General features: G+C 33.6%; 5 protein-coding genes across 28 annotated transcripts in view; 2 read left to right on the top strand and 3 right to left on the bottom strand.

Moving 5' to 3' along the window:
• LOC120081206 (calcineurin-binding protein 1-like) overlaps positions 1–6,354 on the bottom strand; it is an 11,332-nt gene extending 4,978 nt beyond the window's left edge. The window contains exons 1-9 of one of the 2 annotated variants that reach the window (XM_039035907.1): positions 6,091–6,354; positions 5,900–5,974; positions 5,391–5,510; positions 5,274–5,314; positions 4,504–4,715; positions 2,555–4,425; positions 1,089–1,289; positions 293–949; positions 1–55 (exon numbers count right to left, since the gene is read on the bottom strand). The exon at positions 1–55 is cut by the window's left edge and continues 181 nt beyond it. In XM_039035907.1, coding sequence (XP_038891835.1) covers positions 1–55; positions 293–949; positions 1,089–1,289; positions 2,555–4,425; positions 4,504–4,715; positions 5,274–5,314; positions 5,391–5,510; positions 5,900–5,974; positions 6,091–6,093 — 3,235 coding nt within the window. In that variant the 5' untranslated portion in view covers positions 6,094–6,354. Of the gene's footprint in view, positions 56–292; positions 950–1,088; positions 1,290–2,554; positions 4,426–4,503; positions 4,716–5,273; positions 5,315–5,390; positions 5,511–5,899; positions 5,975–6,090 lie in introns of those variants that run through there. The other variant, XM_039035908.1, reaches the window with a different exon arrangement.
• Positions 6,355–42,915: 36,561 nt separating this feature from the next.
• Positions 42,916–46,097, top strand: LOC120081684. 12 transcript variants are annotated; one of them, XM_039036765.1, is made up of 6 exons: positions 42,927–43,663; positions 43,931–44,053; positions 44,320–44,427; positions 44,521–44,660; positions 44,747–44,837; positions 45,701–46,097. In XM_039036765.1, exons 3-6 carry the CDS (start codon positions 44,340–44,342, stop codon positions 45,868–45,870), a joined length of 489 nt encoding a protein of 162 aa, XP_038892693.1. In that variant the 5' UTR covers positions 42,927–43,663; positions 43,931–44,053; positions 44,320–44,339; the 3' UTR covers positions 45,871–46,097. The 12 variants fall into 12 exon arrangements, 11 of the variants coding, with proteins under 11 accessions (XP_038892693.1, XP_038892692.1, XP_038892688.1 ...); XM_039036764.1 differs by having other exon boundaries at positions 42,939–43,663; positions 43,934–44,053; XM_039036760.1 differs by having other exon boundaries at positions 42,941–43,663; positions 43,931–44,057; positions 44,320–44,458; positions 44,532–44,660.
• Positions 46,098–47,657: 1,560 nt separating this feature from the next.
• LOC120081576 (transcription factor SRM1-like) lies at positions 47,658–54,176 on the bottom strand. 11 transcript variants are annotated; one of them, XM_039036583.1, is made up of 5 exons: positions 53,888–54,176; positions 52,612–52,705; positions 52,077–52,523; positions 49,032–49,514; positions 47,658–48,094 (listed from the first exon to the last, which is right to left on the bottom strand). In XM_039036583.1, exons 3-4 carry the CDS (start codon positions 52,460–52,462, stop codon positions 49,055–49,057), a joined length of 846 nt encoding a protein of 281 aa, XP_038892511.1. In that variant the 5' UTR covers positions 52,463–52,523; positions 52,612–52,705; positions 53,888–54,176; the 3' UTR covers positions 47,658–48,094; positions 49,032–49,054. The 11 variants fall into 11 exon arrangements, with proteins under 11 accessions (XP_038892511.1, XP_038892518.1, XP_038892515.1 ...); XM_039036590.1 differs by having other exon boundaries at positions 52,077–52,467; XM_039036587.1 differs by having other exon boundaries at positions 53,930–54,176.
• Positions 54,177–55,670: 1,494 nt separating this feature from the next.
• Positions 55,671–59,845, top strand: LOC120081575 (calumenin-B-like). 2 transcript variants are annotated; one of them, XM_039036582.1, is made up of 7 exons: positions 55,671–56,311; positions 57,213–57,315; positions 57,460–57,525; positions 57,846–58,016; positions 58,103–58,199; positions 58,691–58,850; positions 58,922–59,845. In XM_039036582.1, the coding sequence occupies exons 1-6, from the start codon at positions 55,792–55,794 to the stop codon at positions 58,814–58,816; spliced, it is 1,083 nt and encodes a 360-aa protein (XP_038892510.1). In that variant the 5' UTR covers positions 55,671–55,791; the 3' UTR covers positions 58,817–58,850; positions 58,922–59,845. The 2 variants fall into 2 exon arrangements, with proteins under 2 accessions (XP_038892510.1, XP_038892509.1); XM_039036581.1 differs by having other exon boundaries at positions 55,672–56,311; positions 58,691–58,825.
• Positions 59,846–65,134: 5,289 nt separating this feature from the next.
• LOC120081954 (protein ASPARTIC PROTEASE IN GUARD CELL 2-like) lies at positions 65,135–68,443 on the bottom strand. The gene is made up of 3 exons (XM_039037143.1): positions 68,000–68,443; positions 67,560–67,879; positions 65,135–65,977 (listed from the first exon to the last, which is right to left on the bottom strand). Exons 1-3 carry the CDS (start codon positions 68,391–68,393, stop codon positions 65,252–65,254), a joined length of 1,440 nt encoding a protein of 479 aa, XP_038893071.1. The 5' UTR covers positions 68,394–68,443; the 3' UTR covers positions 65,135–65,251.
• Positions 68,444–72,089: the final 3,646 nt, after the last annotated feature.

Below are 72,089 nucleotides of genomic sequence, written 5' to 3'. Positions count from 1 at the left end.
AAAAGTGTTTGCGGATGGCTCTCAGAACTCTTCGCAGCTTGACTAATCCAGTTCTCTAAAAATTTAAAAAAAAAAAAAAAAAAAAAAAAAAAAAGCAAATAAAACCAGGTAAAAGGGTCAGTCAAGGGAAACTCGATTTAATGCCAACTCTGGGAAATCGTGAATGCAGAACTCTTGACAGTCCCACCAAAATACGAGAGTGCTAGTTTCTGCTCTCCAAGTAAACATAAATTATATCAAAGGGGAGGGGGTCACTGATAGACCAGTAGACATATTTGCATAAAATACTCACAGATGAAGCCTTTGCATAAGGGAGTATATACTGGAAAACATCAGCACACTGTTCTTTGGTCTGATAATCCCCACGGCTAGTATTTTTATGTACAGATAGATCATCATCATAAGATGAGTCACATCTGAGGTTTAATCCGTACAAGCAGAAAAAGCACTGATCCAATGTATTTTCAATTTTTAATTCTAGCTCCACCTTCTCATCTTCATTTTCCTCATTCTCACATTCTACTAGTTGGTCACTATTATTTTCACAAGCATTGAACTTGCCAGCAGACTCCTCACTTCCTTGCTTAATAAATTCTCCTTCTGTAGCATCTTTCAATATTGATTTATGAGTTGACATCCCTTCCCGTGTTATATCCTCCCCAGCATCCTTCTCGATGAATCTGGTTTCATCATTTTGACTAAACCCCAAATCTTGAGCATTCAATTTTGATCGGTCTGGAGATGCCTTTACTTGACAATTCTCCCATTCCATGTCATCACATTCAATTCTTTTCTCATTTACCGAACTGTTCAATTTAAGTTTCATATCCAAAGCTAAGAGATGCTTTATGGAAAATTTAAGAAATTTTCCTTCCTCTCCTTCACCCTCGCCCCAACAGCAGAGACCATATTCTGCAAGTAGGTCATGTGTTGCAACAATTAACTCAACCTAAGACGAGAAGACGGAAATTGATCAGAAGATGGAAGTAATAACTGCCAAGGAAATCTTTACAGAAAAGAATTGGCTAAGAAGCCCAATAGCAGGTTCTATAATTAACTAATTATCCTCAAAAAATCTTCCTACTGACGTGAGATTTCACAGGCACAGAAAGATCAAGATGTTGGAGTTTGCAGAATGCAATGGCTGCATCTACGAGGCAGCATCTTTCAACTTGATCATCAACTGCTGCCCCAGAAGACTTCTTGGAGAGGAATGTGTTTATAACGTTACACATGACCGATAAAAGCAAGAACTGCATATCACAAATCCTCCTCATCTGAATGTCATTCTGCAAGCATAATAAAGTTAGTTGTGGTAATGAAAATGCAATATATTTTAAAGGAGAAGAGAGCAGAAAACAAAGCCATTAAGAAAACAATATGTATCTTATTGTTAACTTCACCTTTCATAAGCAACTTGAACCAACATGTTAGCAGAAAATAAACCAAAAATTATAAAATCCAAAAGCAATGTGCATAAGCATAACTTCGCTTATGCACTAAAAGAAATAAATGTACAATCTAATCCTATTGCCACAATAAAGAATGATTTAACTGCTGATTTCAGGGGCAAGTGGAGTTTAAAAAACCCCTTTCAAGTGAGATCAAATTTTCATCAAAGTTCATGCAGAGATCTTAGCCTGCACACAGAAATTCCTATATCCAAACAAACACACAATCATGATTGAATAATTATGCATGTATAGGGTAAAACAGAGCCATGGACGAAATCATCCAATGTTGTCCACACTGTATCCATCTATTTGAGCTATGAACATCTACAACACGAGGGGATATCTATCTTTTTCTTCCAAAAACCCACCAATATTGGACAAGTGACATTATCCATGATATTTTATCTGACAGTATAATATCTATGAAAATTGGTTGTCACATGTACAAAAAGAAGATCAATCTTAATTCTGAGATAAGCATAGTTAGTCATTTTTACATTATATGCATCTTCACATTCTTTACTAAACCAAATTTCTTGTTTGTATTAACATAATTTCATATTATTTCTTAATTATTGATCATTATAATTAAAAACTTTAATTCTAAGTGAAGAATGCACTGTAGGAAGTCAAACAAAACCAGTACTAAATGATTTTTATGTAAAGTTCAAGGTCTAAGATATAATAGTTGAAAGTTAAGAGACTAAAAGCTTCAAACCTCAATATAATTACACGATACAATAAAATTACACAATGAGATACCTTATGTTCCAATCTACTAGCGGGGGCAAAAGTTTACAAAGTATGCTTTAAATTATTCTTATTTACCAATTTTACTTATGTTTGAACACTCTATTGAAGGAAGAGGAAGAGGAACAGTAAGTTTTCCTGAGACATCTACAACAGATACTTGTGCTTGATTCCGTAATAATATCTTCCTTACTGTATGATTAATTGAATAAACTTGAGAAAATTGTTTTGCTTTAGTTATACACTAAATCACCAAGAGGGTTGATCAATTTTTCAATTTTAGATGAATTCACTAGGTACATGAAAAGATAACAAGGAAGTACAATCATAGAGAATAAGTATTGGCTTACAGAGTCTTCAGAATGTTCGATGAAGTTCTTTACTTGTGATATACATTGAGATATTGCTTTTACTTCTTCCGCGACTAAATGGTTCAAGTGACTGCTTGGACTATCCTTCGTTTCTATGTCAGAGAGTGCTTTTGCCTCCGACTTCTCACGAAATGATTTATTTGATGTAAAGTATTCATGCATCCCAGCAGCTGCCATGAGTATTTGCAGCTTCCGTTGGTGAGAATTCAAAAGTATCTCGATATCCAAATGATTTACCTTCTCACACGATTTAATTAAAACGTCAATCGCTGCAAGTTCCACTGAAGTAATCCCTGCATCTTTTCTTCCTAAAAATTGCAAGGACAAGGCATCAATGTCAACTTCCTGTACACTAAATAGAAGTGGAGAAAGTAAAGTGATGCACTCCTCATACATTTCTTTCTCAAACATTTCAGGTACAGCATTCTTCATCAAGAGGTCAACCTTTAAAACGTTAATTTCATAAAGTATTCTATCCAAGGTTAAACTTTTCAAAACCCGACAGTGAGGGAGCCAGACCAGTAACAGAGAATCATTCACATCATTCATCTTTTCCAGAAGCGATAAAGAAATACAGAACTCTTCACAGGCTTTTGCCTTGCTTCCATCCCACAAAGACAATTGCCCACTAAGCCAAAAGAATCGTACCCAGAATGATTTGTTATTTGTTAATAGTGAATTTTCAACAAATAAGTGCTGATTACTAGAACTTTCAAATGATATTTTACTGGAATCTTGAAGACTGCTAGAGCAGCTATCGCTCTTTTCGAGGGCTACTAATTCAATGATTTTACAGAGATGATATGAAGCCTCTGACATGAATTCAGATTGCTTGGTAGTATCAGAAGAAGATGATCCAAAGTCAAAATAGAGCTCAGCAAGAAAAAGATTGCATTCAGGAGATCTGTCCTTTCCCCAATGCCTCGTCAACTTTTCCAACTCCAGAAATTTGAAAAATGCATCCTGATGTGGAGGATATGTGCTTGAAAGCTTTTCTAAAAGCATGTGACTCACATGGTAAGCACCATAATTACAGGAATTTTCCACCAAAAAACTATGAGCATCATTGCAATCTGAACCCCGTGAATTCTCTCCATCAGGGTAGGAAACAGAATTCTTGATCTCATGATCAGTATCTTTGGTTCCCAGTCCACTGGAAATAAAGGGTTCTAGATACTGAGTTACAACCCTTGCCAGATCTTTACTTGTCGAATAATCTAATTCTTCTTTTCCAGGCTTACGACTTCTTAGCCTTTCAAGACGAGTACTACGCCGCTCTTGTGGATGTTCATCTAAACCACTTGCCTCTTTTTCCTTAAAAGAAGATGAACTTTCTGTGTTAGAATCTGCAAGAGACGTATTATCACAAATGGACGAAGAAGCAAGCTCTTTCCTCTCCGTAAATGCACTGCTACGATCTAAACTGGGAGTTAGGCATATTCTTAATCTAACATCACCAGATCTAAGTGGTTTTTCAATCTCCACCTCAGACCCACATTCGTTCAATGGAAGTAAGATATCTAGGAGTGCATCAACAAGACCAACCCAGGAAACTTCTGCTAGGTGGAGATCTATATTTTGGTTAGACCTTTTAACTTTGACGTCTTCATCAAGATCCTCTTCACCAGACTTCCTCTTATCAATAAATTTGAGTCGGACATGTTTTGGTTCTAGCTTATCAATACCTTTGGGTGCATATGGAATAGATTTTGACTCTTCAATAGTAAGTTTCACATGCAAAGCACGAGCATGTGATGGCCAGTGCCTCAAAATCAATTCTGCTACAGAAAGACAGGCAATCTCATCACGTATTGCAATTAGAACTTCCAAAAGCTTCTCCATGCAGTTCCCTAAACAACAATCATCCGTAAAACAATTAGTACCATGTCTATGAAAGAAATATGTTAACAGACTAAATAAATACTCACAGTTATTAGGGCTGCACACAAGTCCTTGCTCAAATGCCCAACGTGAAATATTAAGTAAGCCCATTGAGCAAGATAAAGTACCCAGCTGGTTCCAAACAACAGAATCTTTAGAATCAATTTCCACGGCTTGAAGATAACAATGCAGAGCACCCTCATAATGAGCAGATCCCTGTTGAAGACATACAGTGGCAAGATTCTTAAGTGCTAAGAATCTGCAATGGATCATCCACGAAAAAATACAAAGTGAATTGGTGTAAATATCCATCCAATAACTGAAAGATTACAACATCCACTGCACTGTAGGAAACAATCAAACAAAATATCCTTTTATCTTGCATGTCTAAGTAATGTTCTAACATGTATTGAAACTCTTAAGAGCTTCAAGTAGCATTTACAGGCATGGCAGCAACTCAAAAGCATTACCACAAATCCACAGCTTCAAGAACCCAAAAAAAAAAAAAAAAAAAAGAATTGGAGGCCAAAGGATTGTAGTATGAATTAAAGAATAAAACTTCGATCCACCTTAATAGTAACTAACTCGAAGAATTAAAGTTGGACAAAGGAAAGGAAAAAAAATGATGAATAGTCATTTGTAGCACGATATACTGATTAAAAGAGCTGATATGCTCATCACCATCAGTTGCCACTGATCATGAAATGAAGATAGCACTAGTCACAGTAGAGAAGGCTACCATGTAAAGTTTCATAACCGTTTCAATGGAAACTAAAACTTCCGAAAACAAGTAGAAAAGACAGCATGAATCAGTAACCTGAGCTGCAGTAGATGATTATCACCAGCTTCACCATCAACCTGCATAACCAAGAGAAATCAGGAATGCCATGCACAATTCTCCATCTACCACTGTGATCCTTCAAGAAAGCTATACCTGTGCAGATGCTATCAAATGATCTTTGAGAACAGATTCTAACAATTCACGAGCCTTTTCATATTCTTTTGCTTGTAATTTAAGAAGTCCATCGTGATAAGTTTTTGTCAAATGGAATTCCTGCGAAGAGCAAATAAAATAAGATAATGATTGAATCTTAAATTCCACTATTATTGCAGTATCCGACCACATTTCTTTCTAAACAAATAGGAAACAGAAACCATCGACATTCTTCAAAAAAAAATGCTCACAACTTAAAAACAAAAAATATGAGATAAACAAGAGCACATCCATAAAATAAAATTATAGAACTTAAAAGCTCTATGTTGAATCAAAGACCCCATCAACTTGCATAGTTGCATCGACAATGTTAATAATCAAAAAAATAAGAAATACAATCATATATAGAAACGCCATTCTTCTTTCTCCACTTGTAAACTACAAATGTAAATGACAATAAAACTAAATGATAAACAATAATTTCTAAAGGGAGAAAAGAGAAGGCATGCCTGAGCTTCTTTAGTGGGAGCTAAGGGTTCCCACTGATTTCTGGAGTCGGTATCATTAATTGCAGAGATTGAAAACTGAAACGCAGAAAGTTGAAATTATGAACGTACAGATTGAAATAAATCTCATTCGACGTTGTATTGTTCGATCAATAAACTATTTTGTGAAATTCAGAATCGTGGAATAACTTTACCATTTTTGAAAATGCTGGAAGCGGAATTGAGGCGGGGTGATTAGGGCGCGAAGGTTGGGGTTTTGGGGTTTGAATGTGTTCTTGAAGTGGAGTTCGCCATTCAGTTCTGCGCTTCGGTTTTTCGTTCTTCTTTCACTCTATAAATCCTGGCCGTTAATTATTTGATGTGTACCGGAAAAATAAAACAAAAATCAACGACAGTAGCCCAAAACAATGGAATTGGGACCGGGAGGAATTTTAGGATTTTTCAGTTTCATAATGTCTTTTTTTTTTTTTTTTTTAAGGAAAAGGAAAAGTAAAACAAATTACGCAATAATATGCAAAGAAACAAAGCCGCAAAAATCACTCCAGATAAGGAGATTGAAGAAAAAAAATATTGTCAGCTCCTCTAGCCTTTCGCTGCACCACGTGGCATGCAAGTGCATTTTGACCCCGCCTCACGTGAGAGAAGGAGAACTCTCAACTCACGACTCGGTGTGAATTCAACTACTGAACCATTATATTTACTCGAATGAGCAATTACAAGAAGTAAGATAAAAAAGATTCAAGATGCTTTCACATTATATCTTCAAAAGCTAGCAAATTCACGAGAAGCGACAAATGATTTTGAGCCCAAATTTTTATATAATGTTAGTTGGCTGAGTCAAGAAGAGAATGACATGAAGATAATATGGAAAAAATCTTATAGTTTGGAAGATGGCATGACGGTCAAAAAAAAATGTACAGATTTTATGAAGAAAATGTGGTCAAGTGTGCACTGTATAGGAAAACGTGATGTCAAATCTTATCAAACGTGAGGATTAAGCTTGTCGCATGAGATATTTAAGACAATTTGGAGACTTTCTACATTTTTAGTTTTGCATTTTGACCTATTAATTAGTATGCAATTAAGTTTTAAGTTCCTAGGTCTTATTTTCTATAATTTGTAGTTAATTGTGTTTGAATGACTTTTAAGTTTTTGATCATATTCATGATATTTTGCCTTTAAATTGGCTTGTGATGCTCTTGAAAATTCAGAGTGTCAATATTAAAAAGCTTGTGATTACTCAACCCCTTTAGTGTTGTCTTTTCTTTCAAATTTTGCTTTAGATTTGATGTTTAAATCAATTTGTTGGATTAGTCTTGATCAAGCTAATTCTGGAGTGAGTTGTCTTAGTATCTAAGAGTGACCATCATAGATTCTAAGTTTGATCTAAGTTAGCTTTCTTTGTTAGTGTTTGTAAGGATCCTTGCAGGACATCTAGAACATTGTGAGCGCTTATCATTAGGTATCAGAGCATTTGGTCATCATCTTTGACTGGCTCTAGAAGTGAAATATCTTTACTTTGTTTCAATTTATTTTTTTCCTCCTTATTTTTTTTCATGTAATATCGGTTTAAAACTAACATTAAAGATCTGCTTTTTTTTTTTTAGAAACCGACATTTTAGTTTTTACAACCAACATCAAAACCAAGATTTCTTGTAGTGAGAAATATCCATCGCCACATTATTCATCAACTGAACAACCTCAAGAAAATCAGATTCCACTAGAATATCATAAAGGTTTAAAGAAGAGATGCTCTCTAAACCATTACATATAGTTATCACCTCCAGATGTTTCACCTCGTTGCATCAAGGGACAAAAATCATACCAGCAAGTCAAACACTCCCAAATGATAACAAAGCACCCATCCAAGACCACCACTTTCGATACATAACTCTAAGCAGCATCAGTGTTCAATTTCTATAGGTACTCTATAGAGGGATGCCATCCAAATGATGAACAGTCTTGGGGAAAACACCCCAATAGAAGAATCCTTCCTAGCTTAAGGGATTTGGAATTCCTGCACAGCGGAAGCAAATGATCGCTTGTGTCTTTGAAACCCATTTTACATAACTTAAGAAATAGAGCAAATGGAAACTACTGGATAAACATTCACCCTTAGCATGCTTCTACAAATACAAAGAGGAAAAGGGAAGAAATTAGACTAACCCTTGAAGATATAATCTTCTCGCTTCCTCTCTCCAATGAGATCACGATCAATACTACTCCTTGTTGATCCCGAACACCACAAACACAAGCACACGAACACCTTGACCTCTTAAACACCACCACCACAAGGAGTCTCCCTTGTTATCCATAAGGAAAGAATCACATGAGAGAAGTGGGCTTCCTATGATTAATTATGTTGTTGGAAAAGTTTTGTTTTTTTTTTTAGAGAAATTGATAGAAGGTATGAAGAGGACATGGAAGGGTAGAACTCTTGTAACAACCTGACCTTTTGAGTACTCTGATAAGGATCATTACTCATAATTACACATTTACATTCAAAACATTTTGACCATTGAGAAAAATAAATTTTTATTAAAATAATAAAGACGGTTTTCCAAAATAAATAACAAATAAGAAAAACCTTTGTTCGGGGCCCCTAAAATAATGAAAAAAATAACTTAAACAAATAAAATTTTGACCAACATTGAGTTTCAAATCAAAACTTTTAAATAGCTTGAAAATGTAAACTGAGTGGAAGCGATTTACATGTCCCATATGGCACGATCATAGGTCCCTCTCGTCACCCGTCGGTTCGTTCCTATCATTACCTGAAAAACATAATTAAGAAAGGTTGAGTATAAAATACTCAGTAAGTGATCCCATTACCGAGATCAGGCTATGCATCTACGAGCAAAGAAAAATAGCCCGTGGCTCATACAGCTACATCGATTTTTTATGATGAAAAGAAAACCAAAAGACGTACTATCTTGCCTTGATACTCATGTCTAGTGGCCCGTAGGCACATTGTCAAACATGAAAATACATGAACGTGAACCACCTTTCGACTCACGCATGTCTAGCGGTCCGTAAGCACACCGTCAAACATGAAACAAGACCCGTAGGTCCTCTGAAATAAAACATGCGTCAAGGCGAGACAGTAAACCGCTCTATTGGTCTATTCAGCACCACATACATAATATCAATACTGATTAGAAATTCGAACATGCTCATAATACTTATAACTGTCATGCAACAAGTAAAACATAATGACAAAATCATGCTTCAAGAGTCCATTAGTTAACTTTATAATTGTAGACTAGGTCGTCTGGCACAAAGGCACCGATAATAGTACCACTTACCTCAACTTGGTAAAAAACTTGGTCTAAGACAAATTCCAAAACTAGATTCAATTAATCAATCTGATCTATAGGATCTAAAGGCAACACTAGAGGGGGGTGAATAGAGTTGACTACCAATTTTTTTAAAAAAAAAATAATTTTATCTTCAAACAATACTCAATAAAGTTAACCCATTAATTTGATTAAAGAAAATTTATGCAAGACAAAACTTAAATCATGCAAGTTATGATAACTTCAAATTTAAAGACAATTTAATCAAGGATAAATTTAAATAACACACTAAAATTAAATTATGCAACTTGGAAAGATTAAAAAATAACTAAGACAAGAAGAAAAAAATTTGAAAACAAGAAATAAAAGAGAGAGGAAGAGAAAACACCGAAAATTGTAGTGGTTCGGCAAATTGCCTACTTCACTCTCCAAGACTCCTTGAGTATTTCACTAAGTGATCCTCTTACAGGTGAGGACCAAACCGACACACAACTCTCTTTTTCCTAGGCTAAAGAGAAACCCAAGATCCTTTTTACTGGTTCAGGATCAAATCTTACCCACACCTTAATACAACTCCCAAAAATTAAAAGAAAACCTCACAATATTACCTCTTAAACGCTAAATACACAAGTTGAGCACTCAGAAAAAAAAAAAAAAAAAAACTCACAAAAATAACTCTGGGCCAATTTAGGAGCAAGGTGGACAAGAATTTGAGAGTAGAGAGAATTGAGAGCTTAAGACTTGATAGCTTTTAGTGTATTCATGAAGAGTAAAATCAAGTCGAATTTATAGGCGAGGGGGATAAATTTTGGCCATTGGATATAATTGCAAATGAATGGTGGAGATTGAATCAAAATAGAAAAGAAAATGATTTGAAAAGGAATTTTGAAAGATTGGAATTATTGAGATTTAGAGAACAAAAAGAATTTTAAGGATGAAAATTTAGGAAGGAAATCAAATTTGAAAATGTTGAAATTTGGTGAGAATTTGGAGAAAATTGGATCAGAAAATTAAAGAAAAATAAGAAAATAAAAATGAAAATAAAAAATAGCCGGATGATATGAGCACCACGCACATAGGGAAGAGATTAAGCGTCACGCGCCGCATTCTATGAAGAAACCGCAGGCACGTGCGACGCGCGCGCGCATCCGCGCATGAAGCTGGGTGACCGCCACTTGTCATTATCTCATTCGTCCACGGTCGCCACGTCACTGCCACATCATGTGCCATGTCATCGTCACGTCAGCAAAAAGTGATCAATTGGAGTGTCATGTCATTTGCCACGTCATCAATATTGACCGTTTGTGTGCCACGTCAACTGCCATGTCAGCAAGGTGCCACGTGTCACTGCCACGTTGGATCTCCTCTCCAATCTTCTTTTGCTTATAACTTTCTCGTTTGAACTCCGATTTGAGCGATTCAAATTGCGTTGGAATCGTCTTTCCGAGCTCTAAAAAATAATGACTCTATAACACTGGAAATGTTAGTACAAAAAATCTGAGTTTATTATCATCAAAATACTTGGTTTGATTGAAGCTCAAAAGCTAACATGATCAAGAATTAAATCCAAAATCAGTAACTTAATTTTTCACTATTACTCTCAATCCAAAAGAATAACCATCCAAAAACTTACAAAACTTACTGATCTTTACCAATTTTCTGTAAAAAAAATGGTCTCTAGCTTGATATCAAAACTTCCAAATCTTGAATCCAAAATTTTTCTCAAGATTCCGGCAAAGATCGGGCAGTGGCGGCTGATGATGCACCGGCTCGTGGCTACCATAGATAGGCAACAGGTGTTGCTGTCAGATGGCATAAATTGTTTAGGCTCGCGACTAGTAGTGAAGGTCTTGCATGAGGAGGGTTTGCGAGAGTGAGAGAGAAAGGGAATTTCTAGTTTTACAAATTTTATTCAGCAGCGATTACGAACAAACCAGAGTTTCAAACAACGATCCAACCGTTCAAAATGAAACTCTATATGTCTCGAATAGACTGACCAAATTTATACATGATCCAACGGTTCAAACTCTAAAAATTGACAATTTTGTAGAAGCTGTCCTGAAAAACCGAATTGCTTACTCCCAATTTTTGACCTCTTTTCACTCTCATTTTATTTCGAAAAAAAAAAATCTCAATTATTTTTTTTTTCAAATTTTGAAAAGATAAATAAAATATTTTATTAAAATATCTCCAATATCTCCAAAATCTCCAAAGATTCTATTAAATTTAGAAATTAATTAACTTTTCAAATTATCTTAATTTAGGCTTCAAAAACCAAAATTAGAAGGCATAAAATCCATTAATTTGATACAAATTAAATCCTTCCAAATATTTAAATCAATTAAACTACATGAAATTAATTATCTCTTAATTTTTTTTTTTTTTTAAGTTGGCCCTAAAATCCAAAATCAAAGGAAAACAAAATTCAATATTTTCAAGATAATCAATTAAATTCATTTCAATTATTTCAATTTAACCCCAATTTTCCAAATGAAAGGGAAATTTAAACTCAATAATTTTAGATAATTAACTTAATTTTTTCTGAAATTCGGGATGTTACAACTCTTCTCCCAAATTTCTTCGTTTTTTTTTTTTTAAATGAACCTCTATTTTCGTTTTATCCAAAACGTATTTTTAGAGAGGTGGAAGGATAACTCCCATGTAGTTACAAAATTAACTCCCTAAGAAGTTATTGATTTTGAATTCAAATTTCAAAAATCAACTTAATTTAATTATATTAACTTATAGTTTATTGTATCACATATAATATAACTTATAGTTTATTATATGAATCATATTCAAATAATCAATATTTGAATCATATTCAATAACAACCTCTCTTTCAAACTATATAATTTTAATGTGAATCATATACATATTTAACGTATAGTTTCTATATGAATCATATTCATATAATAATTATATTTGAATCATATTCAAATAATTATTTCTCTCATTAAAACTTTATATCATAATGCATCACATACATTATACTTTATAATATAATATATCAACATACATTATATTAATTGTATCTCAGACAATTATTCCTTTTAATTAATTTGAACAATTCAAATTAATCCAAAATTAATTTGATTCTCATTAATTCTTATTGAGTTAACAAGGGGACCTTATGGACTTATAAATTAAAGCTCCAATAATACAAGATTAATTGATTAAACTTTTTAATCAGATTAATCGACATTCATTAACTGTCAGTCACTCCAGTAAAGATTGATAAATGCATTCTTCGCACTATAGATATATTTCTATGTCCATTGGATATAACTAATCAACAGTGCGTTGACCCTTCACAAATTGCTCGTAAGTAAAATTACCGTTTTACCTCATAGGTAGGAGTTCACAACTCACTCAGGATTAAGATCAAGTCACCTATGGTCATCCTAGTGAAATGTAAGTCTCTTCAAGTAACGACATTATAAAGAGAGACTAATCATTTTGTGGTCTAGTCTTATACAAACTCTTTGTATAGGATACTCCCGCCGACGTGTCTTCATATGAATGACCAGGATTAGATCATTTGTAATACTTTACAACAATTGTAATAATTATAAAGCGGGTCGTACCTGTAGTGTCACCAGGATAAGGTACCCAGTCTTATCTATCTACTATAGACCTGTCTCTTATACACATCTAGATGTGTATAAGAGACAGGTCTAATCTATCTACTATAGACCATTCAAGTTATTACTTAAATATGATCCACCTGTATGTCTCCACATACATGTTTAAGTTAATAAAATAACCTAGGATCTTTAGTTTGTTGGATTGAGTTAATGCACATATAAAATAACAATTATTTTATTAATAACAATGTATTTACATAAATTTACAAACTACAAGATTATACAAGATTTAGAACACCAATCTCAACAAACCTCGGTGACATCTCCCACTTGCCTTAGATAATATACCACATATCCTATAGTCCCAAACTTTTTAGATGACCCTTGAATACTTTAACCTTGAGAGCTTTTGTAAATGGACCAACAATATTTTGCTCTGAACCAATATTCATGACTATCATGTCACCTTGTTGCACAATTTCCCAAATCAAGTGATATTTTCTCTCAATGTATTTGTCTCTTTTATGACTTCTAGGTTCATTTGAATTTGCCACAACACTACTATTATCACAATAAAGTGTGATGGGCGAAGACATATTTGGAACTACTTCCAAATCAGTAAAGATCTTCCTCAGCCAAATGTTGGGTTTTATGTCCTAAAACTCGTGGTTTGTAAACAATAAACTCATTCTGTTAATCGATAAAGTTGTTATTGAATATATGAATTGCTTAATTCATTTTAGAAATAAATCCAATAAACTAAAAGATCCATGACTATTACATGAGTACTTGAACTTTATATGGAGACATAATAGTGGATCAGGTTCGAATAAATAGTCAAAATGATCTATAGTATACGAATAAGGTTTGGTGCCTTATTCTAGTAACACTATCGGATGCGACCCACTTTGTAGTTGTTATAAAAAGTTGTAAAGTGCTACAAACGAAGTGATCCTGATTCGTTCATGTGGTGACATGAGGAGTGGGGGTATCCTATACAATGAGTTTCCATACGATCGAACCAAGAAATAAGTCACTTGTACTTTATAACGTTGTTTACTGGTTAAGACTAACTATTTCGCTTAAATGATCTAGGTAACTCGATCTTAATCCTGAGTTAACTATGAACTTCTATTTATTCGAGATTATCCTTAGATTTGCATAGGTGAGGGTTGGCTCAACAGCGCCGGCTTAATAAGCCTCATATTTCAGGAGTAAGACCGGGTAGATAGCTGGGGACATAAGGTGTAAGATGGAATTTACGCCTACCCAATTTAAGGATAGGAGGAAGGATGTTCTCTTAAGTGCTGGATTTAGATATTGAACAAGGGACCCCACCCTCTCATTGGCCTGAGAGGGATCTGGTTTAGTGATTGGATGAAAAACCAATCGTTCATTAGAGAATCAGTGGAACTTAAAGAGCAAACGTAATTTCGGGAGTAAAACAACATTTGTCCCAACCGTTGTTACGAACAACCTGTGAATGGTCGAATTACTGATTATGGTTAAATCAAGTGGACACAAATAGATCTACAGTAAGAAGAGTGCAACTATCAAGCTATAGTGGTGTGACTCGATAGTTAACGAATATTGATTAATTTGGTGTAAAGAGTTTGAGCCAATTAATCTCAAATCGTTGGAGTTCATGATCTGTAGGTCCATAAGGTTCATCTACTAGGTCGTAAACTCTGAACATCTTGAATTAGTAAATTGAGTGAATTTGGAATGATATCATTTTGAAGTGTTCAAATTTAATTTCAATTTGAAATGTTCAAATTTAATTTAGGATTTCAATTTGAATAGTTCAAATTCAAATTAGGGTTTGCATAATTATATTTGATATAATTAATTAATATTTAATTTATCGAAATTAAAGGAAATTAGAGAGTTTATAACATTTAAATATTAATTACATGAATTGGTTTCATATTTAAAATTAGGTATATGATTAATTTAATATTTGATATTAAATTACTATTTAATTAATTAAAAATAAAAATAAATTTTTATTTTTATTTCAATTTCAGAAATTGAAAAATTGGTTTTGATTTTAATTAATTTTGAATTAATTAAAATTAAAGCTTGAAAATAGAAATTGGAATTTTGAAACTTGGTAATGGACTTTTCCACATTTTGGTGAAGTAAGAAGGTGTTTCTCCTAAATTCACACACATTTCCCATTAATTCCATGCATTTGAAGTGATATCAGCTGGTCTCTTGAGTGCCTGCATGTAAGGGAATGATAAAACTCTTCAATTTTGAGATGGAAAGAAATTAAAAGTTGAAAATTAGTTTCTGCAGAAATTGTTTTTCCCTCTCTTCAAATCCACACCAAAACCTTCACAAATTCAGCCCAATTGTGAGTTCACCACTCAAATTCAAGGATGAGAATAGTATAAAAGACCTCTTGGTGGTCCACGACTTCAATTAGAGAAGATTGCAACTCAAATTCGTTTTTGAAGAGGATCTTCAAAAGCATCTGTTGAAACCCTCTTAATACCCTATGAATATGCTTATTTTGATGTCAAAATTAAGGAATTATAATGTTTAATGATCCTGTTTTCTTCTGCTGCATGTTTCTGTAATCCAACGCCAAATAGCTTCTTTAGCCGCTTCACAAGAAGCTACACATTCAGCTTCCATGGTGGAGTCCACGATACATTCTTGCTTGATGCTTCGCCACACTATAGCTCCTTTATTAAGAGTAAACACAGAATCTGATGTAGATTTTCTAGAATCCTAATCAATCTAAAAGTCAGAGTCCTTGTTGTTGGGGTTGATGCCCTAAACTCTCGTTGGGTCCTGTTGTTTGTAAACACCTATATTGAACAAATGCTTGTGATGTAATAATATGAGATATTTTCTTCACTGTTGTCTATGAAACATGAGATGTTTTATTTGCTTTACCACAAACCAATAAACTAAGTTCCTTTGTTGTCGTTGTAACTTCAGCATGTATGTGGAGACATACAAGTGGATCATGCTTTAAGTGATAACCAAAATGGTCTGTAGTATATAGATATAGGAGGGAAACCTTATTCTGGTGACACTACGGATGCGGCCCGCTTTGTAGATAGTTACAAGTGTTGTGACGTGCTACAAATGGTCTAATCCTGATTATTCATGTGAAGACATGTGAGCGGGGGTATCCTATACAAAGGAGTTTGTATAAGACAGACCACGAAATGTTTAGTCCGTTATATAACGCCATTCATGACAGAGACTTCACTTCACTAAGATGGCCATAGGTAACATGACCTTAATCCTGAGTGAGTTGGGAACTCCTGCATGGGTGTGAGTGGCCAGATTACCGACTCAAACCTACTACTTTGGGAATTTTTCTGATTGGGGAGCTAGGAACTCAGCTACACAAGATGAAATTCACTCTTTCCCCGAAATAGGGGTAAGTAGATAGATTACTCCCTTAAGGGCTGATTTCGGGGCTTGAATAAGGTGGTGCCATACACCTTCGCATGGCTCGAGAGGTGTCCACTCATAGTAGGACTATGATGTATTGTTCATTAGAGGGATCGATGGTACTTAAGGATTTAGATGTAACTACAAGGGTAAAATAGTAAATTGACCCAGCTGTGCTTACGAGCATCTATGAAGGGTTATCGTACTGTTGACTGGTTATATCCGATGGACACAGAAATATATCTTGTGGTGAGAAGAGTGCAGCTGTCAGTCTTAGTGGAGTGCCCAAACAGTTAACGAATGGTGGATCTCGTGGCTAAAAAGTTAGTCAGCTATTCACGTCCGTTGGAGCTTCAAGCAACAGGTCCATAGGGTCCTCTTGGTAGCTCAATGGATTCAAGTTGAGAATCAGTTTTTGGGTCAGTTTGAAGTGTTCAATTGACAAGAGGAAGTTTGATTATATATGATATGATTAAATTGGTTCAATTATATATGATATAGTTGACATGATGTATGAGATATTATTGGAGAAATGTATAAATATGATTATATCAAGTAAAGAGAAAAAAGACTATAGTTTAAATGTTGCATATGGTGTGATATTAAAAACTATAAGTTATAAATATAATATGATAAGTTAGTTGTTTATATTTTTATATAAAAAAAACATTATGAGATAATATAGGCGGTTTCTCTTTAACCGTGCGTGAAGTGGAGGTTGTATTCAGTTTTCATAACTAAAGGATAAGATGAAAAATGTTTTCATTTTGGGAGGATTGCTTCATTTGAGTACACTGCCTATCGTTTAGCTCATGAGAGACTATAAAACAGCTTCAAGTGTTTGTCCAAACGATCGTGTACATGCGCATTTATCTAAACAATCGTTTAATCTTCTACTAAACGATGCATGCCTTAAGCGATATTCTCTAAACAATCGTGTAAACGATCAAGTTGTTTTCCCTAAACGATAGTGTTACCTGCTGTCTTTTACTAAATAATCAAGCACAAAGTCTATACGATAGACTCTATACTCTCCCCACTTGCTTGGTCATATAGTGTGATTGTTGTTTCCTCTTTCCCTCTACTAAATCAACAGAGCCCACACCTCTTGGATTCTCACTCCGAAATACAGGGTCACTGAGTGTGGTGTTCGAGAGGCTGCTTGTTCGTGGAGAAGATTGTTCGTGTGCTACGCTGACAGCGAGAGATTTAGGTAGACGATTACAGCAACAACGAGAGGTTGCTGGTCCCAGATCTTCACGAGAGCGAGAGAAAAACAGAAGAAGAGTTCTTCAAAGGTAAGTTTCTCGTTCCTTTGTATTTAATTTATGAAATCATGTCATAATTTATTCTGAAATGCATAACTTGTTTGTATGTTTTTGAATGCTTGTAATTCTCTCACAATGAATCTAGAACGATCTTGCTTCCGCTCATAGGTTCTCTTTGATAAGAGTTCCTTCACTTGTATCCTATAACGATCAAATCTATAACTCCATACACAAACATATAGTCTCTCGTTCTCCATAGATACTTGAGAATTGTTTTGATCGATGTTCAGTGATCTAATCTTGGATTAGATTAATTTCTACTGATAATCCCTACTGCATAGCAAATGTCAGGTCTGATACATAACATTGCATACATAAGGTTATCAATAGTCGATGCATAAGGAAATTTCCTCATTTCCTCAACCTCTTGAGGAGTCTTAGGACACTATTCCTTAGACAAGACAATTCCATGTTAGAAAGGTAATCAACCCTTCTTGGAATTATGTATTAAATATCTGACAAGCATCTTGTCAATATACAATGCCTGGGAAAGGGCCAACGTTTTGTTCTTACGATCCCTGATGATTTGGATCCCTAGAACAAACTGCGTCTCACCCAAATCTTTCATCTGAAATTGGATGGCTAGCTATTTCTTCACATCCGTCAATAATCCTATATCATTCCCAATGAGTAGGATATCATCCACATACAACACAAGAAAAGCTACTAAACTATTGAGGATTTTCTTGTAAACACAAGGCACATCAACATTTTGATCAAAGTCATAAGATTTGATTACAGTATCAAATATTATATTCCAAGATCGAGATGCTTGTTTCAATCCATAAATGATCTGATTAAGCTTGCAAACCTTTTTCTCTTGACCTTGCTCAACGAATTCCTTTGATTGATTCATGTAGATGGTCTCTTCAAGATTACCATTCAAAAAGACAATCTTGATGTCCATTTACCATATCTCATATTCATAATATGTGGCTATGGATAAGAGAATTCGAATAAATTTCAACATCACAACAGGTGGGAAAGTTTCTTCATAGTGCACTCCTCCAACCTGAGTACAACCATTTGTCACTAGTTTAGCTTTAAAGGTATGTACCGTTCCATCTACACCCTTTTTTCTCTTGTAGATCCACTTGCAACCTATAAGTTTTACCCTATTAAGTTGATCTACAAGCTCTTAGATAGAATTGAAGTACATAGACTCCCTTTCTTAATTCATGACTTTAATCCATTCATCATTGTCAACATCTTCCATTGCTTGCTTGTAAGACAGATGGATCCTCAACACCATCATCAGATATGATGTCTTGGGCTTCTGTTAAAGCCATATAGCGAATAGGTGGGTTCCTAACCCTCCCACTATGTTGAAACAATCTCAACTCTTGAGATGGTTGTGCTTGGCTAAATGAACCGACATCAACAACCTTTGTTGATGTACTAGCCTCTTCAATAACCCTTGTTGAAGTCTCAATAGTTTCATTAAAAATTTCACTTAATACTATTTTTCTTTGTGGTTTGTGGTCCCTCACTTCTTCCAAAAAGGTAGCATTTGTCGACACAAATACTTTATTCTCATTAGGATCAAAGAAGTACCCACCTCTCGTTTCCTTGTGGTAGCCTACAAATAGGCATACTCTTGAACAAGGTTCCAACTTTTTGGGATTTATCATTATCACATGTGTCGGACATCCTCAAATTTTGAAGTGGCATAAACTACCTTTGCGACCTTTCCAAAGCTCAAAAGGTGTTCTTGAAACACTCTTTGAGGGAACATTATTCAAGATATAAATAGTAGTCTCCACTGTTTGTCCCCAAAACAAGTTAAGAAGTTGAGCATAACTCATCATAGACCGAACCAAGTCCAACAGAGTTTTATCTCTCCTTTCCGATACACCATTTTGTTGAGGTGTACAAGGGCAGAGAGTTGGGACGTTATTCCATGTTCTATCATATAGTCCTGGAATCTTAAGTCCATAAATTCTCTACCACGATAAGATCGAAGTGTTTTTATCTTTTTACCTAACAAGTTTTCAACCTCAATTTTATACTCCTTGAACTTTTCAAGTGGTTCATACTTGTGTTGCATTAGGTAAAGATACCCATATCTAGAATAGTCATTTATGAAAGAGATGAAATATTCATACCCTCTCCTTACTTTTACATTCATTGGACTACAAAGATCTGAATGTATTAGCTCCAAGGTTTCTTTGGATCTATAACATTTTCCAATAAAAGGTCATTTTGTCATTTTGTCTTCAAAACACGACTCACATACAGGTAAAAATTTTCTTCTAAACTATTTAGAAGTCCACTTTTAACCAATCTCTCAATCCTATTGAGATTAATGTGACCTAATCTTATATGCCAAAGGTGGCCGTTTTCTTTAGAAGAAATCTTTGGTCTTTTAATAATTGTCGTTCGTTCTGATCATTTCAGTATTTAGGACAGCCTTAGTAACTAATGGCCTTAGTACATACAAGTTACTTTCCATTGAAGTCAAACCTATCTCCATTCCATTCTTAAAAATATATACTTTATTTTCAGAGAAGGAAAGAGAATACTTTTGTTCAATCAAACAAGGAACAGAAATTAAATTCCTCTTGATATTAAGATCAACATATACGTTATCTAATAACATATATTGTTTCTTGTTTAAAATTAACTTGAGTCAGCCTATGACAACAATTGAAACAACCTCTTTAGTAATAACTCAAAGAGTCATATCCCAAGCTTCCAATTATCTCCAAGAATTAAAGCACGGATGATTAATGGCCCCTGAATCAATTATCCAAACAGAATCATCATTTTTCACTGAACATGTTTCCAAGATAAGAAAATCGTATTCACTATCAATGGATTTTTTCCTTTTAAAGAGAGTAGTGGGATCAGCTTCAAACCCCTTACCATAAACTCCAAGCTTTATCTTAGAGGTCAAGCCCATTTAATAAACTTCATTAGAGTTGGCAACATTTGCTTCCCCTGTTAGTTCCTTGAGATTCAATACAGACTGGAGTTCATTTAAGGAGTTGACATTACTGGTTTTGTCAAAATCAACCTCATTCTACTTGAATTGTGAGAACTCTCACTCTAACAATTCTTGTAATGATGGCATGATTTGAAGTGCAGTGACCATGATCTAAAAACTTTTAGCTAAAACATCAGGTATGCTCACCAAAATGTAAACTCGGGCCTTATCATTGGCCTTTATCCATTTTTCATTTACATCATGAACACTTCATATTGCATCAGGGGTTGGGACTACAGGACACTCCTCAGTCAGGACAAAATTTAGGTCGTCAATCACGAAAATAGTTTTAAGTATATCTTTCCATGTTGTATAATTAGTTTTGGTCAAAATAATAGAGGCTAACATTGAAAGAACTAAACTTGACGTATTGTTGAAATAAAATAAATTGATCTACATTAGATTTTAGCATAACTCTAGTAAATCCAATCAAGTTTAGCAAAAAATTAATAAACCCCATTTTACATATAATTTTGCAATGATACTTGGTGATTTAGGATAAAGTCCACCAAAGAGTAGTCAGTGACCCCCTCACTAAACTAAGACACTCTCAATTACACCAGAATAATTCTTATTTCTATAATAATTAGTCACCATTGATTTAGTCAAGAAATCATTAACTTGCTTAACAATTTCCTATAAGTGTGACTCTCCATTTTAGACCATAGAGCTCTGCCCCAATGAGCCAATCGAAGAGAAAAACTGATTGGGGCAAAAGCTAAAGCGATCTTATCCATTTTTAGAGTTCGTCCTGATATTGATATAATGCACAAACCATCTGAAGGGGGATGCTCTCAAAGCGCCTTGAGGTCGTGCAAAAAGTGTTAGAGTATATCAGCATGCAGCGAAAACAACAAGGATCAATAAGCACTCTAATTTATTAATTTTGGTAGTAACTAAAGCATGCTTATCAATCACAAGAGGGTTTGAAGCCATACCTTTATAGAACTACTTGAAATCTTGATTCTCAGCTGTAATCTTCTCTGAAACTTGTTGTGAACCACCTCAAGATCTTCCCCACTATTTTCTTGGAGTTTTAAAATGAGTTGTGGGACTCAAAATCAGCTTGAATAAAAGGAAACTTGGAGGAGAGCTCACTGCTACAACCCACTTGAAGAACAACTTCTTCAGCCCGAATTTTTCAGCAAAAACTCTTTAGATGCATGCCTCAATTCCACTCTAATCTTCTTATTTATTGCAGGTCTTTCATGCAAAGAAAATAGTTACATGAGATGCAGCTCATGCTTGGAGTTATTGAAGCCAAAATAAGTGGGTTTGGTGTGAGCTAGTTGAAGGTTTAATGGAAGAAACCATATTTCCATTTTGTGTTGTTTTTCCAACTTTTCAATTTCATAAATGATTTCAAGAATCAATTTGATTTCAAAAAATTGAAAATATTATTAATTTTGTAAAATTAATTATTAAATAATTATTTAAATAATTTAATTAATTCTAATTAATTTAATATCAAAAATTAAATTAATTTTACACAAATCTAACCTTCATATATTTTAAATAATATTTAAATATGAATTCTCCTATTCCATTTAATTTTTAAACGTGTAATTATATCTCATAAAATTACTAATTCCTTTAATTCTAATTTGAACGTTTCAAATTAACTAATCACGCTACTTTAAAGCTAATCCATTTACAAGCTAGTAGGGGGATCGCGGACCTATAGATCATGGGCTCCAACGATCTGAGATTAATTGGCTAAACTCATTACATCGAATTAAACCCCATTCATTAACTAATGGGTCACTCCACTAAAGCCCTTGAACTCCCCTCATGTAGATATATTATGTCCACTTGATATAACCATGATCAGTAAGTCGATCCTTCACAGGTCGTTCGTAATCACAACTAGGTCAAGATCACCGTTTTACCCCTATGAATACATCTCGTTCCTTAAGTTTCTTCTGACCCTCTAATGAACAATTTGATTCATAATACTTATGAATAAAGTCCTTTCTCTATCATGAGAAGGTGGGGCCTCGATTGTTCAAGACCTAGAATCAGTACTTAAGAGAACAACTTATTTGCTAACCCTAAATCGAGTAGGAGTGAATTCCATCTTGTAGGGCTATATCCCCAGCTATCCATCCAGTCTTATCCCCAAAATGGAAGGCTTATTGAGTAGTGCTGTTGGACTACTCTCACCCATGTAGATCAAAGGATAATCCCGAACAAATAGGAGTTCATATCTAGCTCAGAATTAAGATCAAGTTATCCTAGGTTATTTAAAAAGAAATAGTCAGTTTTAACAGTAAACGGTCGTTATAAAGAAAAGTGACTATTTTGTGGTCCAGTCTATATGAAAACTCATTGCATAAGATGCTCCCACTCACATGTCTCTACATGAATGATCTGTGGATCACATCATTTGTATTACCTACAAAATGGACCGCATCCAATAATGTTACCAGGATGAGATGCCTAATTTCATCCATAAACTTAGTAGACCATTTAGACTATATACTATTAACTTGATCATGTTTATGTCACCACATGAAGTTAAAGTATTCACACTATAGTCATGGATATGTTTATTGGATTTTCATAATAGAATGCAAAATCAACAACTTTATTGAATAAATTACTCAATAATATTTTATTGATAAATAGAATGTTTAACATGAACTGCGTGTTCTAGGACATTCCTAACAAAAAGATCTCACCATGAAAACCAATGAAGTTGACCATAGGACATATTGACACACGGTATACTCTTTCCATTCACCTTGATATTGACCCATGCGAACACCATCTGAAGGAGGACGCTTGCAGGGCACCTTAAGGCCAAGCATGAGTCTCACAGTGTGAACTTTAGAGAGAAGGTTAGTGGAAAATTGACATAGCATATACATCTTTTTCCTTCTACTAACTATTTTAAAAACTAGGGCTTATTACTTAGGTAAATCTGGCTCATAAATTTATCTAAGTGAATTGTTAAATTGTCTCAATAAAACTCTTATATTGGATAGTTTAACAATAATGATTCTTGTTTATTGAATAATAAAACCTTAATCATTCATTGCATGCTTGTAAGATAACTGTCTAATTTACCTTCTAGGTTGATTCCCAAGTAGGGGTATTCCTTTTCCGTCAGCTTAAATACCCCAGCCTAGACAGAACCTTCCTTTACAAAGGTCCCTTATAGACAATTATGTTGTAAATTTAATCTTCTATTGATTCAATTTAATCCTATTAAAAGGAAAATAAAAATTAAACCTATTTCTAATCATATTAGAAATATTATTAACATAGGTCTAGGTGTAACCATTTAAAATTAATTTAACCTATGTTTGCATGCAACTCTGGATTATAGATTTTAATTATAACTTCATTAACCTATAACACTTATAAGGATTAATGAAATAATTAAAACCTAAGCCATGCATCTAATGACATACATAGAAATATAATTGTGTCATGCTTCATGCATTCTCATTTTTATTACACAATATAACATTTGTATTATCAACAAATGAAAATAAGTAAAACATCCACCATGTAATATAATGCTTATATTATATATCATACAAATATAACTTTTATAATAAAGTATGATGCATGGACATGTTACTAGTCATGCAGTCATATAATATAACTCTTATATTAAATATGATGAGCATGCTTAACTAAATCATGCAACTATATACTAACTCTTATATTAAATATGATGCATGATTTTATGTTTATCCTATAGTGAGATTTTAATCTATATGGCATATAATATGCTATATAAATAATTAAATCATACATCACATGTATAAAATAATAAATATCAACAATAGACTAAAATTGGTATCCTAAATAATTAAAATTAATATAACTTTTATATTAATTTAATTAATTAAAATATAAATAAATAAATTCAAATAAATTCGAAATAACATAAATTGCTCCAAAAACTGCAACAGGAAGGCTCTAACCCACGACCTCAATCGTCAGGGATGCACATGGCTGAAATTCAAAGCATAATGATGCTCTCCAGCAGCATCATTACACTAGATTTTATGTTGTCGTAGCATATCGTTACACTATTGGGAGCATAGTTACATTGGGCTAAATTTTGCCATAGCGTAGCCTTACACTTGAGGCAGCGTAATGACGTTGAGTGTTAAGGATAATTTTTACTTCATTTCGACTTCTTTTCTTGTGCTTCGGTTATGATATGAAATGATGCAAGTAGCATAAAATTCAATGATTCATGCATCAATTTATCCCTATTTGAGTAAAAATTTTCTTGAGAAAGACCCAAGTATAAATCCAACGCAAGTTTCCTAGTAAACCAGGGTCGAACGCAAGGAATTTAGTAGTAACTAACGTGAGAAGGTTAAATGAGTCTTTGCAGTGGTTTTCCTAAATGAGAGAAGATGTGGGCTATAAACTACACTAACCCAAACATGCATGCAAGAAATAAGAGACTGGAGTAGATGGTTGTGTTGATAGGATGAAGTATGCATTAGAGTGATATGTGTTCACTTCCTCAACTACAACTAGCAAGCCTTTGCGAAATTAGTGAATTAAAACAGGGTTGGAACGAATATCTGCTAATCTTTGTACATGTGTGATGTGTTCAGGTTCTTTTCTTACTTAGTCTAATTTTAGCGTCTCTCGATGCTATCGCTGAAAGGATCAAATTCCGCAGCAGAAGCGTTGTGAATGCCTTGCGTCCCGCAATTCGATTTTTACATAATAAAAATTCAGTATACTAAAACAGAATATAGACATGTAAGATAGCATGTTTTAGGAAAAAATGTTAGAACTATTCTTACCTTTGTAAATTCCCAAGCTTCATGAACAATCCTCTTTAAGTTCCAACAAACGACTCCTCAAATGATCTTGATCACGAACGGTTTCTTGAAATTTCTCAAACATTACATGAGAGTAACCTCGTTATTCTCTAGGATTCCAATAAAGGGATAAGTGGTATACAACTATTGGGAGAGGGAGAAGAGACAAGGGTTTTGGAGAGTAAAAAGGATTCTCTTTGTGGCTTACGGAAAATTTTGCACAATAACACTTGTGTGTTGTGTATTGTTAATATATGCGTCTGGGTCTCCCAAGAGGGTCATAGGGAGGTCTTTATATAGAGAAGGATCAAACCATTTTCTTAATCCTTTTCCTACTTCTCTTTTTCACAATTAATTAATTAAATCACTTATTTAATTAATTAGCACAATTAAATAACACTTATTTAATTTAATTTGTATATTAATTAAATAACTATTTATCATTAAATCCAATTTAATGTATATATATTTAATTATCATAAACATCGTATGTATATGTGCAATACCTCTCTATTAAGTAATTCTTTGTGAATCTAATTCACTTAAATTAATTAATTGAATCTATTCAAATATTACTTTCCCATTTAATTTGAATTATAGATCATATCCGCAATCAATTATATATTAATCACATTAATATATGGTTTTCTCAAATTAATTTGAACAATTCAAATCATCCCTCTTAAATATCCTTTGGTGAGCTAACAAGTGGATCTGTAGCTCAGAAGCTCCAATCATATGAGATTAATTGGCTAAATTTATTAACCAAGTTAATCAATATTCGTTAACTATGGGTACACTCCGCTAAAGACCCACAGTTGCACTCTTCTCACTACAAATATATTTCTTTGTCCACGAATATAGACCAATAACAACAAGTTAGTCCTTCATGAGTGTGCGTAACTCCAACTGAGTTAAATTACAATTTACCCTTAGGTTACCTCTGACTCCTTAAGTACTGGTGCTCCTCTAATGAACAATCTGTTTGTGGTCCAACCAATAAACATAAACCCCTCTCGGGCCAATGAGAGGGTAGGGCTCTTTGTTCAAGTCTCAGAGACACCACTTAAGAGAACACTCATCTACTTACCCTTAAGACGAAAATAAGTGAATTTTGTCTTATATTATTATGGTTCCTGCTTCCCACTTGGTCTTGTCCTAAAATGATAGGCATATTGGGTCAGCGAACTGGCCACCCTCACCCATACAAATCAAAAGACAATCCATCGTGAACAGGAGTTCATAAATTACTCAGGATTAAGACTAAGTTGCCTAAGTCATTCTATCAAAATAGGAACCTAACTATATAACCATGTTCTATCTAATGGTTACTATTTTGCAGTCTAGTCTTATGCAAACTCATTGCATAGGATACCTCTACTCGTATGTCAAGTACATGAACCCGTTGGATCATTGCGTTTATATCAAAATATAAAGTGGGTTGTATCCATAGTGATACCAGGATAAGGTACCCTTTAGGCTGTATCTTGAATATTTTGAAGGAACTCTTATCAAAGAGACCCCATGAGCGGAAGCATGATCAATCCAAATTCATTGTGACAGAATTATAGATATTCACAAACATACAAACTAGTTATGCATCTTTAACAAAATTACGACAAGCTTTAGAAATTAAATACAAAAGGAGTGGGAGGGAGACTTAACTTTAAAGAAATCTTCTTTCATAGGCCTCTCGCTCTCGTGAAGACTCTGGACAGCAAAATCTCGCTCTCGCCCAAATCGTCTACCCAGTCGTCCAGTAGTCACGAACAAATTTCTCCACGAACAAGTAACCTCTTGGACACCACCACTCAATAACCTTGGTATTCTCGGAGTGAGAATCCATGAGGTGTGGGCTCTGTTGGATTTGGTAGAGGTTTGGAGGAAACAATGATCAAACTCAACGACCAAGTAAGTGGGAGAGTATAGTGTTTATCGCATAGACTTTATGCTTGATCGTTTAGTAAAATTCAGCAAGTACATATCGTTTAGAAAAAAGTAGCTTGATCGTTTACACGCTCGCTTAGAGAATCCCGCTAAGGCGCGCGATCGTTTAGTAAAACTTTACACGATCGTTTAGATAATGGCACGTGTACATGATCGTTTAGACAAACACTTGAAGGTTGTCGTGTAGTCTCTCGTGAGTTAAACGATTGACAGTGTACTTAATGAAACGATCCTTTACAAAATGAAAACAATTTCCATTTTATCCTTCAGTTATGAAAACTGAATAAAACCTCCCACTTTCACGCATGGTTAAGGAGAAACCACCCACAATTATCACATAATTCTTTTGATTATAAATAGATACAATAACTAACTTATCATATTATATATATAACATATAGTTTTAATATCACATCATATGTAACATTTAAACCATAGTCCGATCCTTTTCTCTTTTACTTGATATAAATAATTTTTATATCATTTTCCTCCAATTAATGTATCTCATACATCATATCAATTATATCATATATAACTGAGCCAGTTTAATCATATTATATATAACCAAACTCCCTCTTGTTAATTTAAACACTTCAAACTGACCCAAAAACTGATTCTCAACTTGAATCCATTGAACTACCAAAGGGACCTTATGGACCTATAGCTTGGAGCTCCAACGGTACGTGGGTAGCTGACTATACTCTTTAGTCACGAGATCCACCATCTATTAACTGTCGGGCACTCCACTAAAGACAACTGCACTCTTCTCACTACTAATATATTTCTGTGTCCATCGGATATAACCAGTCAACAGTACGATAACCCTTCATAGATGCTCGCAAGTGCAGCTAGGCCAATTTACCTTTTGTCCCTATAGTTACATCTAACTCCTTAATTATCAGTGATTCTTCTAATGAACAACACATCATAGTCCTACTATGAGTGAACACCTCTCGGGCCTTAAGAAGGTGTGTGAAGCCACATCGTTTAAGCCCCGGAATCAGCCTTTAAGGGAGTAATCTATCTACTTACCCCTACTTCAAGGAATGAGTGAATTCCATCTTGTGTAGCTGAGTTCTCAGCTCCCCAATCAGACGAATCCCCAAAGTGGTAAATTTGAGTTGGCAATCTGGCCACTCGCACCCATGAAAATCAAAGGACCACCCTCAAAAGCAGAAGTTCCCAACTCACTCAAGATTAAGGTCATGTTACCTATGGTCATCCTAGTGAAATGAAGTCTCTGTCCTGAACGGTGTTATATAACGAGACTAAACATTTCGTGGTCCAGTCTTATACAAACTCCTTTTTATAGGACACCCTGCTCACATATCTCTATATGAATGATCAGGATCAAACCATCTGTAGAACGTCACAACACTTGTAACTATCTACAAAGCAGGCCGTATCCGTAGTGTCCCTATGATAAGGTTTCCCTCATATATCCAAATACTACAGACCATTTTAGTTATCACTTAAGGCATGATCCACTTGTATGTATCCACATACATGCCTAAGTTACAATGACAACTAGAGATCTTAGTTTATTGGTTTGTAGTAAATGCAAATAAAATATCTCATGTTTCATAGACAATAGTGAAGAAAATATCTCATATTATTACATTACAAGCGTTTGTTCATACTGGTGTTTACAAACTACAGGACCCTACGAGAGTTTAAGGCATCAACCTCAACATATTTATCCCTGTATGTCTCCATATACAGTTCAAGACTCATAAGGCAACTTTCAAGTTAGTTTATTAGATTTAGGGTTATTAAGACAAAATAGACAAACGACACAAACAAGAACATTTATTGAATTAACATCTATAACTCTTTATTGATGATGTTCAATTAATAACGTTTACTATCTACGAGTTTTAGGGCATAAAACCCAACAGTCGCCACATATGTCTTATCTCTAAGATGCATGCTTACTAGTAATCTTATCAATTGAATAGTATGGTTAACTTTATCTCTAAAGCTACCCATTACCCTTACTTAATGATTTCCACAAGTCACTCACTTACTTTCTCAAGCAGTTAACTATTTCTACTAAAATCGATTGATCAGATGGACTCAAGCAATAAAAATTAAGCATACATTAAGCAAGTTGAACTTCTTACACATGCACTTAATGGATTAGCCTTTAAACCCATCCCAACCCACAGTAGAATTAGTTACTCATGGTTGATGATGTTAGGATTGGTTTCCTAATTCTCCTAGAGTCTCGTTGTTTATAATGATACACATTGTTTGATGAATAAAATAATTGTTATTTCAATCTGACATTTACTCATATTCAATAAACAAAGCTCCTTGGTTATCTTATGTGAACTTAAGTATGTATATGTGATATACAAGTGGATCATGTCTTAAGTGATAACCTAAATAGATCTGTAGTATAAGGATTAAGGTGAGATACCTGATCCTGGTGATATTACGGATACGACCCACTTTATAGAGGTTTGCAAGTGTTGTAAACTACTACAGATGGTAGATCCTGACCATTTATGTGGAGACATGCAAGCGGGGGTATCCTATACAAAGAGTTTGTATAAGACTGAACCACGAGATGACTAGATTCTATGTATAACGCCGTTGATACTAGAGACTTACATTTCACCTAAATGACCATAGGTGACACAACCTCAATCCTGTGTGTTTTGGGAACTCCTGCCTTTGGGGCGGTCCTTTGATTAGTATAGTTGAGAGTGGCCAAATTACCAACTCAACATGCCTACCTTTTTGGGAACTTGTCTGGTTTAGGAGCTGGGAACTCAATCCATAAGATGGAATTCACTTCTTTCCCGAAGCAGGGATAAGTAGAGAGATTGCTCCCTTAAGGGCTGATTCTAGGGCTTGAACATAGTGGCCACAACTTCTTTTTGGAAGAGATGACTCAGTCATAGTAGGACTATGACTTATGTTCATTAGAGGAATCAGTGGTACTTAAGGAGTTAGATGTAACTACAGGGGTATAACGGTTATTGGCTTAGTTCTACTTACGAGCGATCTATAAAGGGTTGTCGCACTACGGATTGGATAAGATAGACACATAATATATCTATGGTAAGGAAAGTTCAACTGTCAGTCTTTAGTAGACTGCCTGGCAGTTAACGGATGGTGGATCTCGTGACTAAAGAGTTTAGTTAGTTATTCACATACCGTTAGAGCTTTGAGCTACAGGTCCATAAGGTCCCCTTGGTAGCTCAATGGATTCAGTTGAGGATCAGCTCTAGATATTGATTTGAAATGTTCAAATTGACAAGAGGTAATTCATTTATATATGATATGATCGATATGATGTATGAGATACATCTAGTGGAGGATTAATGTAAATGAGATTTACATTAAGTACCATGGAATAGAAAAAGAGCTATGGTTTATATGTTTCATGAGATGAAATATTAAAACTATAGGTTATAAATATAATATGATAAGTTGGTTATCATTTATATTATAATAATATTAATTATTGGATAATTAAATATTTTTCTCTAATAACCAATTGAGTGGGAGGTTATTGGTGGTTTCATGGTAACCGTGAGATAAAAGGGAAATTGTTTTCCTAATTTTAGTAAGTTTTTTTTGTAAGCTTGAGATTTTCTCTCTCGGAAATAATCTCACGGACGTTGTCAAGTAAATAGGATTTACTAAGCAATAGTTTGACAAAGGTAAATGATCGTGTAGTGTTTGTAGGCGACAGACACGCAGCTAAGTGATGAGCTAAACGATCGCTTAGCTTTTGCTAAACAATTTGACATCGACCTATACGATAGGCTTAGCCTTCTCCCACTTGCTCAATCGTTTACACGATTGTTGTTTCCTCCGTCTTCTACCTCAAGCCAAGTCTACATAGAGCCCACCCGCTCGATTCTCACACCGAAAATACCAACGTAGCCTCCTTGGTGGTGTCATACTCAACTCGACACCGTCGAGGTTCTGTGGAGGCCGTTCGTGCTGTTGAGGTGTTCGTGACTGAAGCGAACGCTGAGTTCGAGTGCGCGATGTTCGTGCAGTGTAGCGGTCGTGTTGGACGAGCGTTTGAGGTTGCTGTGTTCGAGTGTTCGTGATCAAGGACCTTGGCGATGAGTCTACAAATGTATGTAGATTTCTCCTTGATTATTTGTACTATCATGCTGTAATTTATGTAATGAATGCATAACCTTATGTTTCTGTTTTCGACTGTAATTTATAAAGTTCATATATGATTGTAATTTGGAATGATCTTTCCGCTGCTCATGGAAATCCTCGTGCACGATTTCTTTCAGATCAAATCATGTATAGGGATGTGAAAATGGATGAAATCATGATTGAATTGATAGATAATGAAGTTTTCTTTACAGAATCCTAGTTCAATCAAGTTTAACAATGGAAAAAGAAAGTGTAAGAGATAAAGAAAATTCAAGCCGCAAAGGCTTAATATCTTGCTCCCTTTGGCTTGTTTTGGTGCTTGTTATTGGTGACTGAGATGAAGACGTGCTGGAAGTTCTCTTGAGCTATCTCTGGCAACACCTCCTTGATCAACAGTGGTAATGGTGGTCGTCAATCTCTTTCTCTCTTGAAGATGGCTGAGGAACTACTTTGTATAGGGTCTCTAAGTATGTATGTACTATGAGGGTGTCTAACCCCTATGTTGGTCATCAGCTTCTCTTTTTATAGGCATGTGGCTTGGCAACTTGTGATTTGACAACATTAAATTCCATACCCTGCTTTAGTCGTCTTTGCTCTGATTGGTTCAGGCGTCATACTTGCAACTTGTGATTTGACAGTTAATGCATAAGCGTAATGTATCTAGCATTGGATAATGTTCGACGTATGACCCATGTGTCGGTTTCTTTACAATACTTGGTAAGTTTTCCTTTAATTCCTACGTTTGATGTTAGTGGTGCAATTTTATCCAAAGAATGCTTTTGTATGCATTGATCGTATACATACAATTTCATACACTTTTCTACTGTAATGACTACATTTCTCATCATTTAACCCTAATTATTCCAACTTTAAGAGGACAATAACTTGTATTTCTACAAGTTATTACTGAGGCTTCTGTGCTCCAGCGTAAAAAGCAGTGTAATTACACTGCCTGTTACGCTCTAACATAGAAGCATTTTTCTGCTTTGATTTCCAGCCTGTTCTTGCTCCAATGGCCACCGAACACTTCGGCAACTCAAACACAACGAGTGACATGGACTTACAGACTCGATAGCGAAATTTAAATGCCCAAAAAACCGAGCAATTACAATTTTAAACACTTTAAAGCAGTAAAACTATGCCAATTTTGAAACATCCACGTGCAATAAAGATATATTCACAATGTAGTATACAAAATCCTACCAAAACTCTATAATGAAGTCAGAAGGAAATTCAAAGATGATATATCTCTGATACCAATTGAAAGGATTTGGAATTCCTGCACAGTGGAAGCAAATGGTCGCTTGTGTCTTTGAAACTCATTTTACAAAACTTAAGAAATAGAGCAAACGGAAACTACTGGATAAACATTCACCCTTAGCATGCAAATAAATACAATGAAGAAAAGGGAAGAAATTAGAGTAGCCCTTGAAGATCTAATCTTCTCACTTCCTCTCTCCAATGAGATCATGATCAAGACTACTATTTGTTGATCCTGAATACCATGGATATAGCCACACGAACACCTTGGTCTCTTGAACATCGCCACAAGGAGTCTTCCTTGTTATCCTCAAGGAGAGAATCACAAGAGAGGAGTGGGCTTCCTATGATTAATTATGGTATTATGATAGTTTTGTTTTCTTTGAGAGAATTTAGGAAATTTTTGTTTTCTTTGAGAGAATTTGACAAAAAGGATGAAGAGGAGATGGAAGGGTAGAACTCTTCTGTAGAATTTCTTCTTCTTCTTCTTCTTCTTTTTTTTTTTTTTAAACGAATCTCTACTCCCCTTTTGTCCAAAACATAATTTTAGAGAGCTGGAGGGATAATGCCCATATAGTTACAAAATTAACTCTCTAAGGAGTTGTTGATTTTGAATTCAAAATTTAAAAATCAATTTAATTTAATTATGTGAACTAAATAATATAATTAAACTATATATTATATTCCATATAATATGTAACTTATAGTTTATTGTATAAATCATATTCATATAATCAATATTTGAATCATATTCAAATAACAACCTCTCTTATCAAACTATATAATTTTAATATGAATCATATACATATTAGTTTTAACCTATAGTTTCTATATGATCATATTCATATAATTATTATATTCGAATTATATTCAAATAAATATTTATCTCATTAAAACTTTATATCATAATGTATCACATATATTATACTTTATAATATAATGTTTCAACATACATTATATTAATTGTATCTCATACAATTAAATCTCTTTAATTAATTTAAATAATTTAAATTAATCGAAAATTAATTTGATTCTCATTAATCCTTATTGAGCTAACAAGGGGACCTGATGGACTTATAGATTGAAGCTCCAATGATACGTGATTAATTGATTAAACTCTTTAGTCAAATTAATCAACATTCATTAACTGTCGGTTACTTCACTAAAGATCGATAGTTGTAATCTTCGCACTATAGATATATTTCCATGTCCATTAGATATAACTAATCAACAGTGCGTAGACCCTTCACAAATTGCTCATAAGTACAACTAGGTCAAAATTATCATTTTACCCTTGTAATTACATCTAACACCTTAAGTACAACTGATCCCTCTAATGAATAATTAGTCATAGTTCCACTATAACTAGACCCCTCTCTGGCCAGTGAGAAGATGAGGGCTCTTATTGTTTAAGACTCGAAATCAGCCCTTAAGGGAGCAATTTATCTACTTACCCAAAGGGAATGAGTAATTTCATCTTGTGCAATTGAGTTCCCACTTCTCCAGTCAAACGAAGCCTCAAAATGGTAGGCATATTGAGTCGATGAATCTGAAGACTCCTACCCATGCAAATCAAAGGACTACTCTCATAGGCAGGAGTTCACAACTCACTCAAGGTTGAGATTAGGTCACCTATGGTCATCCTAGTGAAATGTAAGTCTCTTCAAGTAACGACATCATAAAGAGAGACTAATAATTTCATGGTCCAATCTTATACAAACTCTTTGTATATAATACCCCCGCTCACATGTCTCCACATGAATGATCAGGATAAGATCATTTGTAACACTCTACAATAATTGTAACTATTACAAAACAAGTTGTATTCGTAACGTCACCAGGATAAGGTACCCAGTCTTATCTATTTACTACAGACCGTTCAGGTTACTAATTAAACATAATCCACCTGTATGTCTCCACATACATGTTTAAGTTACATAAAATAGCCTAGGATCTTTAGTTTATTGAATTGAGTTAATGCACATATAAAATAATTATTATTTTATTAATAACAATTTGTTTACACAAGTTTACAAACTACGAGAATATAAGAGATTTAGGACACCAATCCCAACACTAACATGATCAGACTCAATGAAATGCATCTCCACTAAGTTAATGGAATCGACATCAGCCGACTTCATCAGGAACAATAATTTTTTTCTTGCCTCCCAGATCTACCCAAGTAATAATCACGACCTTCTCCAACTTGGATGCATAAAGACGATCGAAAATCCAATGCCAATGGTCTTGGTAGCTCCAGATACAATTGCCATTACAAAGAATGCTCACATTAGTTGACAGAAACTGAGATCAAATTTCCCTGTAACTTGAAACTTCCACAGAAAGTGTGTTGCAGATTTCTCTTGACACCTACAAAACCCACATAATAGATCAATTTGAACACTTTTCTTTAAAAGATTAATTTTATTTGGGAATATGTCTTGAATTATTTTCCAACAACAAATTTTAGCCTTAGAAGAGTCTCAGTGTTCCACAGGATTGGCACATAAACCTAGAAGCATTCCTAAAGGACGAACTAGCATAATACAAATTAGCAATTTTTAAACCAAGAAAATAAGCGCTTTTAACAGGAAAAAAAACCCTTTTTTTCATCAAGATCCTAAATGATCTTAATAACTTGTAGAAATACAAGTTATTATGTCTCTTATCCAAACAATTAGGAAAAATCATGGAAAATGTAATAGCTTGATAAGAAAATCATGGAATTAATTCTATTATGCGATCGTATATGAACACAATCTCATAATCCAAAGTTATAAAAATCGTGCTTTGTGAATACAAAATCTATTCATGCGATCATAAGATATCACCGCAGAAGAAAATTCTTGATGCCAAAATTGGATTCGCATGGTGGGAATGCATAGCTTCATGCAATAGAATGTTACATGATGCATAGGACGGTAGAGGTCAAAGCAGAGTTGGTAGCTAACAAGAAAGCTTAACGTTAGAGTCAATGAACATTTGACGCGAAGCAGGTGGCACATCAAGGTATGGAAATTAATGCACCTTATCAGTTTGGTCATTAATGAGAGAAGAAGTGCCCTTTGATGCCTATAAATACGCACGAGATTTCCATACAAAAGGAGAACCGAAGATAGCAAGACATTAGAGAAAACTCTGCACAATTTCTCACTTCATAAACACATCCCTTCAAGTCCTCGTGGAATATTGAGTAAAAGCTCAAGATTTCTTCCAGAAGACAAAGGGGAGACTTCACCTTCAGCACAATCTAGCAAAGCAGTCATCCACATCGTCAAAGGGAGAAAGGAATTGCATACCACGGCTTGATATCTATCTCTATCTATTTTTCTTTGTTGTCATATATATTGTGTAAAATGTTGAGAAACTTATTTCATTAATATGAAGGCATACATATCCATCTCTTCACCTTCTACCATGAGCAACTAATTTCTTAATGGGTTGAGAAATATTGCAACTAACATGAACCAAGTAAAGCTTAATCATTGTTTCAACTTGTTTTATGTATACTTTATAAACTATTTGATTAAGTCGAAAGATTATTCTAAATAGAATGAATCTGTGCTTAAAAGAGTAAAAAATTTAGACCTCATAAAACAAGAAGAGATTACCTTTAAAAATAAAGATATCTTTTGTGTGATTTGCTTGAACGCGTGATTTATGCAATTACTTAGGAATTGTTAGTGAATATTTTTCTCAACCCTACTTTTATTTATTGGAAATCGAAATCTCATCACATAGGTTGTTTTGCTTACAATTGTGATTACCATTACATCCACCATCATTTATTTTAGCGATAGAATAAAAACAAACTCATTGCATACTTAACAACTCGTGTAAAGATTGAAACAATCATTGTCATCGCATCAATAGAACGATGCTTATTGTAAATTAATTAGAACCTATTGTAAAGTTGATACTTTTTTAGTACAATGATTACGAGGGTGGGGGATTGAATCTTCGACCTTTTGAATCAGAGCATATGTCAATACCACTGAGTTACTTTGACAAAGTTGATACTTTGATTGCATATCTAAAATCAATTTTTTTAGTGTCTAAAAAAAATCAATTTAGACTCTTTATTATAATTATATTTTTAATATATATATATATATATTTACAATATGGGATAGGGGATCAGAACCTCTTACTTTAACATTGTTACATGTTTTAATATTTTCATCATTCTTACATCTTTAAGCATAGGAATTGATATAAAAAATGGCAATAAAATTGTATTCTAATTGGTTTTCATCTTCTCAAATACCTCTATTTTTAAAAATAATAAATAAAATTGTGGAGTAACATTTATTTTTACTTTGATAGGATTTTGATAGAAGAATGATTTTGTTCAAGTGATCTTGAGTGGAATTAAGTGATAGTTATAAGGAAATTTGCGGTGGGTGTCAATTCCAAAATGTATAATTAGAGGCGTATCTTCAACATATGGAAAGTTGTAGATATGTCAAAATTTTCAAATTTAAATTTTCATTTCGTATTCCAATTTTGCCCTTTTAACAAACCTATATTTTTCTGGTATATCAGTCAACTAACATATCATATTTAAAGTATATCAGTTGTATATTTTTTTCGTTTGATTTATATACTTTTTGTAATTTTTGTTTGCAGCAATATTAGTTCACTTTAATTTTTATATTTGTTTCATTTTTTCTTATGTCTTGTGTAGTTTTTTTCCTTTTTAAATGATGTTTCCTTCATTTTTAAGTATAAATGTACAATAGGCTGTGGAGGTTCAACCTAAAACTCATTAACACTTGATTTGACAATTTGAATGTGTTTGGAATAACTAGAGAAAAAAGTTTTTTTTTTTTTTTTTTTTTTAAAAAAGAGCATTTTTGTGATTTTTTTAAAAACACTTAAATAACTAGTCATTTTCAGCCGTGTATCAATAGTATATTGAGTGTATCAAGTGTATCAAGTGTTTATCGATAGTGTATCGGTATATTAGGCATATACTAGTAGTGTAACAAATATATTAAAAATATCAAGTATATCAAATGTATATCAGTAGTGTGTCAAGTGTATCAAGGGTATCAAGTGTATTACGTGAGTTGAGCTTTTTTTGCCATTTTTGCAAAAGTAAGAAGTTTGGGTTATGTGCCTAATCTTTTAAACTTATTTTATCAAATCTACAAGAAGTCCTAGTTGTAAATTACTTAGGTTGTGTTTGAATTGCCTTTTCAATTGTTTAATTTTGAAAAGAGAATTGTTTTCGTAAGGTTGGTAATGTTTGAGCACCACACAAAACGATTTATTATAAATTTGAGAAATAAGGCAATGTTTACCAAACTGTAATGAAAATTGGAGTAATCAAAATGTGATTTCATTGATGAATTAATCGTATTAGGCTTGAATCGCAAACATAATTGGATTGCTTTCGATTGTGTTTATCCAGAATTATGATTCTGTCACATTTTACTTTTATCGTTATCGTTAGTGTTACTGCTTGACCCTAACATTAATAGTAAAAGTAACAATAAATGTAATAAATTCATAATTTTAATACTGTTACAATTACAATGTCTCTAACGGTAACGGTAAAAGTAGTGGATCCCACATAATTTTCAACTACAATCAAATCGAGCACACTTCATTCCTCAATTAGATTACACAATTTGATTTCAAATTTCAAAATAGACTTTACATCTCATCACAATTATGGAAAGCAGGTAAACAACAACAAAAGTAATCAATTGAACTCACTTTTTACATTATCATTGATGAATTACCTTTCAATTGATGTAGATACTTTTTGAATTCTAATTATAAGAAAAATGTTTATAAGTGTTCAATTGAGCATATCTTGTAAATTTTTATGATGCAAGTAAATTACCAAAATATCATCATGTTACCTTCATTTTTCCATGGTAGTTGACAACCATGGGTAACAGCAAATATCAACCATCAAATTCCACCGCCGCTTACCAAATACTAGTAGTCGAGCAATCATAGTATTTTAAATAAAAAATTGAAATTATTAAGTGTAAATTTGTCATTTGATGAAACATTTTGTAGGCGTGGTTAATCAAACAAATGCGTCTATAAACATATTTTGGGAAAAATGTATCACAAACCTCTCAATCTGTAGTACATTCGTACGCCAGTTATATTTGTTGAGCACGTTTCATTTTGGATTGATGTTGGGAAGGATTAATATTGTATCACACCCCCTCCCGAGCCTTATCACCCAAATTGGAAGAGGATGTGAAGCCAGCTAACATCACCTTTTTGTGACATCAACTGCCCGACCTTATCAACTTGAAAGCTAGGTTATTATAACTTGATAATGAATATAAATAATTAAACATATTGTTTTATGTGCTTTACCTAACTATCCTAAAGATTTCCAATTAACATGATCCAAGTCCCGCCTTGTGAGATAAAATTAATTCAAACCTCTGGTGGTTTTTCCAACTGATCTACTTCCGCAACCTGGGGAGGAGAAAGAAAACAAAACATGGAAAATGTGAGCTATAAGCCCAGTGAGTGGTGCCTTTATAAGGAATCAAACTTTAACTTTAGAAATTCATTTTTGGGAAATACAATTCCAGAAACAAACGTAAATCATATAATAATAAATGTAACCTCCCCAGCCTATCAGCTGGATATTCCTGGCATGATCATGTAATCCCAACCCCCAGGTATTCTCCACGAATAACCCGTAATGACCGATATGGAATCAATCTCAGCACCATATAACCCGTCAAATGTGCACATGTCTGCATTTCCTGTTAAACATGTTGGGTACGCTGATAATCCCAGCCAAGCGACCACAAAGCATGTTAACAATATCCCGAGTACAAATCCAATTCCCAATACAACTACTCATCCATTATAATAACAACACAACAACAACAAATCCAGACAAAATACATTTTCTAATCATGCCAACATTTTAAATATAACATATATATATATATATATCATTCATATGTATATATATAGAAATCAATTATACAAACAACGGAATAACCACTCACAGTTCCTCCTGTAAGAATTCTTTTAGGCAGCTCCCTGTCTAACTTGTCCTCCAAGTTCTACTTCATCAACGCATCACCTCTCAACTTAGTCGCATGCTTGCTTGGCCGCACGGCTTTAACCCTTATCATCCCATAGGTCTCTTACCAACGCATCACCTACGCCGTACTAACTCTCAAGACATCGCAAGTCCTTTCTTGGCCGCATAACTTTCTTCTTTCGTATGGCTTACTCTCGGCATATGCACTCTACTAGGCCTATGACCATCATAATCTTCCAATGCATACCGCTTGCTCCAGCCTGATCCTATGCACTCACAGGCCCTCGAGTGTCTTTAGTGCATAGCATATCACCAACGCATACCAACCCTTGAGTCAAGCTAGATTTCAGCTCAACGCCTCATGGTTTGTTTTATTATCGCCTAGCCTCTTATTAAAGCATACCTCATAACTAACGCTAGTACGTCCTTGTTGCTTACCAACGTCCTTAGTCTCTTGCCCAAGACTAACGCAATCTAACCTGTCCAGCCTTATGTACCGCAAGCCTTTGCAACGCATAGAACCTTCACCATGCGTCCACCATGGCTTGGCCCACCATAGTCTAGCTCATTGTGCAGCTTTTCCGCTCATCGCCTAGCTCTATCGTTTAGTTAATCTCTCATTGTCGCCTAACATCCAGCCCTCTCGCTGTCGCTTATCGTCTAACGCATTACCCATCACACAGCGCCTGCGTCTATCGCATAGTACTTACGCCCCATCTCATAGCTTCATCGCTTAGCAATCTCTCGTTGCTAACAATCTCGCTATTGCGTAGCTTTCGCTCATCACGTAACGCTGACACCTATCATCTAGCACCCGTGTCTGTCGTGCAACGCTCCATTGTCTAGTGCTTCGCCTATCATGTAGCGCCATCGTGTAGCTTTCGCCCAACGCCCACGTCTAATGCATTGTCTAGCGTTTACGCTTATCGTCTAGTGCATTCGAGCTTCATCGTTTAGCGTTATCGTCTAGCGCTGTATGTAGCTACACGATCGTCCGCGCGCATCACTCCAACTGCGTGCATTCTTGCTTGCATCTGTCCCATCCCCCGATGGTCTTTCTTGCTGCTTGCTCACGCATTTCGTGCCATCCCACACATGCGTCCTTACAAGCTTAACGTATGGTCGCTTCTGGCTTCCATTCCTAACCAACTTGGCCAACTACGACCAGCATACAATATAGTCCTTATGTCCTTCTAGCCATTTCCCATGCATCATGACTTTGGTTAATGGTTGGCCACATGCTCCAATATTCAATCAAATTTTTATTATTTAATCCAAGCTTCAAGTTCAATCCTTAAGATTTACTTTTACAATTCTTACACAAGTATAATTCTTCTTCTCCTTCTTTCGTTGCCTTGTAATGTCACACATTTTGTTACCGAGTGAAGAACAATCCCTCTTCTTCGAATTTCACAGTATTCTCTTCACTCTAATGTTTTATTCTGAAAAAAAATATACATTTAAAAAAAAACTCAGAGAACAACAACTGTTCTTGTATGCCCCAGCTCATAAATCCAGTTATTGAATTTTTCCTCTACAATTCCAACAAGTTGTTGTATACAACACTGTGAAGCTATTTTGGAAGCCATTTGGTCGAAAATTCGAAATTAGTACTGTTGTTCATCTTAGGGAGGATTAGATCGAAATGGGTCGATATAGATAGAGATAAAGCTCTATCTCTGTCTATCTCAAATAGATAGAGATAAACGTCTATCCTTGTCTATCAAGGATAGAGAAAGATAAAACTTTATCCCTAATTGATCTTCACTCGATTTATAATAGCTTATATGGTTGGAACATCATATTCTTAAAATTTTGAACACGATCAACATCTTATTCAACTGAAAGTACGTAAATGATTGATGATGTATACTATTATTACTTTATTACTTGTCTATCTCAAATAGACAGAGATAGTACTTTATCTCTGTCTATCTTAGATAGACAAATATAGGTGCATATCTTTGTCTATCTGTAATAGACAAAGATAGAACTATATGTGATAGACAGAGATAAACACTTATCTTTGTTTATTAAGGATAGACATAGATAAAATTCTATCTTTGATTGATCTTCACTTGGAAGTTCCAAAAGAGGTAAGTATGTTGAAAAGTGGTCTTTTATTATTATTATTTTTTTATGTTGAAAAGTAGTCGTTTGTCTCACAACATTGAGTTCCTAAGTAAGTCTTTTGTCTCATGAACTAACTTCACAAGACAAACTTACAACATTATAAACGACAAACTTCGTTTGTCTCATAAAGTTATAAGTTTGTCTCGTGAAGTAACTTCACAGGACAACCTATTCATCTTCACGAGACGTATTTTATTTTTTCATAATATTGTAAGTTTGTATCGTGAAGTTATTTCACGGGACGTCTCATGAAGTAACTTCATGGGACAATCTATTCATCTTCACGAGATGTATTTATTTATTTTCATAATGTTGTAAGTTTGTCTCATAAAGTTACTTCACGGGATGTCTCATGAATTAACTTCACGGGACAAACTATTCATCTTCACGAGACGTGTTTATTTTTTCATAATGTTGTCAGTTTGTTTGTCTCGTGAAGTAACTTCATGGGACAAAAGACAGAAATTAAAGGAAAATTGTAAAAATCACCCCTAAAATAGGAAATTGGTTACAATCACACCCCTGAACTTTCATTTTTATCAATTACCCTCTTGTAGTTTCAAAATGGTTGCAATTAGGTGCTTTTATTAAATTAAATAAAAGGACCTAATTGCAACCATTTTGTCCTCAATTTAAAGTTATCAATAATAGATCCATTCAACTAAATAAATATAGAAATATAGAGTAGATATTAGTGTTTATCATTGAAGTCTATCACCGTCTATCTGAGATAGACAGAGATAGTATACTATCTCGATAACACATCCACTTGACTAAACAAATATAAAAATATAGAGTGCAAACGACATCGAAACTGTAGAAACAAATATTAGTGTTTACCTATCATTGTCTATCTCAGATAGATAGAGATAATGTTCTATCTCCGTCTATCTTAATTCAAATGTATCAATAATAGATGTATTGATGTTAAAGTTTTTTTTATAAAGTTCTTAAGATAGATAATTGACATACAAGTACATTATTAAATAAGCATTATTAAAACAAAAACAAATATTAGTGTTTACTATATAGAACCAGATATAGAGCGTAAACCATATAGAAACAATAAAAACGGGTATTAGTGTTTACGATATAGAAATGATAAATGGTTATCGTGCACTATTTGATGAAGAATAAGTCATAAGAAGAGGATGGGTATCGAGCGTGAGTGTGAATATCGGGTCGGTTGATGGATAATCTGATCAATCGTAATTAATCGACTGATTATCCTTGTGGGCTGAAGATACTTTTGGTATTTTATTTTACTACCGTGGGTTAGACTTTTCTTCTCTCGTTTTGAATTCGATTCAAATTTTGTGTAAAAAAAAATTAATATTGGCTCACTCTTACCAAGGAGGAGGGAGTTTCTTCAACATGGGTGGGTCTGAAAGAGGCTTGTACAGGAAACAGAGATCTGGGCGGCGGCGCTTGGTTGACTGATCTGCAAACGGACGAACGGACGGATCTGCATTACTCAGGGCGGCGGCGAACAGATCTGTTTTGATCTACAAACGGGCAGATCTGAGCGGCGGCACGGAACTTTCAGATCTAGCGTGAACGGGCGTGAACTGATCTTTCAGATCTGGACGAGATCTGATCTGGGCAGATCTAAACGGTCGTGACCAGTGGTGAACGGATCTGCAAACGGACAGTACTACTCCGCCGGATCGACGTCAGACGAGACTGATTTGGAAGGCAGTGGCGTGGATCTGGTCGACGGCTTGAACTGGTCAGGACTGATTTAAATGGCAGCGGCGTGGATCTAATCGACAGGGGAACTGGTCGACGGCGGTACTGATTTGGACAGCAGACAGCCAGAGCTAGACCCTAAATGTGTATGGCTCTGATACCATATCAATATTTATTGTATTTCGTATATTGTGTTGATTACAACGATAATAAATGGATAATTATACACAGAATTAACATAAAAAGGAAAGTATATCCTAATAAATAGAATCAGCACATTAACAGGATTGATGTTGGGAAGGATCCATATTGGAAGTGCCTTAAGAGTATCCAATTATGTTTTGTTTGTGGCTAAACTGTAAATGATCTGATTCTCCTTCACCAACCCGTATAAACAGAAAGTTGTACTGTAGCAGGCTACGGAAGTCGAAGTTAGTGGCGTATTAACCAAATGCCTCATTCACTCCAGTGCTATCTATTTGTTATCTTTCACGTACTCGTCTTCATTATGAAATGGCCGACTTTCTGCCTTAGTAGTATGTGAGCATTACCAAAACTCTCTTCCTTTCTTAGCATATGTTTGGGTGTGATTTTGAAACGGATAAAATTATTTTTGTCATATTTAAAATCACTTTCAAACACATTTTTAATCATTCATAATCAATTCATTGTTCATTTTAAAAATGACAAAAGTAGTTTTAGTAATTTTTAGAATCACTCCCAAACAGGTCATTAGTTACATATTCAAACATACATGTCCTTTCATTTTAGTTATTGTATTGGCTTGTATATGATTTTCTAGGGTTGAGAGTAAAATTCTAAATGTCGGAGAGGAGCTGTGGAGGGAAACATTACCATTACAATTGGGTTCTCGCCTATACCATCTTCAAGGACTCAAACCTGATATGTGGTATGAAGTGAAGATATCATATCCTGGCTCTGTATGTTTTTTCTGTCCTCTGAAAGTTGATTTTTTAAAACTCTCCTAAGTGTCTCATTCAAGGAAAACAACAGATACCTGCCAGCTTCTCATTAGAGCTAAAGAGAGACTTAACAAGCCTTGTTGAGAAGCAGAGCAGAAAGCTACTCGATACTGAAAAGCTTCTTTTTAAAACAGAAGGCATGAACTTGTTGGGAGATCAGGTTGCCTTCTCCTCTAATTTAGGGAAACGATTGTAGACTTTGATTGATAAAATCGTTAAATTTTCAAACTTACAGTCCTGATACAGGTTGATACGCATGTATTGGTAACTGTGAAATCCGAGGGAGTTGTTGCCATACCATCGGTACAGGAAAGGGAGTCGATCATCTTCAATATAGGTATCTCATATTTTTTTCCCACTATCATGTGGCCATAGGGGCAGATTTGTTATGGACAGCCCCCTCTCAATTATATGCTCTTTATATAATGCGTGTATATATATAATTGGCATAGTATCAAAACCGCTAGCTAACCCCATAGACTCAGGTCCAACCCTTACTCATTACATTTATTTTTACTAAATTATATAAAGTCCACTGTCAATAAAATTTGTGGATCCACCACTATGTGGCCAGGCTTCATATATGTTCTAGTTTCAAATCATTGTTATTCTGATTGACTTGTTAAATAATTGTAGTTTTTTTTTTTTTAATTCTTTTTGTTCCATTTTTAAAACTTTAGACCAACTAAAATTTTCTAATCGAACTATTGTTGGTATGATGAATTCCTGGGCATTAGCTAGTAATGCTTCTGGTGTCAATTCAAAAAATGGTATGATGAATTGTCCTGACACGAGAGTGGAAAGAATAACTCGAATTAGCAACTGAACCGCAAAAAAATTGATTCTATACATGATTTAAGAAGGAAACGGTTGTTTCCCATGACTTGATCATCAAATATCTAATCTCCTTATTGCTGAAGAGAGCTCCTGGTAAAACCAGCTTGAGAAAAAGAACTCTGTAGTTATTCTTACCTAGGTAAAACATGTACCAAAAAGAAGAGGAGTTGTATAGAATTTCATTTGTTGCTGTCGAACAATGTCTCGCTCTATAATGATAATGACAGGGGTGTGTACTTAAATGTTGTTTCATTGTTAACATCCAAACCTGTTACTTTTTGCTCCTTTGGTATGTCAGTCATAATGTCGTTTGCTTGCCTAACGTCTCATTCGTTAGTATGATACTTTCTGGCTTTGTTGCAGCTTGTGACGAACTACTAATCGGTATCCCACACAAAGCTTGGGGGGTTGGAGGCTTGGTTATATTCTGCTTGATATTGGCATTCATCATCCCATCTCTTTTACCATCATGGCTGCTACAGACCAACCAAACCCAAGGACCGGGAAATCATCATGCATCCAAGAGTTCTTAAATTGGTTAGCTTAAGACCTTGTGCAACAGCTTTAAGGCTATAAGAATGGAGAAGTTATTGTATAGTGTTAAGCTATCTGCCTGCTCGAACTAACTGCCTTAATCTCACAAGAATTTTCTTATAATGGACCCTGAGAAGGAAAATATGTAAGCTTTTGATCCATTATCAAGAATTTGGTTCTCCTTGGTTCATTTGTCAATAAAGCAAATTACAAATTTTATCGATTATTTTTGTATTGTTGAGTTCAATGATATGTAGGATATGCAGGGTATATATCTAAAATCGTGAGAAGTTAGGAATATGAAGGGTAAGAATTTTAACCTCTTACGAAAAAGAATGAATATCTTTACAAATACACCTGTATTGTTGGTTCATTACATACTTTTATATTGATCGACCAATGATAATTGATGCCTCTTGACTCAAAAAATTAAAAATTATTGAAAAACCAGAAGTAAATGAAGAATTGGTGCTTAAACAATGGGAATGATGAAGCTCCTTTGAGCAGAGGAATAGTTTTACTTCCCATTCTTCCCATTCCAATCCAACTATGAATGGCAAATTTGATATTTCATCACCAGTTACGCCATGTCTTACATCTATCGTTTTATTATTTTAGGTTTAAAATCATTTTAATATTAATTTATGTCTGTCAATATTTCTATTAATATTTCTACATTTTCATAGGTTCGACATTTACACGAGAGGTGAATCAATTTTTTCATTGTATCGTAGAAAATTTTGTGAAATATAAAAAAACAAGTAGCAAAATGTCACTAATGTAAATATAAGATAAATAATAGACATCTTGAATGGTTAAAAAGATATAAAATATTTATTTACTAATTTAAATTTATTTTTTGAATTTTTTTGTTTTTATAAATTTTCTAGAAATATCCATCGAATTTTTTTTATCACTTTGATATTTTCATCACATTTTAAACGTTTGCTCTTAAGGTTCATACTATTTGAATTGATATGTTTTTAATTATCTAATTTTAAAGTTGATATACTGTCAATAAATCTTAACTTTACTGAGTCAAAGATTTTTTTTTTTTTAATCGAATTTAGTTAAATAATAATGATAATTTTCATACAATTATAGCACCCAATATATCATCACAAAAGAATGCTAATAGAAACTTTCTTTTTGGAGATCAACAATAAACTAACTATATGGATTTAATTTTGGGGGTTTTCTTAGTACAATTTTAGGGTTATTTTCAAATATGAAAAAAAAAAAAGGAGTCAACTTATTTATAAATTTAATAAAATATCACTAATTTATCCCTAATAGACAGTAGATATAGTGATAGACACTAATAGACAATAATATTTTGTTATATTTAAAAATATTTTTGTAAATTTTATCATTTAAAATAATTATCCTAAAGTGTTTAAGATTTATTGAAAGTATATAAACTAAAGTTGACATTATAAAAATAAAAATAGAATAAAAGTCGAAGTATATCGATATTTTAACCATAGTCTATTTATTAGAAATGGCATTTCAACCTCACAAGATTTTATTAGTTGATGTTTGAGATTAGAAATCCAATAATTTATTATATCATTATGCAAAATTAAATATTTTTTAAATAAATTACAAATTTGATCTCTAAGCTAAGCATATTTCCAAGTTGATCTCTATAATATTAGAATATTAAAATATTAAATCGAATTACTACCATTTAAAATTACTTAAAATTTAATCCTTTTTAACTTTTAAGTGTGCCCATTTCCTTCACTAGAATTTAAGGTTAACACATATTGAAGCCAAATTAAAATATTTAATCCTCGTTTGATAACTAATTAATTTTCACCATAGAATGAAGTTACGGTATTGATTACAATTGAGACTGAAATTTGGTAATTGAAATGGATATATCTACAAGTACAACCTATCCTTTGCAAATTTTTCCATAAACAAGAATATCAAAGAAAGCTTTGTCAGTAGACTACTACGAAGAACAAGCACCCCTAGAATGTCATCTTTTGTCTGTATCAACTCCATTAGGTAATCTGTGAGCAATGATATTGCTACATTGTTGAAATTGAGGGTCATGAAATGAACTTCTGCGAGTGTCGCCACTCGAAAGAAGCGGAATTGAACTGCTCGCGGTCTGATTCTATGGCAATGAAGTAGATAAAACAGGGGTGGCTGGAGATGCTTTTGCATCTGTTTCACCACTCTGGTTTGAACCATCTCTTCCAATGCCTAGAACTGCATATAATGTAGAGGCAGAAGGATCGAGGGACATAAGTTTCAAATCATTAACCGATCATTACGATCAAACAAGCAAATTAAGAGTAAAGACGGGTTAAGAGACGTATGCAATATCATTACTAGTTTTCATATGTAGTAAAATCTCTGAGAGAGATTACAAACAGATAAACCAAGGAAAGAAAAAGGAAAATGGTTAGCTTTAAGATGTCACCAAGCACTTTTTTCCACCAAGATTAAAATGAGCAAAAGCAAATATAAAGAAACATATCACATGTAAAAAGTCATTATTTCAATTTGGTTGTTTTTTAATTCCTCCCTCTTTTTTGAGATCATACATATGCTCACCTTTACCATCTCAAATTCTTCTACTTTTTCCCCAACATAGCTGGATTCACAATTCAAGCTTTAAGGCATTTTCAAGGACACCCTACCCTACAAATAGACAGTTCCTAACGACACTTTCTCAATTTTACCGGTAACCATTCATTGAAACTTAAAATTGTTGAAAAAATATTTCAAAGGAAAAATCAAATCAAACTTTAAAGTTTAAATGTGTTGGAAAAGAACAACATTGAACTAATATGTAGAAGAAACCAGAAGCAATATTGAAAAAGGTTAAGAATCCCATACATCATTCATGAAGGTGCTTTTCTTAAGAACAACTGAACTTCATCATAACAAGTAATTACAAACAGACAGAAGGGAAAGGCGATGCTCTCTTTCCCATTTCCTTCGTTTCCCCACCCCCCGGGGAACCCTTCACAAATTTTGTAATCCTTATGACCTCAATTAAAGAATTAAAGCATCCAACCAATTGAACTCAACAGAGCATCATCATCATAATAAGTTGTATATTCTTTAGCAAATGTCCTGTGAGACCAAACAATAGCATAACACCACTCTTCAGACAAACTATGCCAAAACAGAACATTACCTTTCACCAGATGCTTGAGAGATTTAATATGTTATGGGGCTCATATTTACTGGTGGTTTAGTAACCAGTGAGCTCACCGCATATGCCACATGTGCTGGTGGAGGAGTATTAACTGGAGTGCCAATGGCCGAAACAAAGGGCCATCCTACTGGCTGCCCTACGGTTGGAGCACTGTATATCCCGACACCTGATGATCCAGTAGGTGGTCGAGAAGGCTGTTTGGTTGATTTGTTGGTAGATCCTCCTCCACAACTATTTGCTTCACCAGTAATTGGACCTTGAGGTGCGGATAAATCTCCATTATCAACACTGGTGATATCATGGATGCTCGACCGCCTTCTATCTTTGTTCATTGAGTTCAGACGAATGAAGTACTTTTGTGCATGGCTTGCCACTTGAGTGGGTGTCCTCGTCACCACAAAGTTTCGGGAGATACTTCGCCAATCTCCTTTTCCATATTTGTCCAAACCAAGAAGAAATAGCCTGCTTGGCAATAAATGCTAAAGGTAAAGCCTTGGTATGATCCCAAAATGAATTTATGTACTGGTAATTATAGTTAATCATGAGATTTATGGTAAGAACAGTATATCATAAACCATGCAAATATACCAATTGTGAGAAAACAATCGAACAAACATAAGCCTAACAGACATACATGCACACGATAAGCTATTGAACAAACATAAGCCTAACATCTTGTGCAAACTGCAAACTGCAATGTTTGGCTAAAATGGAATAAGAGTGTTTTCAACCTTTATATAAGGGCACATAAAATTGTCACCTTAAGAAAGATTATTTTTCTGGTACTTTTGTAATTATATTCCCTTTATGAATGAATGCTATAGAATTTCTTGGGGTGGAGGTCTGCACAATTCTATCTCACTGTAGTCTAACAACTTTGTATTAGTATCTAAAAAAACAAGAAAAGTCTAAACTAAGTGACTTGTGATTCATGTTCCCCATTCTTGAGGCGCATCTCCTCATCCCAACAAAAAACATGTTATGCATGTGATATTTACTCTAGCAACACTACTTTGGCCCATCTTGTACTCCAGCAAACCATACATGGACTATCTCCAGGTTCTAATAGGGAAGAAAAACAAATGTATATGACATATCCATCCTTGAAGGTATAAAGCTCAATAGGAAATGAAAAATCGAACTTTAATTGAGAAAAAAATAAAAGAATTCAAGAGCATATGAGAAAAGAGCCCATAAAAGGAGGCAAGCTAAAGAAAGGGCCTCCGATGAAGCAAAATAACACAAGCAAATGAAGTATCATGATGAGATGGTAGAAGATTCAGCAACTACAACCCCCCTGCTTCCTCGAGTGAAACTCTCAATTAAGGAGTTTCTCGAAATGCTGCTAAAATATCATATCCAAGAGTATAACACGTCAATTATAATCTTCAATACCAACTTCGGATCAAACACTTTCTGTAGCCTCTAGTTGTGATGACATAAGTCCCTCCCTACAACTCATGATTAAGATATCACCACAATTGCCCTTGTGCATGCATCGAGTAGATATCAGTTTTCCAGCTTAGAATCACACCATCAGTCCAATGTTATTCTAATAAACCTCTTCTAATAAAACTCTGTTTCATACAGATAACCAAAAGGTTGATGATCAAAGGCTGAAAAGGTATCTCGGAACCACTTGTGATGCGTCTAAAACGATTTTTTTAAAAAAAAAAATTAAAAATAAAAATTTTAAATTTTAAAAAAATATATATAATTAAAAAAAAAATCCTTGATGGCAGCTATTAATCTGACCAGTTATTGTATCTCATCTTTGAACTCAAGGACACAATTGTACCACTGATCCAATTCAAGGAATGTCAAACTTAGGATGAGAATTGAGGAAAGAGAAACCATCATAGTTTAGCCTAGTGGTAAATAGGACGGCATGACCTTGATAAAAGACTAAAAGGTCATGGGTTCAATTCATGTTGGCCACCTACCTAAGATTTAATATCATAAAAGTTTTCTTGACACCCAAATGTATAGGGTCAGGCGGGTTTCAGGCTTTTTTTTTTTCCTTTTTCTTTTTTAAGTAGAATTGAGGAAAGAGATGGAAACTTCTCTCTTCCCCATTTCCATTGTGGTTTCAATGAGCTTAGCATATCTTTTTCCAATACATATTACATGGCCTATTTGCAGCTAGTAAAGATTTGTTCATCAGAAAATTTTCTCTGTCAGAAAAAATAAATCAACACAGTAATAGAATGTTAAAAATCAGTCGTGTGATTGTCCTTTTATTGAGCACATACCTATATTAACCATATTCATCGCTTAAACGACTACCTTTATCAACAAAGAATTGTTCAGTTTTTTTTTCTTTTTAATAAGAAACCATAACTCTAATATTGCCATATCAAAAAAAGGGTAACAATCAGCAAGACATTAAAATGATTATTTTAATGCAATAAGTAATTGTAAAAAATGTAATAGAACAGGAGAGTAACTCAACATTTGAGCAGAAATTCATGTCTTTGAAACTGAAATATGATAATAAGAGGTTACAAACCAGAATTGTCACCTCTATTTAATGGTAAAAGAGAATATGACCTCCTAAACATCAGACACAATGGATTCCCATAATGATGTCAGTAAGCACTATAACAATGTCCAAAGAGGGAAACAGTTCTCATTTGTTGACTACAGAGAGATTAAGATTATAGCTATTAATCAGTTCTGATGACAAAAAGCTAATGTGCACCCATAAAAGGAAAGCCAGTCACAACTCAGAGCAGAGTACAGATTTACCAAAATTGTTGACTAACTTTACAAAAGGTATGTAAAAAGAATAAATGGAAGCAATAAATGGTGATTCATGATTTGAGATTACATCAACACATATAGGATAATGAAGAATGAGAGAGCTGAATTAACAGCATATTCAGGCATGCTATGTATAAAACCAAAACGATGACTATTTTTTATCATTAATTAAGAAAAAGTTTACTTACCTCGCCTTAGACACTAGAGAAAATCCATTTGTCAATAGGGGTTAGAAAATACACTCAAAGATCACAAGTTTACCTGTGCTCATCCTCTGTCCATGCGGTTCCCTTTCTACGCTCTTGGTCTGATCTTGAAGCTTTACTTCCGTTATGAGATTCACTATTGTCAATCCCATGGTAGTCTCCCTTCTTTCCAGTTCCCTCTTCACTAGCATGACTTGTAGACCCATAAGAAGAAAAACTATAGGAGGGCAAAGGAACGAATCCAGATTCAATTTGATTAACATCATCAACCAACAGCTCGTAATGATCTTTAATCTCTTTCAGAGTTTTTCCAGGTATGGCAGCCACAATTTTCTCCCAACGATCTGAAGCATCCTCTGGATAAGTAGCTAGAGCATTCTCAAATGCTTTGTCTTGTTCTCGACTCCAAATCGAGCTCTTACTCTTTTCATCCACTGTCATCTAGCCTTGTGTTTATTTTTCAAAAGAAAGAACAAGCAAATCTATGAAGGTCTTCTATGATCTAAAATCCATGGCAAGAGAGAATGCTTTAGGAAATAGGGCTTTAAAAATGGATAAATAAAATGCTGTTCAGTTGAATCCGGATTCACCTATAATAATAATGATGGAACTCAGATAAAACATGTGAAGATTTCCAAAGCGATTTGCTCCACAGCTCAAAAGTTAGATTCAGGTGAAGATGACCTATCAATGAATAAAAAGAACATCAGAGTTAACTGGAGAATGACTGCCTGCATGAGAAAATTCTGAAAATCCATTGTAAAGGGAGAGAACACATCAATTTTCAAAAGAAAGCAAAAGATATAATGGGAGGGCAAATCAATGCGAATGAGAATTTCATCCCCTGATGGTGAAATCTGAAAAGGACAACAAATACCAAACAAAGATGAATCCATAATTCCTCGCAGGATAGAAGAATACCTACGTTACCAATTCCAATACTAAACTAACGAGCAAACAAAAACTCAATTATCATCGTACCATTGACAAGAACAGCTTATACCAGTCCAAACCATAAAATTCACACCTCTACAAAAATGATTTCTACTTCTATGAACCTAAAACAACAGCAGCCAAAAGCCAACTACCTCCTTATGCTCTGTCTTCTTCTACTGCTCAGATAGTAAAATCTTTACTTATATTTCATTGTGAGATAAGATTTGGAATCAGTAGAAAGAGAAAAAGATGCAAAGTTGAGATGAAAAGTTTCAATCCTTCAGAGCATAGATTCTAGGTATCAAAAAGAAAAGGAAAATGAAACCCATGTGCTTTTACAACTTTCGAATTAAAAGAAGAGCCAAGTAAAACTACCCTAACAACTCCATCAATGAAGAATAATCAGAAACGATAGAGAGAGGCGCCTGGTTTTTCAACCCATTGATTGATGAAAAAACCCTCAAAGTCCTCCCTCCTTACTTTTCAAATATCAATTATAGTAAACACATGTTACACGAAAATGCTGAATTATTACCAACCCTGCACAGTTTTCACCACCATAATCCACAGCCACAAACAATTAAAAATCAAAAAGGCCAAATCTAGTCGCAGAATTACAAAGAGACCCTAAATGGGTGAGGATCAAAACTTTCACTTAGTTTTTCTACTTCCTATCAGCCTTAGAAACATACCCAGAGAAAGTTGAAGAAAAAATGAAGCAAGTTGATTCCTAAAAGTAGGACGAATTCAAATAAGAAAAGGGAGGGATTCAAATGCAAAATAACAAAGATAGGATTGAAATGGGGCCCTGATTTAGTAGAATTTCACAAGGTAGGTGGAGAAATAATAAGCAACGATGATGGGTTGTACTAAACTTTCAAAAAAGGGACTCTGATGGGGTCTTAGGTCCCATGCGCAACAACTACTTACGGTAAATAAGACAGCTGAGAAAGACAGGAACTTCAGAGAAACCTTTTATCGGTCTCAAAAAGACACAGAATCTGCAAATCTTTATGACCAGATGAACAAGAAATCCATGAAAGAAGCAGCAGAAAGGAAGTGGGGAAAATGGAATTTGATGGGTTTCTCTTGATTTCTTTATTTGTAAACCAAATAACTGCGAATGGTGATGAAAGCGGGGAAATGGGGAACTGTAAAGCAGTTGCATAGCAGAAAACGAGAGAGGACCAAACCCAAATCCAAATTCTACTCATTGTGGCGTTCGTGATGTGAATTAATCTTGCCAAATTCATAAAAACGAGATTACAAAAAATGGGTAATGTTTTATTTTTTAGCAAAAAAAAATAAAAATAAAAATCAATTAAGAGAAATTGTGGTAGAAAATCAAGATGATTGGGTTTTGTTTAGGAATAATCGGGATTTTCGTATTGGATAATATAGATTTTAAGAGGGTATTGTTTTTTTTCTTTTTAAAAATTTGTTTGGTTTTTAGATTTGTAAATGTTACATTTTTACCTCCAATTAAGTTCCTAAAGTTTCAAAACATTATATTTCTGTATCTAATTTGGACATTTTATACTTTTATCTTTAAATTTATAATAATGTGTTTGATGGTAGCATTTTGTGTTAATTTTTTATTTAATTAATTTAAAACAATTGAATTGATTTTTATTAATTTTCTAATATTAGTAAAACTAATTGAAAATTCCATACCAGAGTTATTTTAAACTAATCAATTGAAGATTAACACTAAGGACTAAAAACAAGTCTTATATACTCAAAGGTAAAAGTAAAGAAGTTTAAAAATTTAGAGACCAAATAAAAGTTAAACTTAAAAGTGTATAAAAAAAATGGCCAAAGTTTCACAATGATTAGAGAAAGAGAGATTATAGTCGAGAGTATAATCTTATACTAGTTGAGTCATGTTGAAGTTGACAAAATAAAATAATTTTAAAAGCAATGACGAATATTTTACTCTTTAAGATTAAGGTGAAAATTCTCCCGAAAATTTCACCACGATTGTATTCTTAAAAAAAAATCACTTTTGTTTACTTATTTTTTAAAAAAATTAATTAATTAATTTGGAAAATTTCTAATTGAATAGTTATTTTCACTAAAACATTTATTTTAAATTATTCGTTTTTAAATGGTGTTGCTTATCGTAATATATAGTTTTAATAGTTATTTTAAAAAGATATATAGTTTTAATGTTAACTATAATTAAGAAGAAGAAAACGACGAAAATAAACGAGAACAAATCAATAATTATAATAATAAAAAATGACGAAAAGAGGAATAAGAGTTGGACTACAACTACTTGCTCAATCTCACTTCAAACACTCTCGAGAGTGGAAAAATAGATTATTTTTAGTAATTAGAAAAATAAATAAACTTAATTTAATGATTAATAGTCTAAAATATCGATCTCGTGAAAATGTTGAGATCTTAATTTTTTAGAAACGTTGATATCGATGACAATTTTAAAAAATTTTAAAAAAAATTAAAAATATAATAGAAATGTCAATTTTCGAATCAAAGTCCCGTTTTAAAAATCTTAAATAAGTTAACATGTTTATTATGGGTGTGATAGAGAAATGTCAATTTTGGATGATGTGAAAATGTGAAAAATAGAGTTGTGAACTAAATTTGTAATTTAACAAAATAATAATGATAATAAATAAATAAAAATAGGCTCATAGTGATAATTCCTGGTTTATCATCTCCCATTATGGTTTTAGATTAACTGATCAAATGATTTTAAGTTAATAATCTCTTCTTATCTTTAATTAAATTCAAACTCAAAACTATTATCAAAATCACACTCATCCCATAACCTTCGTTGATCAAACTCCAAACTCTGAATTTTCCCAAAAATGGGGAAACTCGCAATTTTAATCTACATATCAATCTTTTCCCTTCTTCTAATCCTAATCTCTCACACCCCAACAAGACGCCTCCGCCTCCGCCACCGCCGCCTCCGCCTCCGCTCCAATTTCACCTTCAATCCCCTCCTCCACCGCCAGCAACACGACCACTACATCCCCTTTGACCCTCTCATCGCCGACATCCAGCTCCGCCGCGAGGACGACGAATGGCAGAAGCATTCCCTCCAACATTCCGCCGCCGCCGATTCCCATCCCGAGTGGGAAGAGTTCATTAACGACGAGGACAGGTTCAACGTCACCGAAAGATTGTTCTGGCTTTTCCCCAAAATCGATGTCGATCCTTCTGATGGGTTTGTTTCTGCGGAGGAATTGACTCGCTGGAACTTGCAGCAGGCCATGAACGAAGCTCTGCATCGGACTGAAAAGGAATTTCAATCTCATGATGACAATCGTGATGGGTTTGTTTCCTTTGCCGAGTACGAACCCCCCACTTGGGTTCTAGCTGCCGGTAAATCATTTTCTTCTTTCTACCCACTTGTCAATTTGATTTCACTTTGACTTAGGGGACCTCTGCAAATTAATGCGTTCTTGTTTAATGAGTTTGTATTTTAGTATCTTTTGTACTTTATACTATTCTATCTGATATGATATGTTTGTTTCCCAATGGCATTTATGATTTCTTTTAGTTCAACATCAAGTGGGTAGTGGCCAAAGTGAGCTTAGCTCAAGTAATTGGCATCGTCTGATCTTTTGATCGTGGGCAAGTAATCTGTTGAGTTATGTGCAGGTTGACAATGATATTAATGATTTACTTCACCAGTTTTTGAAGCAGGAAATTACCTTTTTGGCTAAGAGAAATATAGTTATTCTTTGTATATATGCTTTTATGACATAATTTATGAGCTCTCTTACGTAACTCCTAAAGGAACTTTTGGCTAAGACAGTTTATGAAGTTTGGAGTTGATACATTTGAGTTTGTGTAGTATTTTACAAAGAAATAGCTTAAACCTGAGATCGTGTAGTTTATGGTTTGTGTGTTTCATATGGTTGGTATTTTTTGAGAAAATGTAATAAAATTTGTTTGATTGATGAGTTGATGACTTAAGTTATAGTATTTTGATGTGGGTTCATAAAGTGCATACCCTGTATTTGATTTGTGAGTTTATGACGTCTAAAACTTTACCATATAAGATAAAGATAGGATTCATAAGCTTAAACTTTCGTTACTTTGATTATGTTGACTATAAGAATATAACAATTTCGTAGTTTAGAACAAGCAATCCATGCTTATTATAGGCTTGGTTTTGTAAACACCCCTAAATGGCTTCTTCTCGTAGAAAGTTTCTAAAGATTCCAGCGGTGTTGTTTATGTTACATATTCTTCTGATAGTTTCCAAACTGTTCATCAGGTAATGACTCTTTCGGCTACGATATTGGCTGGTGGAATGAGGAGCACTTCAATGCATCAGATGCAGATGGGGATGGGGTTTTGGACATAAATGAATTTAATGAGTAAGCTTCAAATGTTTCACCATCTCTCTTTTGTCCTAACCTCACTCATCGTTTGACAATGCTAAGATAAAGAGTTCATCTTTTGTCAATTTCCATTACTCGATTGTCGATACTTATACCATTCTGTGATCTACTTGTTTTCAGCTTCTTGCATCCTGCTGACAGCAAGAGCCCAAAGCTGCTTCTATGGTTATGTGCAGATGTAGTAAGGTAGATAGATACCTTTATGGCTTTGTGCAGTTTCAAAAGCCTTTGGTTCATGCTTGAATTTGGCTTTGTGCAGTTTGTATTTGTACTCAACTGTTGTGTAATTCAACTAAAAAAAAGCTTATTACCAAGATGGTTAAATTAAACATAAGGAAGGTGTTATGTGAAGAAAAAACAGCAAAAAAGGCCTTAAATGTACAAGATTCTAATGCTTGTTCCAATCTTCTCGGTCTCAAAACCTTATGTTGTATTTCAACTTAGAATTGATAGTCTTATAACTTACTAGATCATTCTGCTCACCACTTTATAATCTTATCTATCAGGGAAAGAGATAACGACAAAGATGGAAAGCTCAACTTCAGTGAGTTTTTCCCTAGAATTTTTGACTTAGTAAGAAGAGTCGATGAAGATTACAGTTCATTGAATTGGGATGACGATGAACTGGAGGCACGGGCAAAAAAGATGTTCTCCAATCTTGACAAAAACTCTGATGGGTAAAAGTAAAACATTGTTCCCATGTATGCCTTTTTACTGTAAATGATTCATTCTCTAAACATTATATTGTTCTGCTTCATTACAGATACCTTTCAACAACAGAACTGTTGCCTATAATTGGAAAAATCCATCCACCAGAGGCTTACTATGCAAAACAACAAGCAGAATACATCATCTCTCTGGTACTTTTGGTTGATAAAACATGGCTGCTGCTTTCATTGTTGTGTCTTAAATGTCTTACAGTCCATAAGGGTTAAACAATTCACAAAATTTTCTATGATTGCGCTGTTTTCCACCGAAAGAGTGTTTATATTTTTGGGAATAAGAAAGAATTCTGCTGGATTACTCTCAACTTGTTATTGGACTTGTGTCATCGTGTGAATGAGTTGATCTTTTACTAGATTGCATAGTTTGGGATGGATGGAAATTGTACATGACAAAAGTTTGGTTTCTAGTAATGCTTCAATGTAAGGTGTTCTTAATTTACATTCAACCAATCGAGATATATCACCGGCGTAACTTAACGAGGGATCGGGAAATATATCCATGGAAGGCTCGATAGGATTATCATCTTCTATTAATCTTCACACATTCTAGATTCTTAGGATCACGCGATGAATGATTTCAATCATTTTGAAGGCCTTGAACGGATTATTGATGTCATGAATTGCAGGCAGATAGTGATAATGATGGACTCCTGACTTTGAACGACATGATCGACAACCCATTTGTGTTCTACAGCTCTGTTTTTAGTGAAGATGAGATGGATTATTATCCGTACCATGATGAATTTCGTTAGATGGATACTGTAAGAACAACCATGAAATTTAGTGGTAATCTTTACATCTTTCATCTTCTTCACATTCTTTTGTTGATGATTCACAATTTCTTTCTTGGCTTGCAGGTTATCTAAAGATAACATAATATGTGACGACGAAACGACGTTGAGAAAGCTCGGCGGTTATCAAGACATTTTTATTTAGAAAATATTAGTTAGAGGTGATTTGCTTGCTTGTCTATCATTCGTTTGTAGCCTAGTTTTGTTTTAGTCCTAGCTCAGAGTCCGTTTTAATTTGTTGGGTCCCGTTTGTTAACCATTTGATTTTTATAAATTAAACCTATTCCAAAAACAAGTTTCCAAAAAAAACTATGTTTTCTGGTTTTCAAAACTTAATTTAGTTTTTGAAAATATTGGTAAAAAATGGATAACAAAGTAAGAAATTTATTAGTGTAATTGGTGTTTATAAACTTATTTTTAAAAATTAAAAACAAAAGATAAAAAACCAAATGGCTACCAAACCGGGACTTGGTTAGTTATAGATAATTTGGGTCTCGTTTGGTAATCATTTGGTTTTTAGTTTTTGTTTTTTAAATTTAAGTCCACTTCATCTATATTTTTTTACCATGATTTGTATCTCTCTCAAGTACAATAGTTGAATTATTAGCCAAATTTCAAAAATAAAAACAACTTTTTGAAAACTATTTTATTTAGTTTTAAAAATTTGGCTTGGTTTTTTATACCATTGGTGAAAAGTAGATAACAAAGGAAGAAATCTGGAGATGAAAGTAGTGTCCATAAGCTTAATTTTAAAAAACAAAAATAAAAAACAAAATGATTATCAAATGGGACCTTGATTACTTGTTTATCGTTCATTTAGTTTTGTTTTGTTTTGGTCTTAGCTTAGAATCAGTTTTCATGGGTTGGAAAGGCATTTGTCAATTTTTTAATTTTTTTTTCCATTCATTTGGGAATATGTTGTAGATATTTAGAGTAGTTAAAAAAAAATTGATTTTATAGAAAAATTGCTTCTCAATTATTTATTTTTCTCATCTTTCTTTTCGAGTGAACTTTCTTTAATTCAAGGGAAATCCAACAAAAGCGTTCTCTTTTATTTGAATAAAAAATATTTTAATTCTTCAATCAAATTCAATTCAAGGGTGAGTTTAATTGAACTTTTTGACATAGAATAGCATGGAATAAAGTGAGAGATCTATGACCTAGTGTGTTATTTCCATCTTTTGTAAAATATAATTATTCATACACAATCTTTATCTTTAATGGAAATTTTTATTTTTTTAAGTATACATACACATTTGGAGTTAAAATTAGAGGTGTTCAAATAACTCGACAACTCGATCAATCTGGACTTTGAGTTGGGTTCAACTTTTTTCTATTTTTGTTAGGTTGTGTTGGATCGAGTTGGCTAAAAAAAATGGGTTAACCCATTCCTATCCGAATTTTATATATATTAATAATATATTTAAAGTTTGATTACTTTGTATTGATCAATTTGTGAATTGTTAATGTTTTTCTTTTAAAATTGTTATGATATTTGTCTTTGTTTAAAGTTTGTAACAAATATCATAGATATTTGGTAATTAGCATTTGAATTTTATGAGATTTTAATTATTAGTCATGTGTTTTATATAAATTTACATATTTCTAATTAAAAAGAAAAATAAGTTATAACCGGACAATCCAACCCAACTCGAATTTTAAGGGTTGGGTTGGAGACTTTATTTGGATCATTTGGATTGTCAATCCAACTAACCCGAATTTTAGGGTCGGTTTTAAAAATATTTTCAATTCAATCCAACTTAACTCATGTACACTCCTAATTAAAATTAAACACTTTTGAAAATGGGTGTTCATTGAAAGTCATACCATCCTTTTTAGTTCAATTTATAATATTTGCCAAAAGAATAGTTTCATTGATTTTGAATAAATAAGATTTCATCAAGCATAGTTTAAATGATAAGTCACTAATTAAAATTTTTTACTCTGCAATTTTCAGATATATATAAATATTGATTGGACGTAGTCATTTACAATAGAAAATTAAGTTTTATAAGTACATTGTGATATTTGAATGATATAGAAGTCCATAACATAAGATTAAACTATAAGTTTAGTCTATAAACTCTCATATTTGTATTCATTTAGTATTTGAACTTTAAAAAATGTTTGCTAGGACTTTGATTTTTTAATTTTTTTTTAATAAGTCTCATAATTTTAAAAATATTTAATAAGTATATAAATATTCCAATTTTTGCTCAGTATATGACATACAAAATTTTAAAAAAATTAATTGATCTAATAGATATCAAATTGAATTTTATGTTTGATGAGATTCTTTAAGCTTTCAATTTTATATCTAATATGCCATGGATTATAAATCTATCATATAGGTCGATAACTATTGGATGTAAAGTTGGAGATTCAAGGACATATTAGTTTTTTAAGATCTGGAACCAAATAGACATACAATTGATGGACTAAACAAGCTTATATGCGTATGCAAAAGTTTCACACCTCTCTTCTAAAGACAATCTTTAATTTGTAAATGATCATACGTTAATTGGTTATGGCATACATTATTGAAAGATTAATTATAATTACGTAAATTAATACACGTTATTAACTATTGAAGATTTGCTGATTGTCTCTATATTTCATCTTCCTCAAACATGTCTAATTATTGTAGAATTTTTTTTTTTTATTTTCCTAAACTTGAATTTATATGCAGAATATTTCTATTTCCTAATTTTGGAAATCTCTACAGAATTATATTGGTCAGTATTTCCCTTTTATGGCGCATCTTATCTTTTAAAAAGGATATTTTCTGGACATTCTTTCCTTATTGGCCATGGTCTTTTTAAGGCGAATTTTGATCTTCTTTGAGGGTTGTCACATTTGTTAATTATATANATATATAATGGTGTAATTCTTTGTGATCAAATAGTGCATCATTGTGAATTGTCCTGGCAACCGGTTTGTTCTTTATGGTCATTTTCTGTATCGTGGATTTTGTTGATCTTTACCCACTTTAATATGTTGTGCGTATCATTTGGATAAGTCATTTGAAGAATGTGAAGATTCTACTTGCCTTAGGGGGAGCCTAAGGCATTGTTGAAGAGAAGGGATCCTCTGTTTTAAGGGGAGCCTAAGACTTCATACTCGAGAAGCATTTCTCCACCTTAGGAAGGACTTAAAATTCCTCAGTGAAGGGAGTTCACTAAGTTACAAGGAAGATAATCAAGTGAGAAAAGTCTCACATACTGTCGAAAGTTGAAGTGTTCAACACTAATATTATCATACTTTGGGGGAGCCTAAGTTCTTTTGAGGGGGAGTCTCACATCTTGAGTAGCTTAAGTGACTTATGAGTTGGGCTCTACGTGAGTCACTATGGTAGTTGAACTATTATAGATAAGTAATATGTTGTAATTACTTAACTCTTTAATATATGTAAATTATCTTTCTCAGGCACACTGCCCCAGACGTAGATAGTTTATCGTCGAATCGGGAACCAATTCCTGTGTGCTTTTACTTGTTTTCTTATTGTTGGTATTTTGTCGTTATAGTGCTTATGAGTGTTTTTCGTTTAACATCTGTATTTTGAGTGACAAGTCATCCTATTGAATTTTTCATTAACTATAATATAATGCAATTAACATCTAAATAAATATAGATCCAGTGTCATTTTATTCATTTGTTGGTTGGTTAAATTAGATATAGGGATAAAATTTAAATAATCTAAAATTATTGAGATTTGCAACTTTAATTTTGGGCATACAATGATTTCCATGTTCCTTAAGGAAATATTTGAATTCCCCATCAAATTTTAAGTAAAATATCTTTTTTCTTTAAAGTTTTAGAATGTTACATGAATCTTGATAATATTAGTAAAAAGTGTATCACAAACTAGAAAAAAAAAAAAAACTAAATGGGTAAAAGTAATATTTATAATTATATATATATATATATATATATTCTCATTTCTCATTCACATTCTCTGATGAGGGAGACCTTTAAAATTTTCTTGCAGTTAGTTTCTATGATGAAAAAATAAAATAAAAATAAAAACAAAAAGTTGAAGTATATATGAAAAAGTCTCTTTTTTTGGCTTTCAAATTGAGGGTACATTAGGGTTGGCAAAAAAATCCGATAGGGCAGGGATTCTCCGATTTGATCGGGGATGGGGTTAAACCGGAGAATTTATTCGGGGCCCCGTCTGGGGACGGGGCGGGATGGGGACAGTATTCCCGCCCCGACCTCGACCCCGAATTTATATATATATTTTTATCCGCTCCCCTATCCCCTCTCGCTCTCTGCAATCTGCAACAAAACATCCCTTTCCTCTCGCTCTCTACATCCCTCTTCTCTCGCTCTCTGCATCGCTCTCGCTCTCGCTCCCGCCATCCCTCGCGCTCGCGCTCTCGCCCTTGCCTTCGCCCTCGCTCATCCCTTCCCTCCGTTGAAGTCTGTCATGAATGGGGCCCTGAGGGGACCCCGTTTCCCCGATGGGGAATCCCCGCTCCCGTCCCCGCCTTCAAATGGCAGGGACGGGGGCGAGGATGGGGGACAATTTCCCCTACGGGGTCGGGACTGGAGACGCCCCCCGCCCCGCCCCGACCCCGTTGCCAACCCTAGGGCACATTAGTTGAAATTTGAATGTGCATATTATGAATTTGGAAGCTTTTAAAATTATCACACACACAAAGTCAAAAAGATAAAAAAAGAAACTCACAGAGTTATTAAATACAACACACCACCCAAGAACCCTTCTCAAACATTGTTTGTCCTTTGGGACAAATACATTTGTCAATTGACAAAACCTAAAATTCCTCTGTCTATTGTTTCTATGCCTCTTATTTCTCTCTTTCTTATTTGCTTCTCTTAGAGGTGTAGGAAAAAAAATCGCTTAAATCGACTAAAACCGCTTGTCGGTTCAAGTTAATCCCTTTTATAGCTTTACTTTTGGAATCATTCATATATCGATAGAGATTATTGTTATCACTTATATGTCATGGATCTCTCTCTCCTAACAAATATGAAGCGTGTTTGTGCTTGACATCTACAATAGTAGAACTTGATCACTAAGACCCTTTTAGTAACCATTTGGTTTTTTTATTTTTATTTTTAAAAGTTAAACCTATTTCCTCCCTTTTTTTTTTTTTTATAATGATTTACATTTTTCTTAAGTTCAATAGTTGAATTCTTAACCCAATTTTAAAAACAAAATTGAATTTTTAAAAACTACTTTTTTGAATTTTTAAAATTTGACTTGATTTTTTAAAATCATTTGTAAAAACTAAAAGTAGAAAGCAAATAGAAAAATGTATAGACTTAATTTTAAAAAAACAAAAAGCAGAAAACTAACTAAACTACCCTTTTAAGTCTTAAAAAGAAAATATCTCATACATAAAAGTATATGTAAATTTACAACAAAACGACATAAAAACATGAATAGTGTCGTCATTCATAACAAATTTATTGGTAAACAAGTAAGATATGTATACATTTGTTTTTTGTTTTTGTTTAAATTTTAAATTTCTTGTCGTTAATACAAATAGTGAACCAAAATATAAAATTTCAGCCTCGTGATTCCTTCACATGTCCATCCTATAATTGTGCTTCAATATATCTCATCATTCAAATGGGCCACTGTAGCTCTTGTGACACTACCAAACACATCTACCATAACATCACACATACAATCACATAATATTTATTTCTAATAAAAAATTTAAAATATTCATCGTCTATATATCAATCGTAAATTACACCGTTCGACATTGATGCATAAAATTAATCAATATCTTTCGATAAATATTTTATAATTGCTCATAAAATTTATATATAAAAAAAAACTCATCCATTAATTTTAATATGAATATAAATATTAATAGTGAAATTTCATAAGTGACACTTATGAAGTAAAAACAACTTAACTATTAATTTAAACATCTTTTTTATCTAAAAAAATATCAATATTTTATCGATGGTATATCTATATTTTTTTTATATAGGTATCTTTGTCTAACTTTTGTTAAATACTTAATTTTTATACAACAATTATAACATGAGAATCGAACTTCCGACTTCAGTGGCAAAACTTAGTTTGATGTATCTTTATCTAGTGATTCAATACCATTAAATAAAGATAAATATAAATCAAATTTGATGAAAGGCGATCATCTACAACTGTATATAGAACTTAAAAGAGACGATAATAACTTATTGATCAAGTACCGTACTTTCTAATACATTGGAAATAAGAAAAATACTACAATCTTAGAAACTATACTTGGTTTTTTTTTTTTTGGTTTAGCCACATAGAAACTATATAGTATATACTAATGTAAAATAAACATTATTTTTATTTACATCTGATTTATCTAATAGCTTTGAAACAAAAATGATAATGTGATTAATTGAGATTTATTTGCACATTTAGCAAACATTTGGGCCGAATCCAACAAACCCATTGGCCCCATCGAATGAAATTTGAATTCCTTCTTGCTGGATGTTTCCGATTATGGAAAGTCCCGACGGCGAAGGAGCAAAAGCCAGGCAAAAAGTTCCGCCGCCGTCCACCGGAATCAAAAAATTCTTCGCTGGCAACGTCAGTACCGGTCCATCGGAGAAGTAAAACGACACCGTTGGCACTCGTACGGATTCGAACCCGTTGAGATCGTAACACGTGTCGAAGATCGAAACACCAGGCGCTCGTGGGAGGTTGCTAGTTTGAGCTGTGAACGAATCACGCAACGCCACGTAGGCTGCCGTTGGTAGACGCGTCACGGCGGTGCCAGTGTCCATTACGACGCCGTTTGTACCGTACTCGGTGAGTTGAAAAGTTTCTTCCGGTACCGAAACTCGGACGCCGCCAACTCCGATTCCGGCGAGTCCAATGTAGTAAAAGCTTGGGGCGCGTGGGTTTCGAATTAGGGAGATCCACGTGGCGCCAACTGGCAATGCTCCACGGCCGAATTCCAATGTTCCGGTCGAGCCGGTGCCTCGGCTCACTAAACAGTAGCTGAATGCGCCGCCGGTTTGACCACCGAGTTGGCCGATGAATGACATTGAGCCGCCACCGAGTCCGAGTAACCCGGCAGCCCCTATAAACATGCCTTGGTTTGTATGACCGCATCCGATTGCCACGTCACGAATCATCACCTTATTGAGAGAATATGAATGAATTATAAAATATTAAATAAAAAAAAATGTAAGATTAAATTACTTGGTACTTAATCCAACAATCTTTTAAGTTCGTATCTATTTAGTTTTCAACTCTTATTTTTATAACATGTAGGATAGAAGATCAAACATCTAACTTCAAGGTTGATAATAGGAATTTATGACAGTTGAGTCATGTTAATTTATTTTTTCACAAGTGTTGAATATAGAAGTATCTAAAGTTCAATTTTGTGATCACTAAACTTTCATTTTTGAATTCAATAGTCCTAATGGTTACCATACGGCCTTAGGTTTTCACTATTATATCTAGGGATGAGCATGATAGATCGAAAAATCGAGCTGATTGATTGAATCAAAGTTGGTTGGTGTTGGTTTGGAAAAATTCCAAATCGACAAGTTTAAAAAAGTTTAAAGAATAAAACGACGAAACCGACCGACCAATTTTTATTCCTCAACAGTCAAGGTTGGTTGGAGTATTTATTAAACTGATCATAGTCGGTTGGTGACGGTTTGGTCAAAAAACAGATTCTGACCGACCAAAGCTTAACCCTAATTGTATCTAATAAGTCATTTACCTATTTGACATTTTTTAAAATTCACTTATCTATTAGACATAAAATTAAAGAGTTTAGAGAACTTTTAAATAATAAATTTATTTTAAAAATATTTTAGAGGTTTATTAAACACAAAACCAGGACTTACATTTTAATTTTAAAAAGATTAAAGGACGTATTAAATACAAAATTAAAAGATTAGAATTTACGAGAACTTTATAAATTCACGTACTTCTTTTAACACAAATCTTTATTTAAATGATTTTCAAGCACAAACTTAAAATTCTCACGGTTAAACTTCCCCTCAAAATTTGTGGGTATGTGAAAATATTGAGAATAGAAATTACTGTTTGGATTAAAAGAAACATGTAACAACTTTATGTATAATTTTCTGATTACGTCAGAAAGACCAAAGATTGAATTAGACCTCTAATTTTCATTTTTCCAGAAGGATTTTAGAGCTTTTTAGACTTCAAAAAATATTTTATGTGGAAGACATACTATAGTTTATAGTAATATATTCAACACAGAATCAATATATATATTTATTCATTCATTTAGTGCAAACTTAATTATCTATAAATTTTATTAGACAGTTTCAAAAATATTATTATTTGCTTAAATTAGAAATGTGACCTTTATTCAATTCTTATAATTTTTAATTAGAATTTAGTCAGAGTTCATACCTTACATATAATTTATGAAGATTTTATTAAAATATAGGGACTGTTGATGAAATATTTTTCTTCTTTAATCAAACTAAAGAATTAATAACTCACTTTTAAAATTATAGAGATTAAATTTTAATTTTGACCAAATTTTCAATTTAATTTTATTATTAGTATCGATGTTAATTAATAATAACTTCTCTTATCGACATGTTTGAAATACATTAATCGATTGTTATTCTAATTTAGTTTTAAGATTAGGAATGAAGTTAAAAATATAAATATGAACAAATAATTAAATTTATTGTAACGACTTAATTTTTGAGTTGCAGTGCTTACTTCGCCGACGGTGAGAGTTTCGAGAGCGAGAGTGCCTTTGGTGTAAGACCCGTCTCCATACGACACCTCATATCGACATCGTCCAGCATTACAGCCGGTGTTCTCGAGACGGTCGCAAACGATGGAGTCGCAAGATACACCGGCGAAGGAGGAGGAGTCGGCCGGGTCGAAAACCGGGTCGGATTGTTGGTAGCATCGGCTACAAGGTTTACATTGGACCCACACAATATCACTACCGGAATCAATCACCATATACTGACTCCTCGGCGGACTCCCAACTCCGATCCGAACAAAATATTCTCCACTCCCCTCTTCCATTCCTAATTCCAAATCCAAATCATTTGACCCAAAACAATAATAACAGTTATAAGAAAAATTTCAAGAATACAATCATTGGATTTTAAAGGGTATTTAAAAAAAAAAATCAAAATTTTCCTTGCCTGAAATGACATCCGTGGCAAAATCGGCCACCTTGTATTTGTTATCTTGGACGGCGCCGCCGCCGTGAGAGAGGCGGCGGACGAGGGTGGCGACTCTAATAGCGTCTCTTTTGATGCGTTCATTAAAGCCATGACGATGGCCATGGACGTGGGAAAGTTTATCCCGGTGGAGAAGGTTGAGTTTAAATGTATTATTGTCGGATTTGTGACCGGACACTTGCCGGCGGGCGTGGGAGAAATTAAGGGTATGAAGAATCTGATCGTCATTAAAGTCCAATTTGGTAGCTTTAACATTAAGGTATTGGAACTTTGTCGGAGAAGATCTACCGGCGGCGGCGGAGAAGAAGAGAAAAAAGAGAAAAAAGAGAAGAGAAGAGGGTTGTTTAAGGAACATGGTTTATTTCTTTATTTATTTATTTGGGGTGGAAAATAAGAATGGGACCTTTGAAGAAGTTGGGGATTTGGGTTTTATTTGAGGTATAAGATGGAAGAAATTAATATATGGGGATTTATTTGGGTTAAGCTTTGAAAAAGATGTAAAGAAAAAGGATGTAAGATTAAAAAAGAAAAGATAGAAAAAAGGGAGATGTAATGTAAATTCAGTAATGGTAGGGTCCTTTGAATTATTATTATTATTTTTATTTATTTGAGAAATAATGTTTTGGAGTTTATTGAGAAATTGAGGAGGAATTGTCTTGTGTTTGTTTCAATTATTTGCTTTATTTGTCTTCCCTTGAGAGAAAGTGAGAGAGTAAGGGAGTGGGGTTTGTTGTATTGTATTCCATTTCAAGAGATATGATTGTGCTCTATTTGTATTTTAGGATGTGATGGTGATTGTGGTTAAATGTTTTCTTCTTTTTCTTTTTTCCTCTTAGGTAGTAGTCTATATTTGAGATCCAAATTAAGTATGCTATCTTTTATGTAGACGAGTTGTATCTATCTCTTGTGTAGTCCCTACTGCATCCAACTAAAGAAAACTTGAAGCTAGATTTATCACTAGACTAGAGATTGATATTGGTACTACATCAATTATATACATATAAAGAGCATAAAATTGAAGGGAATTTTTTATCATATTAAATACGCCCTTGCACTCAAGTATTGTTGTTTGAGATTTTAGGCCAAGTGCGTTTTTGTAACATTAGCCTATGTATATATATATAATAGGAAGAAAGATAAAGTGTCAACTTTTCTATATTTCTTTGCATGAAAAGATATTTAGGCAGAAAGGTGACCTTCCTTTCTTCACTTCAATCTATATGTATCTATGGGCATACACCTTGACTTTTGTTCTCAGATATGCCACGACTATTCAAACACTAATTTCATCCCTCTTAATTCTAAGTATAATGTTCATATTTCAATCAATATTTTTATATTTTTTATAGGTTCCATATTAACATGCAAAATGAATTAATATTTTTATGATAAAAAATCCATAAAATATAAAAAAGAGAAAACAAAATGTCATTAATAAGAATATAATTTAAATAATAAATATTTAAATTAGTTTAAAAAGCATATATATCAAAAATACTTATCAATATTGATATTTTATCGATATTTTCTTATGAACTTTTTGGACTTGGTTTTTTTTTTTTTTGGTAGACATCTGACATTTTAAAGCTTGATCCTAAATCTGCAGTGTAAATCTAAATGTAAGTGGGTTTTAATACAAATTTTTTTAGCGAGTGATTTTGACACAAAATGGAGAAATAATAGGAGTTTCATATATATATATATATATAAGTAATGGATCGTTGCACTAAAAAAAGAATAAAGAAAGAAAGAAAGAAAAATAAAAGAACAATCAAACAAAAAACAATGGGTTGTTGAAATTATGATCACTTTTGTTTTATTAATAAACTTAATTACCTTTTGTCAGCATGTATAAAAGGAGTATTACACGTCAAATTTATATAAATAATAATGATAATAATAATAAATCATTACTTAATAGATAATCTAGAAGCTTACATTATTTTTTTAGTTCATCATGTATTCAAATTTATTTATTTATTTATTTCAGATATATATATATATATATATATTAATTAGCTTAATTATGTACTAAATGAAATTACTTGAATTGATCTAAATTTAACATTCATATAAAAATAATGTTTAATTTATTATATGTTAAAGAGGTTAGAAATTTGAAATAATTAAAAAAAAAGAAACCAAATCTTCACATTTTGATATTTTCAATTAAAAGAGGGGAAAAGAATGATATTAAAATCCTGCTATAAATATTAAAGTAACATAATATATATATATATGTGGGATTTCAAGCCTAGGATTCGACATTCAATGGCCTTGTATTTTCTTCCATCTTTATGACCTTACTTGTCTTAAATGCTTTTAAGAGCAAAAGTTGTCTCCACAAATTAACATGGGTGAAACACACCTACAATTATTATTTACCTTTTATTTAGGATAATTTTTTAATGTAATTTTGCTAGATTTGATGCTAGTAATTTTAGGGTTTATGTTTGAGATGAAGAATTAATGTTAAAACGAGTCAAAAAGAGATAAAAGTTTCGAAAGAAGTCAAACCTGAGTTATATGTTGAAAGGCAAATTTCTTCCGCCCATCATCTTTTGTGTGCCATTAAAAGATTCTCACTGTCATCTGCTTGTGCATCATGAAAAGGTGAAAGGCATAACCTTACGCTGTGGTAAAGTCAGGTTAGCGTTGCAAACTAGGTTATTTTAGGAAAAAAATCTGCATTTTTGGAAAACTTTTCCTATTTAACTTAGGATTTTTGACCCGTTAACACATCAAATTTTGGAGTGTTTGAGGCCTAAAGAGAGGATTTAGAGCAGGGTATTGAGTTTTCTTGATGCCGGATAGATCAAAGATTGTTCGAAAGCCAAATCCATCCCGAGAATGCAATTGGAAGCCGAATAACTTCTTCTTTCCCTCTCATGTATTGGATTCTTTTCTATATTCTAGCATTATTGATTTGGTTCTGTCTATGGAAGTCATGTTAGGCTAAACTTCTCATAGTTTTAGGGAGAGATGAATTATTAGGTTTAAATTATTGAACACTTTGATTCTTGAATGTTAATTTATATTTTTTTTTCTAGCATGATTGCTCTTAATGCTTTTGAATGTTTAATCGACATTCGATGATTTTATAATTTGAATCTTGCTTGAACAAGTAGATTTTAGATTAGATCATGCATGCTAGACTATCGTTTGAACACACTGAAAGTATTCGAATAACGGTAGAGATTATTGATGAAGTGTCTTAATGCTTTGTTTAATCATCTAATTTCAAGTAATTAGTTATTAGGGTTTAAGTAAGAGAAAAGATTGTTTTCAAAAGTTGCAATCCAAATAAAAGACTTCTAAATCTAGGTGTTGTGTTAATTACTTCAAGAGTCAACTAATTGTGTTTAATAATGTCTTTGATGAAATCTATTCTCTAAAATATCTCTTAACTGATAATTCTTCAATCACTTTTATTGCTTTCTTAGTTAGTTTCATTATCTTACATCATGAGTCAGACCCTAAATAAAATTGGAAGAATCTTTGAATAGATAAAAGAATAATCAATCTAATTCACTAAGGACGATACTCGGCATTACTCAACACATGCGTTTGTGCTCGTATCAAGGGGTCCTATCAGTATACTTTGTCCTCAGTCCTCACTTACATATATCCTAGGAAGATTCTCGAGAGGTCACCCAACACATAATTGCTCCAAGCTAAGCACGCTTAACTATGAAGTTCTATGATTGAGCCACTGAAAAAGAACGTGCACGTTGTTGGTATAAATAGTAACTTTCAATTTTTTAAGCCTTTCGTAATCATAATTTCATGTTCTTAGGATTCCTCTCATTCAAGTATGATATTGATCCATTCAAATTCTCCTCTAACTCGAGGTGTTATAATATATAAGACTTAAAAGAACTAATAGCAAATAAAATTGAATATTACAATTATTTTTAAAAATTTGTTCATAATAAGATAAAGGAGAAGAGAAACAAATTTAAAAGACGGTAGGAAAAAAATTATCAGGCGAATTAAAACTCTATACTAACAATTATATCAATTAAAATCTTAAGACTAAAAAAAGAATATT

This window comes from Benincasa hispida, chromosome 7, assembly GCF_009727055.1.
Source record: "Benincasa hispida cultivar B227 chromosome 7, ASM972705v1, whole genome shotgun sequence".
NCBI lineage: Eukaryota > Viridiplantae > Streptophyta > Magnoliopsida > Cucurbitales > Cucurbitaceae > Benincasa > Benincasa hispida.
Note: the sequence above shows the minus strand (reverse complement) of the source record. Positions and strands in the feature narration are given on the sequence as shown.

Excerpts from the sequence above, each read along its gene's own strand:
- LOC120081684 (XM_039036760.1), top strand. The coding sequence starts at position 43,969 with ATGCCTCATTCACTCCAGTGCTATCTATTTGTTATCTTTCACGTACTC. Across the intron at positions 44,058-44,319 it reads ACTTTCTGCCTTAGTAGTAT|GGTTGAGAGTAAAATTCTAA; the intron begins GTGAGCATTACC and ends ATGATTTTCTAG. Across the intron at positions 44,661-44,746 it reads TGAACTTGTTGGGAGATCAG|GTTGATACGCATGTATTGGT; the intron begins GTTGCCTTCTCC and ends GTCCTGATACAG.
- LOC120081954 (XM_039037143.1), bottom strand. The coding sequence starts at position 68,393 with ATGTTCCTTAAACAACCCTCTTCTCTTCTCTTTTTTCTCTTTTTTCTC. Across the intron at positions 67,880-67,999 it reads TGCCACGGATGTCATTTCAG|GAATGGAAGAGGGGAGTGGA; the intron begins GCAAGGAAAATT and ends ATTTGGAATTAG. Across the intron at positions 65,978-67,559 it reads AAACTCTCACCGTCGGCGAA|GTGATGATTCGTGACGTGGC; the intron begins GTAAGCACTGCA and ends TCTCTCAATAAG.
- LOC120081575 (XM_039036582.1), top strand. The coding sequence starts at position 55,792 with ATGGGGAAACTCGCAATTTTAATCTACATATCAATCTTTTCCCTTCTT. Across the intron at positions 57,526-57,845 it reads TTATGTGCAGATGTAGTAAG|GGAAAGAGATAACGACAAAG; the intron begins GTAGATAGATAC and ends CTTATCTATCAG. Across the intron at positions 58,017-58,102 it reads CTTGACAAAAACTCTGATGG|ATACCTTTCAACAACAGAAC; the intron begins GTAAAAGTAAAA and ends GCTTCATTACAG.
- LOC120081576 (XM_039036583.1), bottom strand. The coding sequence starts at position 52,462 with ATGACAGTGGATGAAAAGAGTAAGAGCTCGATTTGGAGTCGAGAACAA. Across the intron at positions 49,515-52,076 it reads TGGACAGAGGATGAGCACAG|GCTATTTCTTCTTGGTTTGG; the intron begins GTAAACTTGTGA and ends ATTGCCAAGCAG.